Here is a 72,089-nt window from a genome sequence, read left to right as displayed (position 1 = left end):
AAACATACTAAAAACTATATGAAAATGATGCCAAAAAGCGTATAAAATATCCGCTCATCACAACACCAAACTTAAATTATTGCTTGTCCCCAAGCAACTAAAAACATAGTACGATAAAAAAGAAAATTAAGATACAAATAAATTTCTAAGTTTTCAATGAAGCTCAGTTACAATCAGATGAGCAGGACTTAGTAGCTTTTTACTTCTGAATAGTTTTGGCATCTCACTATCCATTGAAACTCATAATAGTTGGCATCTTTAGGAACTTAGAATCCAGATGATATTATTGACTCTCCTAGTTCAGTTCTTTTTTATTCTTGAACACAGCTTTTAGAGTCTTGTCCATGACCCTAAGCACCTTGTTTTCCAGTACTACCACCGGATAGAATAATACCACAGACACTTTAACTAGGTGAACCTTTTTAGATTGTGACTTAACTTTGCTAGAGTCCCCAGATAGAGGTGTCCAGATTTCTTAAGCACACTCTTCCTTCTTTGGACCACGACTTTAACCACTCAGACTCAAGCTTTTCACTTGACACTTTCACGCCACAAGTACATGGTTAGGGACAGCTTGGTTGAGCCGCTTAGGCTAGGATTTTATTCTATTAGGCCCTCCTATCCATTAATGCTCAAAGCCTTGAATCCTTTTCACATTTGCCTTTTGGTTTAAAAGGTTATTGGCTTTTTCAATCTGCCCTCCTTTTCCTGCATTTTTGGGCAGTAATGGATTTTTCTACTTTTTATTATTTTTTTTTGAATGCATATAATTTTTCTTTTTGATGCTTTTTCTTGCTTCAAGAATCAATTTTATTGATTTTTCAGATCACCAATAATACTTTTCCTTTTTCCTTATTCTTTCAAGAGCCAACATTCTAAAATTTCAACTTCAAATATGCACTGTTTAATCATAGATTCAGAAAACAAAAACAATGCCACCACATCAACATAATTAAACTATTCTTATTTTAAACTTAAAATTCATTCATCTCTCAATTCTTTTCAAATAAAATTTTCTTTTAAGCAAGGTGAGAGATATATGGGACATTTTACAACTCTAAGGCATAAATGCAAATGATCATGCAACTAAAACAAGAGAACAAACAAAACATAACAGAAAATAGAAAACAGAAAAAGAAAGGAAGTAAAAGAGAATGAGTCCACCTTTAATGGTGGTGGCTAGTGCTCCTCCTTGAGGATCCAATGTGATGCTTGATCTCTTCAATGTCACTCCTTTGCCTTTGTTTCTCTTCCCTCATAGCCCTTTGGTCTTCTCTTATGGCTCTTTGATCTTCTCTTATTTCATTGAGGGTGATGGAGTGCTCTTGATGCTCTACCCTCAATTGCTCCATGTTAATGCTCAGTTCTCCAAGAGAAGTTTGCCATTGATCCCAATAGCTTTGGGGAGGAAAATACATCACTTGAGGCATCTCAGGGATCTCATGCAGAGGCGGCTGCACATGCTATTGTGCATGCTCTCTGGTTTGCTCCATCCTCTTCTTAGTGATGGGCTTATCCTCCCCAATGGAGATATCTCCTTCTATGACAATTCCAGCTGAATTGCATAGGTGACAGATGAGGTGTGGGAATGCCAACCTTGTATTGGTGTGAGGCTTCTCAGCTACCTTGTACAACTCTTGAGGAATCACCTCATGTACTTCCACCTCACTTCCAATCATGATGCAATGGATCATGATGGCTCTGTCAACAGTCACTTCTGACTGATTACTAGTGGGGATAATGGGTCTTTGGATGAATTCCAACCATCCTCTAGCTATGGGCTTTAAGTTAACCCTTCTTAGTTGAATGGGCTTGCCTTGGGAATCCCTTTTTCCACTGTTCTCTTTCCACACAGATATCTGAGAGCGCTTGATCCAATCTCTGATCAAAGTTGACTCTCCTAGTGTAAAGATGAGGATCTCCTTGCATTAGAGGCAAGTTGAACGCCAACCTCACACTTTCCGAGCTGAAATCTAAGATTTTTCCTCGGACCATGGTGATCAAATTCCTTGGATTTGGGTTCACACTAGTGTCATGGTTTTTAGTAACCCATGCATTAGCATAGAACTCTTGCACCATGAGAATCCCAACATCCTGAATTGGTATTGGTTAGGACTTTCTAACCTCTTCTCCAGATCTCTCTTCGAATTTTTGGATACTCATTCTTTTTGAGCATGAAAGAGACCTCAGGGATCACTTTTTTCTCTGCCACTACTTCATAGAAGTGGTCTTGGTGGGCTTTGGTAATGAATCTCTCCAGCTCCCAAGATTCGAAGGAGGCTACTACCTTTCCTTTCCTCTTTCTAGAGAAGTCTCCAGCCTTTTTTTGGGTGCCATGAATATTAATGGAAAGAAAAAAAAAGCTTTACTTTTCCAACACCAAACTTAAAACTTTGCTCGTCCTCGAGCAAAAATAAAGAGAAGAGAAAAATGGAGTAGAAGAAGAAGAAAATAGAAGAAGATAGAGGGTGAGAAAGGGCTCGGCCTTGTGGGTTTATGAGTATATGAGAGGTGTGTGTATGAAGGGTTATGAAGAGGGGTATTTATAGGAGTGGGTATGGGTAGGGTTTGGCCATAGGGTGAGTTTGGGTGGAAAATTTAATTTTGAAGTGGATGGGGTTTGGTGGGAGTTATTATGGTGTGGGGAAGTTAAATGGATGTGATTGGGCTAGGGTTTATAGGGAAGTGTGTATGGGGAAGTGTGAAAGTATTTTAGAGTAGGGGTAGGTGAAGATGCTGTGGGACCTATTGGTCCTAAGAGGCTAGAAAATCCAGATTTCCTACTTCTTTACATTGGCGTTTGAATGCCCAGTGTAACATCCCAGACCACCGCTAGCGCGATATTGTTCGCTTTGGTAGACAAGGCCTCACGGTTTTGCCATTGACAATAGGGATGATAGCCGAAACTCCCCACACTCACTCGTCAAAACGCGTCATGCCAAGGAGAGGTATCCACACCCTCATAAGGCATGCTTCGTTCCCCTCTCTAACCGATGTGGGACCTTACAAGCGGCGTCAACCCAGCAGCAGCGACGGCATGGCAGTTCAGCGCTAATGGAAGCACGGTGGTGACGCAGCAGAGGCAATGACGGAAGATCTATAGACGATGACAACGCGGTGGCTGCAGCGGTGTTTGAGTTTCAGTGGTGAGGACGACGACAGTGCGGACCCAAGGCAGCGGCGATGGTGACGAGGATGAACAGCACAATACCCCCTTCATCGATCTCTCTCTCATTCCGTGGCTCTGCTCCTTCCTCTCGTGGCTCTGATTAGCACTCCCTCTCTCTTAACGGCAACACGATGCACGGCGGCAGCGACGCCCGCCAGCGCCGTCCTCCTACTCTTCTCCTCCTTCCCCTTGCAACCTTTCCCCCTCCCTTTCTTTCTATTCCTTCGTTTCCTCTTCTGTCTCCCTTTTCTTTCTTTTCTTTCATTTGACCGTGTGTGTGTGTGTGTGTGTGATAGGTGAAGGCAAGGTGAGTGGTGGTGAGGGTGAGTGACGGTGAGGGTTAGGGTAAAATTAAGGTTTTGTTTGGTTAGAGTTAGGGTTGAATTTGGGAATTTTGGATAGAATTTGGCAATTTTAATAAAATTAAGGTATATTGTATTAATTTGAAATCTAATTTAATCCCTTAAAATTACTTTAAAAATATTATTTATTGTATCAAATTACTAATTGGCTTTCAATCAAGTACTCTAATTTAAAATATACAATAATATAATTAAATTTCTTTATTAATAAAATTTAAAATATTAAATTCCAAAATTTCAATTACTTAAATCAAATCATATAAAATTCTTACTGTTTTACCACTACTAAACTTTACAGTTTAAATATAAAAAATTATTCAGTAATTATAAAATTAAATAAAATTTCTAATTTAATTACCGAAACTTGATTTAATTATCTTTAATAAAATAATTTCTAAAAATAAAGTCTTTAATGAATAATTAATTTGAAATTGGCACATAGTAAGATTTTTTCAAAAGTTCTGGATCTTACATCCTACCCACCTTATAAAAATTTTCGTCCTGGAAAATTACTTAGATATAAAAATTCTCATAGTCTTAACTACTTGTAAAACAGGGAAAAGAGGGCATAACAAGGTACAAAAATCTCAAAATAAGCTCGATGGGTTCGTGTTAAGATAATATGGGTGGCGTTCACTCACTCTTATTCGTCTTACAAATCAAAAACTTCACTACTTCCTAACTTGCTTATCACTCCGTTTCAAATTTATTCGAATATCCAACGTCATATCAACATTTTATCTTATATGAAAAAGCTCTTTAACTTCCATCTTTTTCGAATTTTCATCTTTATCCACGCTCAACTGTTAACTTTGACTTCCAGCAAACTCAATCAAAGTTTTAAACTCACTCGTCATCAAGCAACAGTCTAATCAATCGATCTTATTATTCGAAAACCTTAATATTCTGACACGCACTCAAAACACGTCAAAGTGGTATCACTATTTCACGTTGCTTGATCACTTAATTATCTATCATGAGTCGTCATCCTACAAGCATTGAGCTATTGAAAACTCGGGCATCCTCTTAACGACATTTCTTTGCCGAATTCACGCGTCCTAACCTGCAGCATCTCAGACTTATAAGGTTCACCTCCTCATTCACCAGTCATTCCCTAAAGAGCTAACACATCAGCTTCTATCTATAGGGACCACGCGTGACTCTAGGATAAGCACGAGTCACCAACAAACAAGGATAGTCAAAAGTCATGAAGTGTGCTGGAAAGAAAAATCGAATTGTATATAGGAAAGAATCTTGATTTCAAAGAACTCTAATAGAAACCATAGAGGAGAATGCCGTGGTTGTTTACCAAATTCAAGAGAATTAGTAAAAATATAAATATTACGTCATGTTAAAACAAATTTAAGTCGAACTAGATTATGCAAGATTTATAAAATGAAAAATTAGTTAGGCTAAGGATAAAATATTTCAAACCTTAAAAGATACTTTAGGTACATAATAAAAAGAATTTGCATAAAAACAACAGCGACGTCGGTAGGGAATCAAGTTGTAATCCTAAGAAGGAATTTTGAATCTAAGTACTTCGGTAGGAATAACAAGAGGAAGAACAGTGCACTCATTTAACCGATTCCAAGCTGAGTTGTAAAGAATACTAAAAGTCAATGGTAGCATTCACTAAGAATGGATAAACTCAAGAAGGAATGAATTCACTTTCTCAAAAGAAATACTAAAGGTTTAAATAAGGTATTATATCAAATCAATTCAAATCAAAATAAAATATGCAAAGTTTATAAAATAGAACTTAATTGAGCTATGAGCAAAAATATTCTCTCAAGAATCTTGAAAAATATACAAGTAAGAGGAGAATCAAACCAGAATTACTTTGAAGATCCAAAATAAGAATTACAAGAGGACACTATAAAATAGGATATATTACGGCAAAACAGATTCAAATTTTATCAATGAATTACATCGTTTAAGTAGAGGAACGCAGAACTTAAAGCTGTAGTGTCAAGAATCTATAGGATAGCTAGGCGCATGTTCAGAGTAGAATACGCATAAGATGCAATGCATAGAACTAAGATATCAAATCAAAACTTAAGATAGGAATCTAAATCAGAAAATTTTGCTAGGAACAATAAGAAGAAAGATAATATATTGATCGAAGCAAGTTTCAATTAAATTAGAGTACAAAGTTCACATAGAAGAACGCAAAATTGAGAACCATAACATCAAGAATCCAGGGGATGATCAGGAATACAATCTGACAGAGAATCAAACCGTATCTCAAGAAAAAATACTGACACAAGGAATTCCAATGCAACTGATAAAGGAAAAGATAACACAAAGAATGATTTTTAAATCAAGTTTCAATAATTAAATTAGAAATTTTATTTAATTTTTTAATTACTGAATAATTAATTTGAAATTGGTTCATAGTAAGATTTTTTCAAAAGTTCAGGATCTTATAACGTAGCCCTAAAAACAAAAAAAAAGCAAAATATAAAACCAAATTATACCGAAATGATCCAATAGTACACTGGTGCACGAAATTACAATCACACTTTTGCAACTCCGCACAACTAACCAGCAAGTGCACTGGGTCGTCCAAGTAATACCTTACGTGAGTAAGGGTCGATCCCACGGAGATTGACGGCTTGAAGCAAACTATGGTTATCTTGTAACTCTTAGTCAGGATATCAATAATTCTCAGATTTAATTGTAAAAAGTAAAAGAACATGAAATAAATACTTGTTATGCAGTAATGAAGAACAGGTTGAGGCTTTGGAGATACTTTGTCTTCTGAATCTCTGCTTTCCTACTATCTTCTTCTTCATGCACGCAAGGCTCCTTCCATGACAAGCTTTATGTTGGGCATCACCGTTGTCAATGGCTACTTCCCGTCCTCTCAGTGAAAATGTTCCAAATGCGCTGTCACCGCACGGCTAATCATCTGTCGGTTCTCGATCATGCTGGAATAGGATCCATTGATCCTTTTGCGTCTGTCACACGCCCAACAATCACGAGTTTGAAGCTCGTCACAGCCATCCCTTCCCTGATCCTACTCAGAATACCACAGACAAGGTTTAGACATTCCGGATCTCAGGAATGGCCGCCAATAATTCTAGCTTATACCACGAAGACTCTGATCTGAATCATGAGGCTAAGAGATATGCATTCAATCTAAGGTAGAACGGAGGTGGTTGTCAGGCACGCGTTCATAGGTGAGAATGATGATGAGTGTCACGGATCATCACATTCATCAGGTTGAAGTGCGAATGAATATCTTAGAATAGAAGCAAGCGTGATAGAATGGAAAACAGTAGTAATTGCATTAATTCATGAAGAACAGCAGAGCTCCTCACCCCCAACAATGGGGTTTAGAGACTCATGCCGTAGAGAATACAATAAGAAACGTGTAAAGTGTCATGAGGTACAAGATGAATCACTAAAAGTAGTTTTTATAGTGAACTGGTGACCTAGGGTTACAGAAAATGAGTAAGCTAGGGTGTTTAGTGTAAAAATCCACTTCTGGGGCCCACTTGGTGTGTGCTTGGGCTGAGCATTGAAGCTTTCATGTGTAGAGACTTTTCTTGGAGTTAAACGCCAGCTTTTGTGCCAGTTTGGGCGTTTAACTCCAGTTTTTATGCCAGTTCCGGCGTTAAACACTAGAATTCTTGAGCTGACTTGGAATGCCTGTTTGGGCCATCAAATCTCGGGCAAAGTATGGACTATTATATATTGCTGGAAAGCCCAAGATGTCTGCTTTCTAACGCAATTGAGAGCGCACCAATTGGGTTTCTGTAGCTCCAGAAAATCTACTTTGAGTGCAGGGAGGTCAGAATCCAACAGCATCTGCAGTCCTTTTTCAGCCTCTGAATCAGATTTTTGCTCAAGTTCCTCAATTTCAGCCAGAAAATACCTGAAATCACAGAAAAACACATAAACTCATAGTAAAGTCTAGAAAATTGAATTTTAAATAAAAACTAATAAAAATATAATAAAAACTAATTAAAATATACTAAAAACATACTAAAAATAATGCCAAAAATCGTATAAATTATCCGCTCATCACAACACCAAACTTAAATTGTTGCTTGTCCCCAAGCAACTAAAAATCAAATAGGATAAAAAGAAGAGAATATACAATGAATTCCAAAAACATCTATGAAGATCAATATTAATTAGATGAGCGGGGCTTTTAGCTTTTTGCTTCTGAACAGTTTTGGCATCTCACTTTATTCCTTGAAGTTCAGAATGATTGGCATCTATAGAAACTCAGAATCCAGATAGTGTTATTGATTCCCCTAGTTAAGTATGTTGATTCTTGAACACAGCTACTTTATAAGTCTTGGCTGTGGCCCTAAGCACTTTGTTTTCCAGTATTACCACCGGATACATAAATGCCACATACACATAACTGGGTGAACCTTTTTAGATTGTGAGTCAGCTTTGCTAGAGTCCCCAATTAGAGGTGTCCAGGGTTCTTAAGCACACTCTTCTTTTTGCTTTGGACCTCGACTTTAACCGCTCAGTCTCAAGTTTTCACTTGACACCTTCACGCCACAAGCACATGGTTAGAGACAGCTTGGTTTAGCCGCTTAGGCCAGGATTTTATTCCTGTGGACCCTCCTATCCACTGATGCTCAAAGCCTTGGATCCTTTTTATCACCTTGCCTTTTGGTTTAAAGGGGTATTGGCTTTTTCTGCTTGCTTTTCTTTTTCTTTCTTTTTCTTTTCTCTCTTTTTTTTTTGCCTTTTCTCTTTTTTTCTTTTTTTCTGCAAGCTTTTCACTGCTTTTTCTTGCTTCAAGAATCAATTTTATGATTTTTTAGATCATTAGATAACATTTCTCCTTTTCCTATCATTCTTTCAAAAGCCAACAATTTTAACATTCATAAACAATCAACTTCAAAAATATGCACTGTTCAAGCATTCATTCAGAGAACAATAGTATTGCCACCACATCAAAATAATTAAACTATTTTAAAATTCAAAATTCATGTACTTCTTTTTCTTTTTCAATTAAAAATACTTTTTATTTAAGAAAGGTGATGGATTCATAGGACATTCATAGCTTTAAGACATAAACTTTAAATTTTTATTGATTGTGGAATAAAAATAAGACTCAAAAATAAATATAAGCGCAGACCCATAATAATAGAAGACAGAAAATTAAAAGCAGAAGAATAAATGACTCTTAAAATAGACTCTTAATAATAAAGGTTATCACAGAGTTAGGACTCAACAACCTTGATTTTGAGGAGTGGATGCTCCCTCAATCTGTGGGGTACTTGGTCCTTCAAGGGAGAGCTTCTGGCGCTTCAGCTCCTTTAGCTCACGCCCCTGCTTCTCCTGTTCCTTCAGCAGTTTGCAGAGCATGCAGTTTTGATTTTGCTGTTCTTCCTTAAGTTGTTCCATAGCTTCTTGCAGCTTGGTAACAGATGCTTCTAGGCGGGTCCAGTAGTCAATTTCAGGAATTTCTGGGAGGAACTCCTGCGCCCTCATTTTTATGGAGTTGTCTTGCACTTGTCCTTCCATTGACTTCTTGGTGATTGGGTGTTCGATTGGGATGAATTCATCTACTCCCATTCTCACCCCAGCATCTTTACATAGTAGAGAAATTAAGCTTGGTTAGGCCAGTTTGGCTTCAGTGGAGTTCTTGTTTGCAATTGTGTAAATCTCACAAGAAATCAGATGATGAATCTCTACTTCTTTTCCAAGCATAATACAATGAATCATCACTGCTCTTTTGACGGTGACCTCAGAGCGGTTGCTAGTGGGCAATATAGAACGCCCAATGAAATCCAACCAGCCTCTTGCAACTGGTTTGAGATCGCCCCTCTTGAGTTGGTTTGGGACACCTTTTGAATTGGTTATCCACATAGTTCCAGGGAGGCATATGTCCTCTATAACTTGATCCAACCCCTTATCTACTCTCACCATTCTCCTATTAAAGGATTCTGGATCATCTTGTAGTTGAGGCAATTTGAAGATCTCTCTTATTTTGTCCGAAAAGAAGTAAATATGCCTCCCTCTGACCATGGTTCGGTAGGTATGAAAGGAGGTTCCATTTATTCTCTGCTTATCTGTCAGCCACAGATTTGAGTAGAATTCCTGAACCATGTTTCTTCCAACCTTTGTCTCAGGATTGGCTAGAATTTCCCATCCTCTATTTCGAATTTTCTCTTGGATCTCCGGATATTCATCCTCTTTCAGATTGAATTTAACTTCTGGGATCACTGACCTCAGACCCATTATTTTGTGGTAATGGTCTGCATGTTCTTTGGTTAAGAACCTCTCTTGATTCCAAAGACTCTTTGGAGTATTCTCTTTCTTGCCTCTTGATTTGGTTTGTTTTCTCTTAGGTGCCATGATCTTGATGAGTCTTAGCTCAGTGATCACGGAAAAATACACCAAACTTAGAGGTTTTCTTGCTCTCAAGCAAAAGAAAGGAAACGGGAGAGAGGGGAGAAGAAGCAAATTCGAATGGTGGAGAGGAGGGGATGGCCGAATGTATATTTATAGGAGGAGGGGATGGATTTCGAAAAATTTGAAAGAGATATGACATAGAGATATGATTGATGGAAGAAAATAAAATCATGATATGAAAAAGATGAGATTTGTAATTGAAAAGGATATAAAGATGTTAAATCTGAAAATTTGGTTATGCATCTAAGAATTTAAAAGATGATATGATGAGTTGAAAAAGATTTGGAAAGAAATTAAGAAGATAATTGAGTGGATTTGAAAGAAAATTGAAAAGAGATTTAGAAAATGTTTGAATTATTGAAAATTGAGGGTGAATGATGAAAGTTTGAAATATGTTTATGCAGAAAAGTATGAATCAAAACATGAAAATTTCAAAAAATTTGAAGTTGGAAACAAAATCTCCTCCCCCTACCTTTCTGGCATTAAACGCCCAGAATGGTATCCATTCTGGCGTTTAACGCCCAATTGTTGGCCAATATGGGCGTTTAACGCCCAGCCAGGTACCCTGGCTGGCGTTAAATGCCAGAAACCCCTTTATCATTGGGCGTTTTTCTGAACGCCCAAGATGCTGCAATTCTAGCATTAAACGCCCAGAATGGTACCCATTTTGGCGTTTAACACCCAAAATGGTACCTTTACTGGCGTTAAATGCCCAGAATGGTACCCATTCTGGCGTTTAACGCCCAAAATGCACTTTACTGGCGTTTTCTTGCCAGCAAGCTCCTTTTTCTCTGCTTTTTACACTAAATCCTTCTGTAACTCTGTGAATTCCTTCAATTTTGATGATTAACCTTTGAAAAAATGTATATCAAACTTCTGCAAGTATTAATTAAAACAAATAACTTGCTAATGGCTGGGTTGCCTCCCAGCAAGCGCTTCTTTATTGTCTTTAGCTGGACTTTTACTGAGCTTCATTCAAGCCTCAGTTTTGATCATTCTTGCTCAAAATTGCTTTCAAGATAATGTTTGATTCTCTGTCCATTAACAATGAACTTTTTGTCAGAATCAATATCTTGAAGCTCAACATATCCATATGGTGACACTCCTGTAATCACATATGGTCCCCTCCACCGGGATTTTAGTTTCCCGGGGAATAATCTTAGCCTAGAGTTAAACAGCAGAACTTTTTGTCCTAGCTCAAAGACTCTGGATAACAATTTCTTGTCATGCCATTTTTTTGCTTTTTCCTTATAAATTTTTGCATTTTCAAAAGCATTGAGTCTGAACTCCTCTAGCTCATTTAGCTGGAGCAATCTTTTCTCACCAGCTAACTTAGCATCCATGTTTAAGAATCTGGTTGCCCAGTAGGCTTTATGTTCCAATTCCACGGGCAGATGACAGGCCTTGCCATACACAAGCTGGTGTGGAGAGGTTCCTATAGGAGTCTTGAATGCTATTCTGTATGCTCACAGAGCATCATCCAAGCTCTTTTCCCAGTCCTTTCTACAGACAATTACAGTCCATTCCAGAATTCTCTTTAGTTCTCTATTAGAGACTTCAGCCTGCTCATTTGTCTGTGGATGATATGGAGTTGCTACATTGTGGCTAATTCCATATCGAACCATAGCAGAGTAAAGCTGTTTATTGCAGAAATGGGTGCTCCCATCACTGATTAGTACTCTGGGAACACCGAATCTGCTGAAAATATGTTTCTGGAGGAACTTCAGCACAGTCTTGGTATCATTAGTGGGTGTGGCAATTGCTTCCACCCATTTAGATACGTAGTCTACTGCCACCAGGATGCAAGTGTTTGAGTATGATGGTGGGAAAGGACCCATGAAGTCAATACCCCATACATCAAACAACTCAATCTCTAAGATCCCTTGTTGAGGCATGGCATAACCATAAGGCAAGTTACCAACTCTTTGGCAACTGTCACAGTTACGTACAAACTCTCGGGCATCTCTATAGAGAGTAGGCCAATAGAAGCCACAATGGAGGACTTTAGTGGTTGTTCACTCACTTCCAAAATGTCCTCCATACTGTGATCCATGGCAATGCCATAGGATCTTCTGTGCCTCCTCTCTAGGGACGCATCTGCGGATCATTTCGTCTGCGCATCTCTTAAAGAGATATGGTTCATCCCATAAGTAGTACTTTGCATCAGAAATTAGTTTTTTCTTTTGCAACTTGCTGTACTCCTGGGGTATGAACCTCACAGCTTTATAATTTGCAATGTCTGCAAACTATGGTTCTTCCTGAATGGCAAAAAGTTGCTCATCCAGAAAGGTCTCAGAGATCTCAGTAGGAGGGAGGGACGCCCCTGCTACTGGTTCTATCCGGGATAGGTTATCAGCTACCTGGTTCTCTGTCCCTTTTCTGTCTCTTACTTCTATATCAAACTCTTGCAGAAGCAACATCCATCTTATGAGCTTGGGTTTTAAATCCTGCTTTGTGAGTAGATATTTAAGAGCAGCATGGTCAGTATACACAATCACTTTTGAACCTACTAAATAGGATCGAAATTTGTCAATGGCATAAACCACTGCAAATAACTCCTTTTCTGTGGTTGTGTAGTTCTTTTGTGCGTCATTTAGAACACGACTGGCATAGTAAATGACGTGCAGAAGCTTGTTATGCCTTTGTCCCAACACTGCACCAATGGCATGGTCACTGGCATCACACATTAATTGGAATGGTAATGTCCAGTCAGGTGCAGGGATGACTGATGCTGTGACCAGCTTGGCCTTCAGGGTCTCAAACGCCTGCAGACACTCTGTGTCAAACACAAATGGTGTGTCAGCAGCTAGTAGATTGCTTAGAGGTTTTGCAATTTTTGAAAAATCCTTTATGAACCTCCTATAGAATCTTGCATGCCCCAGAAAGCTTCTGATTGCCTTAACATTGGCAGCTGGTGGTAATTTCTCAATTACTTCTACCTTGGCTTGATCCACCTCTACTCCCTTGCTTGAAATTTTGTGTCCAAGGACAATTCCTTCAGTCACCATAAAGTGACATTTTTCCCAGTTTAAGACCAGGTTAGTCTCTTGGCACCTCTTCAGGACAAGTGCTAGATGATCAAGACAGGAGCTGAATGAGTCTCCAAATACTGAGAAGTCATCCATGAAGACTTCCAGGAACTTCTCTACCATATCAGAGAAGATAGAGAGCATGCACCTCTGAAAGGTTGCAGGTGCATTGCATAGACCAAAAGGCATTCTTCTGTAAGCAAATACTCCAGATGGACATGTGAATGCTGTTTTCTCTTGGTCTTGAGGATCCACTGCAATTTGGTTGTAGCCTGAATAGCCATCTAAAAAGTAGTAATATTCATGGCCTGCTAGTCTCTCTAGCATCTGGTCTATGAATAGTAATGGAAAATGATCCTTTCTGGTGGCTGTATTGAGCCTTCTGTAGTCAATACACATACGCCACCCTGTAACTATTCTTGTGGGAACAAGTTCATTCTTTTCATTATGAACCACTGTCATGCCTTCCTTCTTGGGGACAACTTGGACAGGGCTCACCTAGGGGCTATCAGAAATAGGATAAATAATCCCAGCCTCTAGTAACTTAGTGACCTCTTTCTGCACCACTTTCTTCATGGCTGGATTTAGCCGCCTCTATGGTTGAACCACTGGCTTAGCATCATCCTCCAATAGGATCTTGTGCATGCATCTTGCTGGCCTAATGCCCTTAAGATCACTTATGGACCACCCAAGAGCTGTCTTGTGTGTCCTTAGCACTTGAATTAGTTCTTTCTCTTCCTGTGGATTTAAAGCAGTGCTTATGATCACTGGAAAAGTGTTACCCTCTCCCAAAAATGCATATTTCAGGGATGGTGGTAGTGGTTTGAGCTCTGGTTTAAGAGGTTTCTCCTCTTCCTGAGGGATTTTTAGAGGTTCTTTTATTTCCTCTGCTTCCTCCAAATCAGGCTGAACATCTTTAAAGATGTCCTCTAGCTCTGATTTAAGACTCTCAGTCATATTGATTTCTTCCACCAAAGAGTCAATAATATCAGTGTTCATGCAGTCATTTGCTGTGTTTGGATGCTGCATAGCTTTGACAGCATTTAACTTGAACTCATCCTTATTGACTCTCAGGGTCACTTTCCCTTTTTGTACATCAATAAGAGTTTGTCCAGTTGCTAGGAAAGGTCTTCCTAGAATGAGAGTTGCACTCTTGTGCTCCTCCATTTCCAGCACTACAAAGTCAGTGGGAAAGGCGAATGGCCCAACCTTGACAATCATGTCCTCAATGATGCCTGATGGATATTTAATGGAGCCATCAGTAAGTTGAAGACATATCCGGGTTGGTTTGACTTCTTCAGTCAACCCAAGCTTTCTGATAGTGGATGCAGGTATTAAGTTGATACTTGCTCCAAGGTCACATAGAGCTGTCTTGGTGCAAGCACCCTCTAATGTGCATGGTATCATAAAGCTTCCTGGATCTTGAAGCTTTCTGGTAAGCTTTTTAGAATGACTGCACTGCATTCTTCAGTGAGAAATTCTCTCCAATCCTTCTTATGACTTAAGATCTCTTTCATGAACTTAGCATAAGAGGGTATTTGCTCAAGTGCCTCTGCAAACGGGATCTTTATTTCAAGAGTCCTGAGATAGTCTGGAAAGCGGGCAAATTGTTTATCCTGTTCCGCTTGGCAAAGCTTCTGAGGATAAGGCATCTTGGCTTTATATTCTTCAACTTTAGTTGTTGCAGGTTTATTCCCTACAGAAGTGGTTGGAGAAGCCTTCTTAGAGGGATTACTATCAGTACTTGCAGGTGCCTGATCCTTCATTGGCGTTTGAATGCCAGGAATGGGGGCTGAATGGGCGTTTAACGCCAGGTTCCCACTCTTTTCTGGCGTTTGAACGCCAGATTTGGGCATCCATTGGGCGTTTAACGCCAGTTTTCCCCCCTTTTCTGGTGTTTGAACGCCAGAGTTATTCCTCTCTGGGCTCTTGATGTCCTCAGAGGGATTTTGGGCAGTGGTTTGGTCATCCTCTGTCATTTGTTCCTTTCTTGACTTTTTGCTACTTTGAGCTGAGTTATTTAATGTCTTCCCGCTCCTTAGTTGGACAGCTTGGCATTCTTCTGTTATCTATTTAGATAGCTGCTATCTTATTTGATTCAATTGTGCTTCTATATTCTTGTTAGTATTTTTAGTGTCTTGGAGCATCTCTTTGAATTCTGATAATTGTTTTGTCATAAGGAGTAATTGCTGATTAAGTTCAACAATCTGTCCTTGAGGATTGGGATCAGTAGTTATTGCCATAGCCTCTTCTTTTATGGAGGACTCACTGTTTGAGTACAGATGTTGATTTCTAGAAACTGTATCTATGAGCTCTTGAGCTTCTTCAATTGTTTTTCTCATGTGTATAGATCCACCAGCTGAGTGGTCAAGGGACATCTGAGCTTTTTCTGTAAGCCCATAGTATAAGATGTCTAACTGTACCCACTCTGAAAACATTTCAGAGGGGCATTTTCTTAGCATCCCTCTGTACCTCTCCCAGGCATTATAAAGGGATTCATGATCCTCTTGTTTAAAGCCTTGGATATCCAGCCTTAGCTGTGTCATCCTTTTTGGAGGGTAAAATTGATTCAAGAATTTGTCAGATAACTGTCTCCATGTTTTTATGCTTGCTGTGGGTTGGTTATTTAACCACCTCTTAGCTTGATCTTTTACACCAAATGGAAACAGTAATAATCTGTAGACATCCTGATCCACTTCTTTATCACGTACTGTGTCAGTAATTTGTAAGAACTGTGCCATAAACTCAGTAGGTTCTTCCTGTGGAAGACCGGAATACTAGCAATTTTGCTGCACCATGATAATGAGCTGAGGATTTAGCTCAAAGCTGCTTACTTTGATGGGAGGTATACAGATGCTACTCCCATATGCAGCTGTAATGGGGTTAGCATAGGACCCCAGAGTCCTTCTAGACTGTTCACTTCCACTTATGTCCATGATGGAGAAAAGGGAATTGATATGAATTATATATTTTTTTTAAAAGTAACCGAAAATAATAAGTAAAATAAATGAAAAATAAAATAAAATTTCGAAAACAAAAAGAAAATAAAATAAAATAAAAGAAAATTGAAAACTAAATTAATTAATTAATTAAAAAGATTTTAAATTAGCAATTAAAAAGATATGATTGAAAATTATTTTGAAAAAGATATGATTTAGAAGCTATGATTGCAAATTAAAAAAGAGATATGATTGAGAATTATTTTGAAAAAGATATGATTGAGAAGATATGATTGCAAATTAAAAAAACAGATATGATTGAAAAGATATGATTGAAGAAATTAAAAAGATTTGATTTTTGAAAAAGATTTGAAAAGATCAATTTTTGAAATTAGAATATTGACTTGACTAAAAAAAAGATATGATTTTGAAAATCTTTGACTAAATTAATACAAAATTTCGAAATTTATGAGTAAAATAAGGAAAGGATATTTTTTTGATTTTTGAATTTTAATGCGGAAAGAGAAAAACAACAAAATGACACTAAACTTAGAAATTTTAGATCAAAACACAGAGAACAAACAAGAAAACTTTGAATGTCAAGATGAACACCAAGAACACTTTGAAGATCAAGATGAACACCAAGAACAAATTTTTGAAAAATTTTTAAGTAAATAAAAGCATAAAAATACCAAACTTAAAATTTTTAGAAAATCAAATAAAAATTTTCAAAGATTTAAGGGAAAACACAAAGAAGACACCAAACTTAGAATTTTTAAAGATCAAGAAAGAACTAGGAACATGCAAATTCGAAAAAAATTAGAAGAAAATAAAAGCATGCAATTGACACCAAACTTAAAATATGAAACTAAATTTAAATAAAAGACTCTAAACCAACAAAATAAATTATTCCTAATCTAAGCAACAAGATAAACCGTCAGTTGTCCAAACTCGAACAATCCCCGGCAACGGCGCCAAAAACTTGGTGCACGAAATTACAATCACACTTTTGCAACTCCGCACAACTAACCAGCAAGTGCACTGGGTCATCCAAGTAATACCTTACGTGAGTAAGGGTTGATCCCACGGAGATTGACATCTTGAAGCAAGCTATGGTTATCTTGTAACTCTTAGTCAGGATATCAATAATTCTCAGAATTAATTGTAAAAGTAAAAGAACATGAAATAAATACTTGTTATACAGTAATGAAGAACAGGTTGAGGCTTTGGAGATGCTTTGTCTTCTGATCTCTGCTTTCCTACTATCTTCTTCTTCATGCACGCAAGGCTCCTTCCATGGCAAGCTTTATGTTGGGCATCACCGTTGTCAATGGCTACTTCCCGTCCTCTCAGTGAAAATGTTCCAAATGCGCTGTCACCGTACGGCTAATCATCTTTCGGTTCTCGATCATGCTGGAATAGGATCTATTGATCCTTTTGCGTCTGTCACACGCCCAACGATTGCGAGTTTGAAGCTCGTCACAGCTATCCCTTCCCCGATCCTACTCAGAATACGACATATAAGGTTTAGACGTTCCGGATCTCAGGAATGGCCGTCAATAATTCTAGCTTATACCACGAAGGCTCTGATCTGAATCATGAGGCTAAGAGATATGCATTCAATCTAAGGTAGAACGGAGGTGGTTGTCAGGCACGCGTTCATAGGTGAGAATGATGATGAGTGTCACGGATCATCACATTCATCAGGTTGAAGTGCGAATGAATATCTTAGAATAGAAGTAAGCGTGATAGAATGGAAAACAGTAGTAATTGCATTAATTCATGAAGAACAGCAGAGCTCCTCACCCCCAACAATGGGGTTTAGAGACTCATGCCATAGAGAATACAATAAGAAATGTGTAAAGTGTCATGAGGTACAAGATGAATCACTAAAAGTAGTTTTTATAGTGAACTGGTGACCTAGGGTTACAGAAAATGAGTAAGCTAGGGTGTTTAGTGTAAAAATCCACTTCCGGGGCCCACTTGGTGTGTGCTTGGGCTGAGCATTGAAGCTTTCATGTGTAGAGACTTTTCTTGGAGTTAAACGCCAGCTTTTGTGCCAGTTTGGGCGTTTAACTCCAGTTTTTATGCCAGTTCCGGCGTTAAATGCTAGAATTCTTGAGCTGACTTGGAATGCCTGTTTGGGCCATCAAATCACGAGCAAAGTATGGACTATTATATATTGCTAGAAAGCTCAGGATGTCTACTTTCTAACGCAATTGAGAGTGCACCAATTGGGCTTTTGTAGCTCCAGAAAATCTACTTTGAGTGCAGGGAGGTCAGAATCTAACAGCATCTGCAGTTTTTTTTCAGCCTCTGAATCAGATTTTTGCTCAGGTCCCTCAATTTCAGCCAGAAAATACCTGAAATCACAGAAAAACACACAAACTCATAGTATAGTCTAGAAAAGTGAATTTTAAATAAAAACTAATAAAAATATAATAAAAACTAATTAAAATATACTAAAAACATACTAAAAACAATGCCAAAAAGCGTATAAATTATCCGCTTATCATACACCTTATTTCAAACAGAACTACACTGAATTTTTATATTGCTAACAACAGACAGAAACCAAGAAATTTATAGAAAAAATAGAAACAACTTACAAAAAATTTATTAAGTTGCGTTCTTTCGTTCGAGGGAGATTTTTTGTGATATAGGTCAAGGACATAAAATTTCTTCTTTTTAACATCAGCCATCCATAGCCACCAATGATCCACGTAGCAAATAGGGGCAAATATCTAAAGTTTGGCTGCAGAGAATAATTTTTTAGTTTAATTGGAACCTAATGAAAGAATTGTGTTAAGAAGCTTTATAAATGAAAACTTACAAATGGATAGGATGCCAAATTTTTCATGTCCAGATATGTGATGAACATCTTGTAGCCTTGAATATCAAAGGGCTTGTTTGTTTATGGCCGTTTGAACTCGCCCTTATGATTCCCCAAAGCCATATTTTGTAGAATTTGTACACCGAAAGAAACAGTTATAACACACAATACATTATAAAAATACACTGAAATTTGAATTTACTACACCTTACCACAATATCAGGGGGGAGACAGTATATTTGTTCTTCAAATCTTTTAATTTTTATTTTGTTCAGAAGAAGACATATTGCAGAAACAATCTAGGGAAACAAAAAATCCAAAGTTATTACATACATGGCACAACAACTCATAATAAATCATTAATGTTATTCTAAGGTTACCTGGGCTTCAATATATGTATTGGCTTTTAAAGATGTAAAGTGCCCTTTTGTTATTTCCAGCAGATGTTAATGGTTGAGGATGCATATTATGTCCTACTCATTACTGCTTTCATCATCATATGTCTTGATATTTATGGCCCAGAGAAAGCATTTTTCTTTAAGGTTGCCCGATACTTTGCTCCGCCTTGCAAGAGTTTCGAACTTGTCAACAAAGTGCTCGGCGGGCTGCACCTTTTGGCATGGAAGACTTTTATCCTCAGCAAAATTTAACGCTGCCACAACCCCAATATTTACAACATGCTCCACCTTCTCTTCTAATTTTTCAATCAATATCGAGGTCTCTTGAGTTTTTCCCTTCTCAGCTGTCGGTTGACCCGTTTGAATCACTGTATCTTCCTAACTCGAATCGGAAAAGCCAAGGATGAACAATGACACAGGAAATTCATACTTTACAAATGATGCTGTCTTGGCAATCATCATTAATGCAGCAGTGGTTTGAGGGGGTGGATGACTTCATGGTGACATGTAAATAGTATAAGAATATACAGAAGATATTGAAAAGAGTTATATTGTGTAGAACTTACATTTTAGAAGGAGTTGCTGGCTCTGTTGGTGTGTTTTCAGCAGGTTGATGGGGTTGTGGAGTGTTGTAGGATTACAAAAAATGAATTAAATTAAAAAAAAAACTAAAAACTAATTGCACCTCAATTCTGAAGAAATACACCAAAATAAAAACCAAATACACCTCTATATAAAAGACATGTAATCCATTAAACCATGAACAAATAAATCCAAAGACAAGCTAGACACATCAAAAGTATTATTCCTTACGCATTAATTATTTCTTCTTTAAATTCCTTACTGGGAGAGTTTGCAGGGGTTGTTGACTTTGCAGAGGGGTTGATGTTGTTGTCTCTGATGGAGGTGCACATATTTGAAGTGGAAGTCTAATGAAGACAAAAATAAAAAGTTAATAAACCTTCTTAAAATAGAAAATAGAATGTTGAAAGTAAGTTGGAAAACTCACATGTCGAGCGGTTCGGATTGTGAATGTGTCTCTTTCTGAAGAACAATCATTTTTTCTTGGGATGGGTCATTGTATGATTCTTCTTGTTCCCCCAACCTGAAATACACTGAAATCATGTCAGAATACACCTCAAGCATTGAATAGAAACACAACCTCTGTTTTATGAGAACTTACATAGTTGTAATTTTTTCTTTTTTCTTCTTGAATAAATCATTAAAGGGCTTTTTTTTTTCTAAAAAAATATATATACGAAATCAGAAGCAGAACATGGTAACACAAGAATTAAGGAAATGGCAATAGAAACAGAAATTACATGTTATTTGGCTTATTTAGATTGTTCTGATCTGTCTGTGTTTGAAAGACAAGATCATTTTCACTTGCCAAGTTCACATCCGGTATTCTAAGGACAAAATAAATATTATTCAGAAAAATTAAAGTAATTAATTACATCAGGATTTAGAAAATTTATCAAATAAAGGATCTTACGTTTGGGATGAATCATAGTGAGCTTTCGTGGAGCGGAGCCCACCTTCTGGTATATCTATCCTTTTTTCCTGCATTCTGGGAAAGCAAACAATCATCAACCAACAAAAACATAGTAAAATTTCCAAAAAAACACCAAAAAACAACATACCTTTCTGCAGGCTTGTCATTTGTTTTCTTCTTTTTTGCTTCTCTTAAAAATTCTTGTGTTTGTTCAGTTCTGGCAGTACATATAAAACTATGTTAACAAATAAATTTTGATGAAAAAGAAAAGATAGCTTTATAATGTATCTTACTCGTCATCAGATTCAGTTTCTATTTCAGAAGATGAATCCTCAATAATGTGCTTTCTTTTTCTGGATTACATCTTGGGAATCAAAGAATTATCGATCAAACACAACAAAATTGATAAAATACCCCCGAAAGCAATGCATACTTTTTTGCATGACTCTAAACTTTTTTCTTTGATTCTTATTTATTATTCACTCCAATTCTTCACTTCTAACAAAAAATTGGAAACATTCTGTTAATACATAAAATTTTGATATAAACAGAAAACATAGCATTCCAATGATAATTTGAGAATCTTACTCATCATCAGCTTCAGTTTGGCTTTCCAAAGATGAATCCTGAACAATGTGCTTCCTCTCTTTGGATACCATTCTGGACAGCAAACAATCATGAGGCAATAAACACAGTAAAGTGACAAAATACACCGAAAAATAATACTTATTTTTTTACTTTTTTAGTTAGTTGTTTTTTTGTTTTTGGTGGCTCCTCTGAGTCTTATTTAAAATCAGACTCAAAGGAAGTACCACTATCACTTTTCGATGAAATGTCCTTCTTTTGTGTCTTTTTCTTTTTCTCCTTTTTTTCTTCCTTTTTCATTCTCGTCAATTTCTCTTTCAGCACTGCCCTCTTGACGATGCCCTAAAATAGGTAAAACATTAGTTTAAATCATATACATAAAATAAATACACCAAAAAATTAAAGAGAGGATTCTTTCGAGTTACCATGTGACCCTTAATTTCAGCTTCTATCCTCTTAAGCAACAACTACTTAGTCCAGTGCAATACCCAGGGTGGTCTAGGGATTGTATCCGCTGGCTTGTTTTTGTTTTTGAATTCATGAAAGTATACAATCATCAGAGCATAAAGGAAGCCATCAATGATTTTTTTCTTTTTTAAGATGTGCTTACTTATGCCCTTGATGAGGAAGTCAAGGATATGGCCACCCCAATTCCACTAGCGTATGGTGTCCACACGAAACATCGGTGGCATGTGGATGGGAGAAACCTTGTTTATTGTTGTCGGCAATAAGAATGACATTTGAATGTAGAGGATGAACGCCCTCTTGAATGCAAGCCAATCTTCATCACCGTCAACACCGATCTCCATCATCAAGTCTGTCAATTGCTTCAATGTTTTGCCTTGGAAGCTTCTATAAACTGCCTTGTCCTCCTCAATAAACTCTTTATAATTAACTTTGCTTGGAAAGAGCAACCCTACAAAAGAAGCAAAACAACATCATCAATTACACTGTAATTCACTTTAAATATACCAAAATACCAGCCATATACACCTCTATTATAACAGTTAATGTAATCAGTTACCAGATGCATTCAAGTCGAGGGAAGCTCCTATATTTTCCTGGTTGATACTCAATACACCGTACTGGGTGTCCAATGTGTTTCTTATCAAATCAAAAGAATATGCCAACTCCTTCAAGAGCTTATGCGGCACATTCATTGGAAGGATGTGTATCAAACCATAAAATCCCAATTCTCAGACGATAGCCTTCTTTTCATTGCTTATGTTTTGGAACTTATCATGCAGAAGTCTTGTCGAGCATCTCAAGTCTTGAGGTTTTTGTAAACAAACGAAACAAGAATCATTTAAATAAACTATATTTATACAAGAAAATTTTGAGTAGGTATAAGATATATGTGCTTACATTATATTTTAGTGTAGCAGGGTTCTTGCTTGCCATTTTTACTGTAAAGAATAAAAAATAAGGTTAATAGATAACAACATCACCAGTTACAGTTGAAATCACTTCATATACACCGAAATATCAGCCATATACACCTCTATTATTTTGTTGATTACATGACAGAATATGAGTTTAAAATGATATTCAAGTCAACCAAACATGCATAAAATGACACCGAAAGCACAAGAACAATATTTTGTTTCTAGTTACACCAGGGATAGGACAACAGCACCAATTACACTCGAATTCACTTAAAATCTACCAAAATACGATCCATATATATCTCTATTATTTTTTAGATTACATGACATAATATGAGTTCTAAATGCTATTTAAGTCAACCAAACATTCATAAAATGACACTAGAAGCACATGGAAAATATTTTGTTTCTAGTTACTCCAGGGATAGGACAACACCACCAGTTACACTCGAATTCGCTTGATATATACCGAAATATCAACCATATACACCTCTATTATTTTGTTGATTATATGACATAATATGAGTTCAAAATGATATTCAAGTCAACTAAACATGCATAAAATGACACTAGAAGCATAAGAACAATACTCAAGAACAATAGCACCAGTTACACGTGAATTTACTTAAAATACAGCAAAAGTTTCTATTTATACAAACTCAGTTCAAACATGTAAACATGCTCAAAAACACATGAAAATATATGTTAAACTATACATGAAACAATACGTAAAACAGTTACCACCAATTGAACAGTATGATGAGAACAGTAATATGTATTTTAAACCAAGAGCATATAATGAATCTATTTAATAAATAGAAATATGACTATCTAGTGTTTTGCGATCAAAATGAGAAGAGAAAAGTGAAAAAACTGGACAATTAGTGAAATAGTACCTTGGATAATCTTTTGTCTTTTATTTCTGTGTTTTTTTATGGAGATTTTAAACTTTTCTTCTAGATTTCCTTGAGTTTTTGCGACCATTTTGACAGTTTTTTGAGAAATTTCGAGCATCGTTTGAATTTCAGGGTTGGGGATTGAATTGAGGAAGAAGAAGAAGCGCCTTTCATAATCTGAGCGCACTATTAAAACGGTTGAATAAGTGATAAACCTCAATTTTGTGGTTTATATTGTGTAGAATTTGGGGGTTTTGTCAATATTTTTCACACTTATTCATAAGAAATGCATGGTTTTGTGTTCTCTTCCTAATATTGCTCCATGATGAAAAACATACTTCTTTTGCCGTAAAATTGCTATATTTTGATCCTCTTTTGTTACCATTTGATGCCGATATGCCGTGACGTGTTTGTTGAGTGATTTCAGAATTTATAGGGCAAGAATGGCCTAGAAGAGAGAAAGAAAGCATGCACAAGAGGAAAGAACATGAAGATTTGGATTTTGAGAATTTTAGCATGGGCGCGCGCGCACCTCGCACGCACGCGTGGATGAGGACCACTGGAAGCGGCGCGCAAAGATGGACGCATCCGCGCAGATTAGGAAAATCCACACCGGCGCGCACGCACGTATGGCGCGCACGCGCGACAAGCTGCACGTGACCTCATTAAAGGAAATCGTGCCTGGCGATTTCTGAGGCTGAAGGGCCCAAATTTAAGCTGGTTCTGCATGGAAAAGACCCAAGGATGCTAGGGGAAAGGGGGGCTCAATCATTTTACACTTAGACACAATTTTTTGCTAGTTTTTGGTTCTTGTTCTTCTAGAGAGAGAAATCCTTGTTCCTCTCTAGATCTAACTTTAATTTGATCTTCCCTTGTTGAATTCTGAATTGGATCTTGTTAATTACTAGTTTTAATTGCTTAATTTGAATTTCCTAGTATAATTTTATTTAGATCTTGTGTTAGTTTATGATTTCTAGTCAATTGTCATTTTATACCCATTTTATGAATCTTGTGAATCTTGAATTGCTAATGTTACATTGATGATTTTCATTGGTAATTGTGTTGTTTGAGTGATTGCATGTTGATAATTGTTAGTGGGTACTTGCTAATTTCAATTTTATTGCACTTTGGAATGTCTTTTAGTAATGCTTACCATGTGTTTGATGAAATGTTTCCTTTGATTATGGAGTAGTTTTCTTTACTCTTGGCATAAGCTAAGGGAATTGAGTGACCTTGAGTCATTGGGTCTCATTGAATTGGTGATTTGAGAGCCCTAGGTGATCAATTTGATACCCATTGACACTAACCCACTACTAATCTAATTAGTAGATAGGTTGTGACTTATGGGTTGACGTGATCAAACCTATTTAACGTACTTCAAGCCTAGGAGTAGACAATATGTACTTAAGGCTTTTGAGAAGTAGACTTAGTGGGTTAGTACCTCATAATTGTCAATGTTTGATATGGAGACAAGGATGGCAATCTCAATTCCCATGCTTAGCCAAGAGTTACTTTTATCATTCATATTTGAAAACCTAAAAATCCTAATTGCTTTGTCTCAGTTATAGTTATTTGTTTAGTTTTAGAGTAGAATTATATTTGAAGTTATCTTATTAGTTTAGAATTGCTCACTTCTTGCTTTAGTTATTTGAATTAGTTTATTGCATTTTAAGATTACTTGCTTATTAAGATTCCTAGTTTAATTTCTTGCTCATGACTTGCAACCCCAGAATTCTAACCAATGTTGATGCACATGTTTGCCCATTCCTTGTGAGACGACCCAAGGTTTGAATACTTCGGTTACTTTATTGGGGTTGAACTTGTGACAACCAATTCCTTCTAAATTTGATTCGCGGATTATTTGTCGGTTGAGGACTATACTTACAACGCGAAAAATCTTGTGAAATTCCTTATCGACGGTATCCGTGACCATCAAATTTTTGGCGCCGTTGCCGGGGAATGGTTGCAACATATGCTATGTAAATATGTGAATATTGTAGATAGCTTACTTTTTTTCAATACTTAGCTATAGTTTAGATTTCTTTTGTATGAGTGCTATGACTCCCAAGTTTGATGACTCGGTCTCAACCGAATTCTAGCTTAGCCGAGTTTGACCTTGAGATTGAAAGAACTTTGTTACACACTCGACAAGCTAGACGGCGGTTGGATTATACGGCTAGTACTTTGGCCTCTCTTGAGGAACATACCAAATCACTAGACGGTACCGAGAGTGACTTAGAGTCCGCTACTTCCTATTCTTCTATTGGCACTACTAATACATCTTTGCATCCTACATGTGAGCCATACATGGCGGAGCCAAGACGGATCAGTTTGCATGAACAAGGAGCTCCGGATATCATACTTCAACCTTTGCAAGCAAGGTATCCCAACCTTGATCCAAACTTTGAGTTGAATAGTAGCTTGATAAATCTACCTCCTAAGTATCATGGGTTGCCGGGTCAAGACCCCATCCGACATCTAAGAGATTTTCAAGTTGCTTGTTCTACAACTCGAAGGCATGGAGATGATGACTTAGCTATTATGGTTTTTTCCTTCCCTTTCTCTCTTGAAGGGCAAGCAAAGATGTGGTTTTATTCACAATAGGATTAGATTGTGACCAATTGGGATTTTTTGAGAAGAGAGTTTCTAGATAAATTCTTCCCACCGGAGAAAACTGATAAACCCTAATTTTGTGCTTTATCTTGTGCTTAATTTGGGGATTTTTAACACTTTTTCCCACATTTATTCAATGAAATAGCATGGTTTTGCAATTCTCCCTTGATTTGTGCTTAAATGTAAAAAACATGCTTTTTAGGCCCTAAAATTAGTGATTTTAATTCACTTTAATTCCATTCGATGCTTTGATATGTTTGTTGAGTAATTTCCAGTTCATAAGGCAAGTATTGGATGAAAGAAGTGAGGAGAAAAGCATGCAAAGTGGGAAAACTCATGAAGAAATGAAGGAACCGTAAAGCTGTCAAGCCTGACCTCTTCACACTCAAATGACCATAACTTGAGCTACAGAGGTCCAAATGAGGCGGTTCTAGTTGCGTTGGAAAGCTAACATTTGGTCCTTCGAAATGATATAAAATTTACCATATGTTTCTTCGTGTATAGGGGTGCGCACGCGCCATGTACGCGTGCGCGCCGATTGAGCACGTGGTCCACTAAAGTGAAATCATGGCCAGCGATTTCTAGAGCATTTTGGGCCCAATCCAACTTATTTCTGATGCTATTGAACCCAAAGATTGAAGGGGGAATGAATGAAGTAGTCATAGTTTTAGTTTTCATCAAGTTTTAGGGTAGAATTCTAGAGAGAGAATCTCTCCCTTCTCTCTAGAATTTAGGGTAGTTTAGGTTAATCACTCTCAAATTTCTCTTTCAATTCTTGTTTTGATCTAGTTTTCCCTTCTAATTTCTTGTTATTACATCTTTGTTCTCCTAGTTTTACTTGTTAATTTCTCATTTTGCTCTCTTTTATGTGTATGAACCATTGTTGAAACTTGATTTCTTTTAATGCAATCTTATGTTTCCAAGTCTCTTTTATGTTATCTCCATTGTTATTGTTGATTTCTTGTTGATGATAGTTATGGATCTTGTTAATTTTTACATTTGGTGATGTTTACTTTTTTTGCACACTAAGTGTTTGATAAAATGTTTACACTAGTTTTTGAGTAGTTCTCTTTACTCTTGGCCTAGGCTAAGGGAATTAAGTGACCTTGAGTCATTGGGTCTCAATGATTTGGTTATTTGAGAACCCTTGGTGATCAATTTGATACTCATTGACATCAACCCACTACTAATCTAATTAGTAGATAGGTTGGGACTTATGGGTTGATGTGATCAAGCCTATTTGACGTACTTCAAGCTTAGGAGTAGATATTACGTACTTAAAGCTTTTGGAAGTAGACTTAATAGGTTGGCCTCTTGGTGCACGAAATTGTGATCTCAAAAACGGCACCAACAACTTGGTGCACACAAATGTAATCTCAACTCTTTGTCACAACTCCGCACAACTAACCAGCAAGTGCATTGGGTCATCCAAGTAATAAACCTTACGTGAGTAAGGGTCAATCCCACGGAGATCATCGGCTTGAAGCAAGCTATGGTCATCTTGTAAATCTCAGTCAGGCGGATTCAAATGGTTATGGTGAATTGATAATTAAAAGATGAATAAAATATAAAATAAGATAGAGATACTTATGTAATTCATTGATGAGAATTTCAGATAAGTGTATGAAGATGCTTTGTTCCTCCTGAACTTTTTCTTTCCTATTGTCTTCATCCAATCATTCATACTCCTTTCCATGGCAAGCTGTATGTTGGGTTTCACCGTTGTCAATGGCTACCTCCCGTCCTCTCAGTGAAAATGGTCCAAATGCGCTGTCACCGCACGGCTAATCATCTGTCAGTTCTCGATCATGTTGGAATAGGATCCATTGATCCTTTTGCATCTGTCACTACGCCCAACACTCGCGAGTTTGAAGCTCGTCACAGTCATCCCTTCTCAGATCCTACTCGGAATACCACAGACAAGGTTTAGACTTTCCAGATCTCAAGAATGGCCGCCAATAATTCTAGCCTATACCACGAAGGTTTTAATCTTAGATTAGAAACTCAAGAGATACACATTCAAGCTTGTTTGCATGTAGAATAGCAGTGGTTGTCAGGCACGTGTTCATAGGTGAGAATAGTGATAAGTGTCACATAATCATCACATTCATCATGTTCTTGAGTGCGAATGAATATCTTAGAGAAGAAATAGGCTTGAGTTGAATAGAAAAACAATAGTACTTTGCAATAATTCATGAGAAACAGCAGAGCTCCACACCTATATCTATGGTGTGTAGAAACTCCACCGTTGAAAATATAAAAGTAATGAAGGTCCAGGCATGGCCGAATGGCCAGCCCTCCTAAAGGTCTAAGATAGCATAGGGCTAATCAAAGATTGATTCCAAGATGAAAATACAATAGCAAAAGGTCCTATTTATAGAGAATTAGTAGCCTAGGGTTTACAGAAATAAGTAAATGATGCAGAAATCCACTTCCGGGCCCACTTGGTGTGTGCTTGGGCTGAGAATTGAAACTTTCACGTGTAGAGACTTCTCTTAGAGTTAAATGCTAGCTTTTGTGCCAGTTTGGGCGTTTAACTCCAGCTTTTATGCCAGTTCTGGCGTTTTCACACCAGGAATTTTTTGCTGACTTGGAACGCCAGTTTGGGCCATCAAATCTCAAGCAATGTATGGACTATTATATATTGCTGGGAAGCCCAGGATGTATACTTTCTAACTCAATTGAGAACGTGCCAATTGGGCATCTGTAGCTCCAGAAAATCCACTTCGAGTTCCGGGAGGTCAGAATCCAACAGAATTTGCAGTCCTTTTTCAGCCTCTGAATCAAATTTTTGCTCAAGTCCCTCAATTTCAGCCAGAAAATACCTGAAATCACAGAAAAATACAAAAACTCATAGTAAAATCTAGAAATGTGATTTTTATTTAAAAAATAATAAAAATATAATAAAAACTAACTAAAACATACTAAAAACTACCTAAAAATAATGCCAAAAAGCGTATAAATTATCCGCTCATCACAACACCAAACTTAAATTGTTGCTTGTCCCCAAGCAACTAAAAATCAAATAGGATAAAAAGAAGAGAATATGCAAAGAATTCCAAAAACATCTATGAAGATCAGTCTTAATTAGATGAGCGGGGCTATTAGCTTTTTGCTTCTGAACAGTTTTGGCATCTCACTTTATCTTTTGAAGTTTAAAGTGATTGGCATCTATAGGAACTCAGAATTTAGATAGTGTTATCGATTCTCCTAGTTCAGTATGTTGATTCTTGAACACAGTTACTTTATGAGTCTTGGTCGTGACCCTAAGCATTCTGTTTTCCAGTATTACCACCGGATACATAAATGCCACAGACACATAATTGGGTGAACCCTTTCAGATTGTGACTCAGCTTTGCTAGAGTCCCCAATTAGAGGTGTCCAGAGATCTTAAGCACACTCTTATTATTTTGGACCACGACTTTAACCGCTCAGTCTCAAGCTTTTCACTTGACACCTTCACGCCACAAGCACATGGTTAGGGACAGCTTGGTTTAGCCACTTAGGCCAGGATTTTATTCCTAAGGGCCCTCCTATCCATTAATGCTCAAAGCCTTGGATCTTTTTATTTTTCCCTTGCCTTTTGGTTTAAAGGGTTACTGGCTTTTTCTGCTTGCTGTTTTTTTTTCTTTCTTTTTCTTTTCGCCATTTTTTTTCTTCGCAAGCTTCTTCTTTTGCACTGCTTTTTCTTGCTTCAAGAATCAATTTTATGATTTTTCAGATTATCAATAACATTTCTCCTTTTCCATCATTCTTTCAAGAGCCAACAGTTTTAACATTCATAAACAAATTTAAAAGACATATGCACTATTCAAGCATTCATTCAAAAAACAAAAAGTATTGTCACCACATCAAAATAATTAAACTAATTTCAAGGATGAATTCGAAATCATGTACTTCTTGTTCTTTTGTAATTAAAACATTTTTCATTTAAGAAAGGTGATGGATTCATAGGACATTCATAGCTTTAAGGCAGAGACACTTAAACACTAATGATCATGTAATAAAGACTCAAACATAAATAAAATATAAAGCATAATTTTCAAAAAACAGAAAAATAAGAACAAGGAAATTAAAGAACGGGTCCACCTTAGTGATGGCGGCTTGTTCTTCCTCTTGAAGATCTTATGGAGTGCTTGAGCTCCTCAATGTCTCTTCCTTGCCTTTGTTGCTCCTCCCTCATGACTCTTTGGTCTTCTCTAATTTCATGGAGGAGGATGGAATGCTCTTGGTGCTCCACCCTTAGTTGTCCTATATTGGAACTTAATTCTCCTAGGGAGGTGTTGATTTGCTCCCAATAGTTTTGTGGAGGAAAATGCATCCCTTGAGGCATCTCAGAGATTTCATGATGAGGAATTTCCTCATGCTCTTGTCCATGAGTGGGCTCTCTTGTTTGCTCCATCCTTTTCTTAGTGATGGGCTTGTTCTCATCAATGAGGATGTCTTCCTCTATGTCAATTCTAGCTGAATTGCAGAGGTGACAAATGAGATGAGGGAAGGCTAACCTTGCCAAAGTAGAGAACTTGTCCGCCACCTTGTAGAGTTCTAGGGATATAACCTCATAAACTTCTACTTCCTCTCCAATCATGATGCTATGGATCATGATAGCCCGGTCTATAGTAACTTCAGACCAGTTGCTAGTAGGAATGATTGAGCGTTGGATGAACTCCAACCATCCCCTAGCCACGGGCTTGAGGTCATGCCTTCTTAGTTGAACCGGCTTCCCTCTTGAATCTCTCTTTCATTGAGCGCCCTCTTCACAAATGTCTATGAGGACTTGGTCCAACCTTTGATCAAAGTTGACCCTTCTAGTGTAGGGGCATGCATCTCCTTGCATCATGGGTAAGTTGAATGCCAGCCTTACATTTTCTGGACTGAAATCTAAGCATTTACCCCGGACCATTGTAAGCCAATTCTTTGGGTCCGGGTTCACACTTTGATCATGGTTCTTAGTGATCCATGCATTGGCATAGAACTCTTGAACCATTAAGATCCTGACTTGTTGAAGGGGGTTGGTGAGAATTTTCTAACCTCTTCTTCGAATCTCATGTTGGATCTCCGGATATTCACCCTTTTTGAGCTTGAAAGGGACCTCGAGGATCACCTTCTTCTTGCCCACAACTTCATAGAAGTGGTCTTGATGCACCCTTCAGATGAATTTCTCCATCTCTCATGACTCGAAGGTGGAAGCAATTGCCTTTCCTTTCCTCTTTCTAGAGGTTTCTCCAGCCTTTGGTACCATAAATGGTTATGGAAAAACAAAAAGCAACGCTTTTACCACACCAAACCTAGAAGGTTTGCTCGTCCTCGAGCAAAAGAAGAAAAAAAAGAGTAGAAGAAGAAAATTGAGGAGATAGAGGGGGTTTTGTGGTTCGGCCAATGGGGAGAAGTAGTGTGTATGATGTGTGAAAATGAATTAGTGAAGATGGGTTTATATAGGAGTGGAGAGTGGGGTAGGGTTCGGCCATGTATGGGTGGGTTTGGAAGGGAAAGTGGTTTGAATTTGAATGGTGAGGTAGGTGGGGATCTATGGTGGATGGATGTGGATTGGTGAAGAGATTATGGAGAAGAGGGTAGGATTTGATAGGTGAGGGGTTTTTGGGGAAGAGGTATTCAGGTAGGGTGTTATGGGAAGGTGTGAAGAAGAGAGAGAGATGAGGTAGGTGGGGATCCTGTGGGGTCCACAGATCCTGAGGTGTCAAGGATTTCTCATCCCTGAATCATGTGGCATGTAAACGCCCCCTTGATTGCCAATCCTGGCGTTAAACGCTAGGTTGCTGCCCATTTCTGGCGTTTAGCATCAGCTTTTCTCCCCTTTTTGGCGTTTAAACGCCAGCTCTGTGCCCTTTTCTGGCGTTAAACGCCAGTCTGGTGTCCATTTCTGGCGTTAAACACCCAGAATGGTGCCAGACTGGGCGTTTAACGCCCATTCTGCTACCCTTACTGGCGTTTAAACGCCAGTAAACTTCTCCTCCAGGGTATGCTATTTTTAATACTATTTTTCATTCTGTTTTGCTTTTTCAGTTATTTTTGTGACTTCAAATAATCATCAACCTACAGAAAACATGAAATAACAATGGAAAATAAATAGATATGATTAAATAAAATTGGGTTGCCTCCCAACAAGCGCTTCTTTAATGTCAATAGCTTGACAATGGGCTCTTATGGAGCCTCACAGATACTTAGAGCATGATGATGGCCTCCCAACACCAAACTTAGAGTTTGAATGTCGGGGCTCTATTTGACTCTACATTGAGAGAAGCTTTTCATGCTTCCTCTCCATGGTTACAGAAGGAGATCCTTGAGCTTTAAACACAAGGGAGTCCTCATTCACTTGAAGGACCAATTCTCCTCTGTCAACATCAATCACAGCTTTTGCTATGGCTAGGAAGGTTTTGCCAAGGATGATGGATTCATCCATACACTTCCTAGTGTCTAGGATTATAAAATCAGTAGGGATGTAGTGGCCTTCAACCTTTACCAAGACATCCTCTACAAGTTCATAAGCATGTTTCCTTGAATTGTCTGCTATCTCTAGTGAGATTTTTGCAGCTTGTACCTCAAGGATCCCTAGCTTCTCCGTTACAGAGAGTGGCATGAGGTTTATACTTGACCCCACGTCACACAGAGCCCTCTTAAAGGTCATGGTGCATATGGTACAAGGTATTAAGAATTTTCCAGGATCCTGTCTCTTCTGAGGTAATCTTTGCCTAGTCAAGTCATCCAGTTCTTTGGTGAACAAGGGGGGTTCATCCTCCCAAGTCTCATTACCAAATAACTTAGCATTTAGTTTCATGATTGCTCCAAGGTACTTAGCAACTTTCTCTTCAGTAACATCTTTATCCTCTTCAGAGGAAGAATACTCATCAGAGCTCATGAATGGCAGAAGTAAATTCAATGGAATCTCTATGGTCTCTGTATGAGCCTCAGATTCCCATGGTTCCTCATTAGGGAACCCCTTGGAGGCCAGTGGACGTCCATTGAGGTCTTCCTCAGTGGAAATCACTGCATTTCCCTCCTCTATGCATTTGGCCATGTGGGACGTGTTTATGGCCTTGCATTCTCTTTTCAGGTTCTCTTCTGTATTGCTTGGGAGAGTACTAGGAGGGAGTTCAGTAACTTGCTTACTCAGCTGACCCACCTGTGCCTCCAAATTTCTAATGGAGGACCTTATTTCAGTCATGAAACTTAGTGTGGTTTTAGATAGATCAGAGACTATGGCTGCTAAGCTAGAGAGACTTTGCTCAGAATTCTCTGTCTATTGCTGAGAAGATGATGGAAAAGGCTTGCTATTGCTAAACCTATTTCTTCCACCATTATTGTTGTTGAAACCTTGTTGAGGCTTCTGTTGATCCTTCCATGAGAGATTTGGATGATTTCTCTATGAAGGATTATAGGTGTTTCCATAGGGTTCTCCCATGTAATTCACCTCTTCCATTGCTGGGTTCTCAGGATTATAAGCTTCTCCTTCAGATGAAGCTTCTTTGGTACTGCCTGTTGCTGCTTGCATGCCAGACAGACTCTAAAAAATCATATTGACTTGCTGAGTCAATATTTTGTTCTGAGCCAATATGGCATTCAGAGTACCAATCTCAAGAACTCCTTTCTTCTGATTTGTCCCATTATTCACAGGGTTCCTTTCATAAGTGTACATAAATTGGTTATTTGCAACCATCTCAATGAGTTCCTGAGCTTCTGCAGGCGTCTTCTTCAGATAAAGAGATCCTCCAGCGGAGCTGTCCAATGACATCTTGGACAGTTCAGACAGACCATCATAGAAGATACCTATGATGCTCCATTCAGAAAGCATGTTAGAAGGACACCTTCTGATCAATTATTTGTATCTTTCCCAAGCTTCATAGAGTGATTCACCTTCCTTCTGTCTGAAGGTCTGGACCTCCACTCTTAGCTTACTCAATTTTTGAGGTGGAAAGAATTTAGCCAGAAAAGCACTGACCAGCCTTTCCCAAGAGTTCAGGCTTTCCTTAGGTTGTGAATCCAACCATATCCTAGCTCTGTCTCTTACAGCAAAAGGGAAGAGCATAAGTCTGTAGACCTCAGGGTCAACCCCATTGGTCTTGACAGTGTCACAGATTTGCAAGAATTCAGCTAATAACTGATGAGGATCTTCCAATGGAAGTCCAAGAAACTTGCAATTCTGTTGCATTAGAGAAACTAATTGAGGCTTCAGCTCAAAGTTGTTTGCTCCAATGGCAGGGATAGAGATGCTTCTCCCATAGAAGTCAGGAGTAGGTGCAGTAAAGTCACTAAGCACCTTCCTTGCATTGTTGGCATTGTTGTTATTTTCAGCTGCCATGGCATTGTTGTGCTTTAGCTTCTCTTAGCTTTCTCTTCAAGGTCCTTTCAGGTTCAGGATCAGCTTCAACAAGAATGCCTTTGTCCTTGCTCCTGCTCATATGAAAAAGAAGAGAAGAAAGTATGGAATCCTCTATGTCACAGTATAGAGATTCCTTGAGATGTCAGAGGAAAAGAAGAATAGAAGGAGGAGGTAGAAAGGAGAGAATTCGAACTTATAGAGAGAGGGAGTCCGAATTGCACATTGAGGAGGAGTGTTAGTCCCTTAAATAGAAGAGGGTGAGGAGGGGGGAAAGAATTTTCGAAATTAATTTTAAAAAGATTTTGAAATAATTAAAAGAAATTTTGAAAAATTGGTTGATGATTTTCAAAAATTAAAATTGAGAAAGTAGTTAAGTGATTTTGAAGAAGATTTTGAAATCAGAAACAAAAAAAAAGATATGATTGAAAATTATTTTGAAAAGGATGTGATTGAGAAGATATGATTGAGAAGATATGATTGAGAAGCTATGATTGAAAATCAATTTAAAAGAAATTTTTAAAATTAAAGTTGATTACTTGACTAATAAGAAATTAAAAGACATGATTCTAGAATTTAAAATTTGATCCTTTCTTAATAGGCAAGTAACAACTTGAAAATTTTGAATTAAATCATTAATTGTAGCAAGGATTTTCGAAAATAGTAAAAAAATGGAAAGGAATTAATTTTGAAAAGATATGATTGAAAAGATATGATCTGAAAAAGATTTGATTTCGAAAAATTATGAAAATTTGAAAAAGATTTGAATTGAAAACAAAATCTTCCCTCTTGTGCCATCCTGGTGTTAAACGCCCAAAATACTACTCTTTTGGGCATTTAACGCCCAGCCAGGTACCATGGCTGGCGTTTAAACGCCAGTTTTCCTTCCTTACTGGGCGTTTTGAACGCCCAGCTTTTTCTCTATAATTCCTTTGCTGCATGTTCTGAATCTTTAATTCTCTATATTATTGACTTGAAAAGACATAATTTTGAAAATTTTTTGAATTTTTAATAATGAGAAACAATAAAATGAAACTAATAATGGAAAAACTAAGATCAAATAAACAATGCATGCAAGACACCAAACTTAGAAATTTTCATATTAGAGATACTATCAAATTGAGAATGCATATGAGAAACAACAAAATACACAAAACAAGAGAATTTAAAGATCAGACCCAATAAAATCATCAAGAACAACTTGAAGATCAATAAAGACACATGTATGAATTTTTTAAAAATTTTTTTAGAAAAATAAAAAAGGATGCAATTGACACCAAACTTAAAATTAGACACTAGACTCAAACAAGAAACATAAATTATTTTTGGTTTTTATGATTTTAAAATTTTTTTGTAATTTTTTGAAAATTATTTGGAAAAGAAAATAAAGATTTCAAAATTCTTAATAAGAATTCTAGGAATCATGCAATGTTAGTCTAAAGCTTCAGCAGGACATTACACGCAATAGCCAAATTAATGAGAATCAATCAGCTTTTGTGATGATAAAAACATCATCTGAAACTCTAGAATTCATTCTTAAAAATTCTAAAAAATAAAAATAAAATAAAGTCACCTAATCTAAGCAATAAGATGAACCGTTAGTTGTCCAAACTCAAACAATCCCCGGCAACGGCGCCATAAACTTGGTGCACGAAATTGTGATCTCAAAAATGGTGCCAACAACTTGGTGCGCACGAATGTAATCTCAACTCTTTGTCACAACTCCGCACAACTAACCAGCAAGTGCACTGGGTCGTCCAAGTAATAAACCTTACGTGAGTAAGGGTCGATCCCACGGAGATTGTCGGCTTGAAGCAAGCTATGGTCATCTTGTAAATCTCAGTCAGGCGGATTCAAATGGTTATGGAGAATTGATAATTAAAAGATGAATAAAATATAAAATAAGATAGAGATACTTATGTAATTCATTGGTGAGAATTTCAGATAAGCGTATGAAGATGCTTTGTTCCTCCTGAACTTCTGCTTTCCTATTGTCTTCATCCAATCATTCATACTCCTTTCCATGGCAAGCTGTATGTTGGGTTTCACCGTTGTCAATGGCTACCTCCCGTTCTCTCAGTGAAAATGGTTCAAATGTGCTGTCACCGCATGGCTAATCATCTGTCGGTTCTCGATCATGTTGGAATAGGATCCATTGATCCTTTTGCGTCTGTCACTACGCCCAACACTCGCGAGTTTGAAGCTCGTCACAGTCATCCCTTCCCAGATCCTACTCGGAATACCACAAATAAGGTTTAGACTTTCCGGATCTCAGGAATGGCCGCCAATAATTCTAGCCTATATCACAAAGGTTTTAATCTTAGATTAGAAACCCAGGAGATACACATTCAAGCTTGTTTGCATGTAGAACAGCAGTGGTTGTCAAGCACGCGTTCATAGGTGAGAATAGTGATGAGTGTCACATAATCATCACATTCATCATGTTCTTGAGTGCGAATGAATATCTTAGAGAAGAAATAGGCTTGAGTTGAATAGAAAAATGATAGTACTTTGCATTAATTCATGAGGAACAGCAGAGCTCCACACCTATATCTATGGTGTGTAGAAACTCCACCGTTGAAAATACAAAAGTAATGAAGGTCCAGGCATGGCCGAATGGCCAGCCCCCCTAAAGGTCTAAGATAGCATAAGGCTAATCAAAGATTGATTCCAAGATAAAAATACAACAGCAAAAGGTCCTATTTATAGAGAACTAGTAGCCTAGGGTTTACAGAAATAAGTAAATGATGCAGAAATCCACTTTCGGGCCCACTTGTTGTGTGCTTGGGCTAAGCATTGAAGCTTTCATGTGTAGAGGCTTCTCTTGGAGTTAAACGCTAGCTTTTGTGTCAGTTTGGGCGTTTAACTCCAGCTTTTATGCCAGTTCTGGCGTTTTGACGCCATGAATTTTATGCTGACTTGGAACGCTGGTTTGGGCCATCAAATCTTAGGAAAAGTATGGACTATTATATATTGCTGGAAAGCCCAGGATGTCTACTCTCCAACGCAATTAAGAGCGTGCCAATTGGGCTTCTGTAGCTCTAGAAAATCCACTTCGAGTGCAGGGAGGTCAGAATCCAATAGCATCTGCAGTCCTTTTTCAGCCTCTGAATAAGATTTTTGCTCAGGTCCCTCAATTTCAGCCAAAAAATACCTGAAATCATAGAAAAATACACAAACTCATAGTAAAGTCCAGAAATGTGATCTTTATTTAAAAACTAATAAAAATATAATAAAAACTAACTAAAATATACTAAAAACTACCTAAAAACAATGCCAAAAAGCATATAAATTATCCGCTCATCACCTCTCATAATTGTCAATATATGGTTTGTAGACAAGGATGGTGATCTCAATTGCGTATGTCTAGCCAAGAGTTCTTTTCCCTTATTTTATTAGTTCTTGTTATTTTACTTTCTAGTCATTTAATTTCTTGCAACAATATAAAAATCAAACCCCCTTGCATCTTCATAGCCAATAATTAAACACTTCATTGCAATTCCTTATGAGACGACCCAGAGTTCAAATACTTCGGTTAATTCTTATTTGGGGATTATACTTGTGACAACTCAAATTTTTGATTGGGAGAATTGTTTGTTGGTGTAGAACTATACTTACAACGAGATTTTAATTGTGAAATTCTATACCGACACGACAAATTTTCTTTAAATCAAAATGGCGCCGTTGCCAGGGAGTTGCAACGGCGTTATGTTATTGGCTATTGTATATATGTTGATATGCTTCTTTGCTAGTTTATGCTTGTTTTAGGAGTTAGTTTTTATTAGTTCTCTTTAGTATTTATTTTATTTTCTCTTCTTACTATGAATTCTCATCCTCACTTTGGCTATGAGTTTGGTTCAAATTATGTTGTAGGGAATGAGAACTATAATGACAATATGCATCAAGGATGGAGCAATCAATGATGGAGGGAACCTCAAAGGATTGATCACCCTTCTTGGCAACAACAACCTTCGGTTTCTTATAGGTATAATTTCACTCCTAATGCATATCAATCTAATGGATGTGGTGACCCTTATTGTAATTATCAACAACCACCACCACATGCCTATGAACCACCTTTTCAACATAATTTTGCACCACCTTACTCACAAGCCCCTTTTCACCAAACACCTCCATATGACCCCAACCCATATCCACTATACCAACCACCTTGTGAACCATATGAACCATATGAAGAACCACCCCAATTCCACCACCAATACTCTCAAGAACCACCTCAATATATGCCATCTCCATATCCTTGCCAAGATGAACCAACTTCCAATTATGAAATCTCCTTCCCAAATAATGAACCTTCTTTTTCCACACCACTTCCAATGGATGATCCTCTTCAAGAATGTGTTAGTTCTTATATTCAAAGGCAAAAAGAGAACCAAAAGGAGTTCAAGGAGTTAGAAGCCAAGATAGCTACCATAGCGGAAGCCGTTCGCAATATGGTCTCTTCCTGCCTAAGCCTATGTGATCAAGGAACTCCCATTATTGAATGTGGAAAAGCAATCAAGGAGCATAGTGAGGGAGTGAGTTTAAAGCTTCAAGGTGTAGAAGAAAGGTTGAAAAAAGGATTGTCATAAGGGGAGGAAGTTAAGGTAATTGAGCCGGAAGAAGTGGTTGAAGTCTTAGGAGATGTTGGAAGTCTATGGGAATGTGAAGTCATAGAGCCCTCTTCCAAGAAGCTTGACATTAATGTTGAGAAGGGTGTACAACCTCCAAGACATATCATGGGTGAAGACTTTGAAGAGGTTGACCAAGAGATGGATTCAATCATTGAGGAGTTCTTATCTACAATTGAATCCTCTCCCATTGTTGAATGTGGAGAAGCAATCAAGGAGCATAGTGAGGGAGTGAGTTTAGAGCTTCAAGGTGTAGAAGAAAGGTTGAAAAAAGGATTGTCACAAGGGGAGGAAGTTAAGGTAATTGAGCCGGAATAAGTGGTTGAAGTCTTAGGAGATGTTGGAAGTCCATAGGAATGTGAAGTCATAGAGCCCTCTTCCAAGAAGCTTGACATTGATGTTGAGAAGGGTGTACAACCTCCAAGACATATCATGGGTGAAGACTTTGAAGAGGTTGACTAAGAGATAGATTCAATCATTGAGGAGTTCTTATCTACAATTGAATCCTCTCCCATTGGGCTTGAAATTAAAGTCAAAGAAGGAGATGCACAACCTCTCATGCCCTTGGTGAGCAATGAAGAAGAAATTGAATTGGAAGTAAGCCACCAAGAGGAAGAGGTTGAAGTTGAGAAAAGTTGTAAAGAGGTGGAGGTAATCAAGGAAGAGTACAAGGGAGTGGAGCTTGCAAGATCATTGGGACCACCCCTTCCTAAATCACCATCCTACACAACATTCAAGTGGGTAAAATTCTTATCCCTAAGCTTTACTTTCTCACTTGAATATGGTTTGATTGAAAATGATGGTCAACTTAGAGCTCTTTGTGGAGTTAAGAGTAGGAGAGAGTTGTGTCGTGGTTGGAGACATCACTCTAAGTTCATGATGGTTGCATGCTCGAAGTTGAATAGCAATGGTTGGTGTAGAACTAAATTGCATGGGTCTAGGAGAATGTTTGGATGCTTAATTGAGAATTCTAAGATCATGCCACCCAATTGAATCATGATGATCAATTTGGAGATGGGTGTCAAAACAAAGTGTGGGATCCCGGATCGCACAAGGAGCATCAACTTTGGGAGCCCATGGTTTGTGAAGAACTCCATCAAGGCTTGGAGTTATCATCTTTGAATACTAAAGCTTATTGGAGATTCAAGCATTGGTGGATGTTCAAGGATAGCTTCAAGCACAAGCCACCCTAAGAGGAGCTCCCCATAAGTCCAACTTAAGGACAATAAACAAAAGTGCTAGGTGGGAGACACCCCACCATGGTAAATTCTTTTCATTTTTCCCCTTTGTACATATTGGTAATTAGTTTAATTTTATGTTTTGTTGAGTTTGTTGAGTATGATTGGTAGTTTACTAGGTTAAATAAGGTTTTATGGTGTTTTAGTAGCTGTTTGGAGGTTTGGTGCAAGAACTTGGAAAAATTTTGAAAAACAGAGCACCAAACTGCGCGTGCGCACACCTGGCGCGTATGCGCGCCTCAAGCATTTTCGACCATCCACGCGGGCGCGCCATGTGCGCGGACGCATGGATTGAAAAATCTCACCCCTCCATACATACATTGACCCGAGAGTTGCGCCTACACTGCGCCAGCACCATGCCTGAAGCACAAACCACCCGTGCATTTGCGCACCTGGTGCGTACGCGTCCTTCAAGCTAATCGCGTAATGCGCGCAGACGCACGCTGTGTGCGTGCGCGCCGATAGCGCCACCTGCCGTCCTGGTACATGTTCCAGAGAGTTATGCCCAGTTTGTGCCTATTCTGTGTCTGCAACCCATGCGTGCGCGCACCTGGCGCGTACGCGTCCTTTGGCCAAACTGCGCATCGGCGCGGAAGCGTGCATGATGCGTCCACGCCGGTAAAAAAAAAATTCTTTTCTTCCATTTTCTTTTATTGCATTTGCCTATTTTCATTCGTTGCATTTTTAATTTTGTTTTTATAGCTTATTCTTATTTTCTTTTCTAAGTTTCTTATTTTAATAATGGTGTTGAATGCTCTTACTCAATTGTTGATAATTTCTTGGTTAACCTTGGTTCTTTGTGACTTGTTTGGCATTCATTGTAATATTTGCTCTACACACAAGATTAGTGCTTTAGTTCTTCCTGACTCATGATCCCTTATTTTTGTACCTCATCATCATTGAGTTAGGATGGGACCGAATGCTCTCATGCTTATCATTAATCTTGTTTGTGTCAATTATTGATTAAGCTTGATGCAACATGCTCTTCATGTCATTTGCCTATGCTTTGACTTTACTCTTGCATCAAGTATTAGTTGATATGCCCTTAGCTTATACTGTTTTCTCACTTATATGTTGTAGCTACCATGTATTTGAGAACCATACTTTTATTTGGCATTAGCCCCTGCCTATGTTCTAATTGCTTATATATCCTTGTTGTAGGCTTAATTTTCTTTCTTTCTCTTTCCTTTTAGGTTGGCCACCAAGAAGGAAAGGAATGGAAAAGCTTCTAATGGGGCAACAAACAAGTCCATCCGCACAACCTTTTGAAGGAGCTCATCAATTGTAGCAACTCATCCACATTGCTCTTCTTTGCATGCACCGAGGACGGTGCAAATTTCTAAGTGTGGGGAGGTCGTCCGACCGACCTCCATGGGTAACAATTTCCCTTTTCAACACCAAACTTTAATTTTTGTCTTTGTTAGATTAGTTGTTGCATTGCATGATAGATTGCATGTTAGTTAGAATTTGTACATATTTTTACCACTTCCTTTTTATGTTAGGACTACTTGGTTAGGGTGATGATTTCTTTTCCAAGAAAAAATTATTTTTAGGGCACCCTACCAATTGAAAAAATTTTTTTGTGACAAACTTGTTTGAAGAATGTATTTTGGAACATGGTTTTTGAGCTAAGAACACAAGCATGTGAGTTTTGAGCCCAATGGTGTGGTTACATCTTATAACCACTTATTTTCATTCTTGTGTGTATTATTCTCTCTCTATGATTGTAATCTTTGATTTGTTTGATTCTTTATGTCCATTGTTCTATGTATACATGCATTTATATGATTGAAGCCATCATTTCATATAGCTCACTTACCCAAATAGCCTACCTTTCATCAACCATTGTTAGCCAACTTTGAGCCTATTTAATCCCTTTTGTTCTTAATATTAGCACATCACCACCCCTAAGTGAAAAACAATAAATATCCCATAATTTGGATCTTTGATTAGCTTAGGCTAGCGAGGGTGTGTATCATTTGGGTATGGGAACCTTCAGACATTGGTTGAGGTAAAAGGGTAATTTTTATTTTTATTTTTGTTGAAAATATTGGGAATTGGGTACATATTCATGCACTATTGATGACTTGCATCATCTACCCTTCTTTCTTGCATAAAGAAGACCATAAAAGAGCATAAATCTCATTTGATCAATACAATTTATGTATTATTTGATGAATATTATGGTACACTACTTTGAGATGAGTTGTGCTAAATTTCAGGTGAGAAAAGAATCAAAAATTGGGTAGAAGACAAACAAGAAGCTGGGCGTGTGAAACTGGTGTGCCACTTGAAGCAAACGCCACAAAAATGCCCTGGCGTGGCACGCCAGGAGCTGGGCGTTGCACGCCAATACTAAAGTCCAGAGAAGAAGTTCAAGCATGCATGTGGGCGTGGCACGCCAGAGACTGGGCATGGTACGTTAATACAAAATTCTAGAGAGCTACAATGGAGGGCACAAAAGGGGCGTGACACACCTGGCCAATCAATTACTATGGGCGTGCCACTTGAGCAAAAGGGCGTGGCATGCCAACTCACCATTCCAAGAAGAACCTTCACTATGGTGTGCCACTTGGTGTCGAAGGCGTGGCACGCCAGCCCCAAGAAGTCACTTGGGCGTGCCACTTGAGAACCCAGGCGTGGCACGCCAAGCTTGAAGAGTTCACAAATCCATGGGTGTGCCACTTGAGCAGCATGGCGTGGCACGCTGGTACAACAATCCAGAGAAGGGGCTGAAGGCAATTGAAGACTGGGCATGCCACTTGAGCAACCAGGCGTGGCACGCCAATGCACAAAGGACCAAAAGCAAGGACTGGGCGTGCCACATGAGTTCGAAGGCGTGGCACGCCAACCTTAGCATTTCACTATGGCGTGCCACTTGAAGACTGAGGCGTGGCACGCCAACTACTAGAACCAAGACAAGATCATGGGCGTGGCACGCTGGTATAAGTTTCCAGAGAGGATGAAGGAGGCCAATTACATGGGGCGTGCCACATGGTATCGAAGGCGTGGCACGCCACCCACCATTCTTCACTTGGACATGCCACTTGAGCAACCAGGCGTGGCACGCCATTGTCATTCAGAGCGAAGCATTGGGGTGTGCCACTTAAGTTTGTGGCGTGGCACGCCAAACAGAGGAACCACTCACTCACAAAAAGGGCGTGTGAAGAACTGAAGATTGATGGTTTAGAAGTTATAGTAAACTCTCGCTGCAAGTATAGTTACTAAACCAAGCAATCAACCTTTCTTACAAACGTTTTGGTTGTCACAAGTAACAAACCCCTTTAAAATTGATAACCAAAGTATTTAAACCTCAGTTCGTCTTCTCAAGAAATTGCAGGGAAGTATGTTCTTATTATTGGTTATGAGTCTTGTAAATTGGGGGTTTTGAAAGTAAGGAACCAGTATGTTATATGATAAGAAAAATAAAATAGTAATAATAAAATAAACTCTTTGCAAGGTATTAGAACTGGAAATCCTGTCCTTGTTATCCTTATCAACGGTGATGAGAATTGAGTTTTAATCCCACTTAGTTAACCTTTACTAAAGCAAAGGAAAGTCAAGTAGACTAATTAGTTTGATCTTCAGGTCCTAGTCAATTCCAAAGAAAGGACAAGAGTTATTGGAACTAGCAGCTCCCAATTTCAACCACAGATTTATTTGACAACTCAAGTGTTACCAATTACTTAACCAAAGCCAAAAGGGAAGAAATTCTACTTGAATGAAAATAATTTGGATAAATCGAGAGCATTAATAAATTAAAGAGGGCAATCGTAAGTCTGAAATACCTCAAATTGCATTTAAACATAAATTTAAGTCCTAACATGGAAAGATTTATGAATCAAATGGGCAACATAAGTAATTAACAAATAAAAGTATTAAAGTATCTAAAAATAGAAGAGACATATAAACTGAAAGGAATATTGAACCTGTGACTGAAAATGAAATGAACTAAACTAATAGAAATCCTAAAATCCTAAATCCTAAGAGAGAGGAGAGAACCTCTCTCTTTAAAAACTACATCATATCCTAAAATTATGAATTATTAGCTTATTATTATGAATGAATGGATTTCCCCACTTTATAGTCTCTAATATGTGTTTTTTGGGCCGAAAACTGGGTCGAAAACAGCCCAGAAATTGCTGGAGAAGAAAACTGCCTCGCTGATTTTCGGAACTGCGATGCATCCGTGTGGAGCGCGCATTTGTGTCGCCTAGCGTTAGGGAAACTATGGCATCTTATATATCAAATCAAAGCTCCGGACGTTAGCTTTCCAATGCAACTAGAACCGCGTCGTTTGGACCTCTGTAGCTAAAGTTATAGCTGTTTGAGTGCGAAGAGGTCAGGCTGGACAGCTTAGCAATTTCTCCAACTTCTTGTATTCCTTCCACTTCTGCATGCTTTCTTTCCATCCTCTGAGCCATTCCTGCCCTGTAATCTCTGAAATCACTTAACACACATATCAAGGCATCTAATGGTAATAAGAGAGGATTTAAACATAGGGAACTTAAGGCCAAAGAAGCATGTTTTCAATCAAAGCACATATTTAGGAAGGCAAATGTAAAACCATGCAAATAGTATGAATAAGTGGGTAAAGAGTTGATAAAACCACTCAATTGAGCATAAGATAAACCATAAAATAGTGCTTTATCAACCTCCCTACACTTAAACATTAGCATGTCCTCATGCTAAGCTCAAGAGAAGCTATAAAGATGAAGAGGAATGGTAGAGAGTATGCAATGCAACCTATCTATGTGAATGCAACTACATGCAAAATGTTTCTACCTACTTGGTTTAAAAGTAAATAAATTCTCCAAGAATAAATATGAACTGGATTTCACTAATTCAAATCATAAAAATGAAGTACAAATAGACTTGTAGAATAAAATAGCTCATGAAAGCCGTGAACAAAGAATCGAGCATCGAACCCTCACTGGAAGTGTATGCACTCTAATCACTCAAGTGTTTTTAGGTTTGATTCTCTCAATTCTCTACTAACCTTGCTTTCTAAGGCTTGCTCTTCATCTAACAATCAACATAAATTTAATTCACAGATACACATATCAAGAGGTCTTTTAAGGGTTGTAATGGGGTTAGGGTCAAGCTAGGATTGTATTTGGCCAAGTGGACTAAAATCTGAATCCTTAATTAACTTAAACTTTCCACCTAACTTTAGACAATCCATGTAATCTAACTATCCATTAACCATGTTTTCCACATATTCATGCATTCTAATTTCAAGTCAGTATATATGCTTTGCTTTCACCACTTACTTTGGGGCATTTTGTCCCTTTTTATTATTTGCTCTTTTTCTTTCTTTCTTTTTTTTTAATAATTTTTTTTAATAATTTTTTTTCATCATTTTTTTTCTCAATGCATATGATTAAATTATTGAATCAATGAACATGTCCTAAACATTTCTTTCACATTTTCAGAAAATTCTAACATACTCAATTCTCAAACCAAACGTTTCCAAATCCACTTTTCCCACACTTAAATCATAAGCAATCTCACTAGTCTAAGCTAACCAAGGATTCAAATTAAGGTCATTATTGTTTTTCACTTAGAGTTAGTGATGAGCTAAAGTAAAGAACAAATGGGGTAAAATAGGCTCAAAATTGGTTTGCAATGGATAATGAAAGGGTAAGGCCATATAGGTATGTAAGCTCAGTGAAACAAAGGCCTCAATCATATAAGTGCATACATACATCAAACCATGGAAATATAGAATTAAGCAAGACAAAGATCACAATTTTAGAGAGAACAACACACATCAAAAATAAAATATTAGTTGATAAAATGCAACCTATTCAAATAAGCTCAAAATCTCACAGGTTTTGTGTGTTCAAGCTTTAAACCATGTTCCAGTATAATATTTCTTCAAATAAGTGTAACATTAAATTTTATTCAAATTAGTGAAATGCTCTAAAAGGTTTCTTGAAAAAGAAAATATTACTTCAACCAAGTGGTAAAATATGCACAAAATCAAATAATCATGCAATCAAACATGCAAATGCAACAACTAACAAGGAAAATAAACCATTGGTGTTGAGATAGAAGGGTGACTAACCCATGGAGATCGGTATCGACCTCCCCACACTTAAAGATTGCACCATCCTCGGTGCATGCTAAGATGTGCAAGTGGATGGGGTTTGTGGTTCCTCAGCTGGGGCTCTTTTTGTTCTTTTCCTTGCTGGTGGTTTGGGAGTAGCTTTCTCTTTACCCTTCTTGGTGGCCATCCTGAAAAGAGAAAAAAGAAGGTAACTTTTAATGCTAAGGGTTAGAGCAAGGAAGAGAGCGGGAAAGGTGGTAATCAATGCACATTAAAAGATGAATGATGTTAACACATGGTCATGACTACATGTGAAAAGTTCATAAATGGAAATATAGCAAGTGCATGTGATGACAATTAAATGCAAGATGTTTATTAGCATACTGGCAAAGGCATGAGTAGCATAGATCAAGCATTCAATGTCCAAGTTAGATTACCAAGTCTTTCAAACTAACAACATGTTTGTAATAACAATTATATTGAAGTAAAGGGTTTTGTGAAAAGCAAGCATTTAGAGTAGTAGATAGAAAGAAATCGAAAAATAGTGCACAATGCCATACGGGCTTTTTCACAAACACATAGCAAGCATGATAAATAAGCTATTGAAAGTATTAAATTGAACATGCAAGCAACCCTTTAAAAAGTAATATATAATTGTCAAACCATTTTAATAATCCACAAAAATATAGAAAATAATGACCCAAATAAATTTCTAACACCAAGAAAATAATGCAATAAATAAAAGTATGCAATTAAATTAAGTAAAATAAAAAGAAAGATAAGAAGAATGAGAAGGGAAAGAAGGGAAGAAGAGGCAAGTAAGAAAGGAGGGAGGAAAAATTAGGATTGGAGAAGAAAAGATAAGATTTTTGGCGCTGATTTGGATAAGTTGTGCGGCGCAGGCGACGCGGACGCGTGGTTCACGCGTTCGCGTGGATAGTGCTTCTATGAAGTGATGCGGACGCGTGGGTCACGCGTTCGCGTGGGTCACGCGTTCGTGTGGAGTGATTTGTGCCTTTAGCACGAGGGCAGACTCGCGTTCGCGCAACTCTCTGTTCGAAACTCTTTTTTGCCAAATTTTTGGGTGACGCGGTCGCGTGGATGGCCATTTTTTGAAAAACGACGCGTTCGCGTCGTAGGGCTTGTGCGGCTAGTGCCATTCCAGCCCCAGTCCAGCGTAACATTCTGCCATACACCCCCTTTTTTTACGCCAATTTTCATGTTACGCGTTCGCGTGGGTAACCTGAACGCGTGGGAGGAATTTTTTGCACATGACGCGGACGCGTCGGTCACGCGGTCGCGTGGGTCAATTTGTGCCAAGGGCACGCCTCCAGCCACGCTCTCGCGTGACTTTCTGTTCACTTTTCTTTTCTTCCTAATGCACTTGTGACGCGGACGTGCGTGCTGTTTTTTTTCTTTTATGCAAAATTCAGAATGCAGTATGCAGATGTTATGAATTATTCCAGGTTCAATGAGGTAAAATAAAACTCAAAAACAAACAAAACTAAATAAAATTATAATTGGAAAAGAAATGATCATACCATGGTGGGTTGTCTCCCACCTAGCACTTTTAGTTAAAGTCCTTAAGTTGGACATTTGGTGAGCTCCCTGTTATGGTGGCTTGTGCTTGAATTCATCCAAAAATCTCCGCCAATGTTTGGAATTCCAGTAGCCTCCGAGATCCCAAACTAGGTGCAGAAAACCTTCAAGTAAGTTAAAGCAAGTGACAAGGCCCCAAGAGTGTTGATTTCTAGACTGAATTCCGGGATCCTAAACCTTTGCTTTTGCACCCGTCTTCTTGTTGATCATTAGTGTTCCAACCGGGTAGCAAGCAATCTAAATTCTCACTAAAGCGGCCAAACAACTTCTTAGACCCATTCAGTTGAGCTTTACACCAACTCTTGTATTTAAACTTTGAGCACACAATCATGTTGAACCTTGCTTGACAACTCCAACCACTAACCATCTTCCCCTTACTCTTAATGCCACAAAGAGCTCTAAGTTGACCATCCGTCTCCAGTAGTCCATATTCAAGTAGAATTAGAAAGCTAAGGGATATGAATTTTACCCACTTGAATGTTGTGAAGGATGATGGCAACTTAGGGGGAGGTATTTCTAACAAATTTGCAAGCTGCACTCCCTTGTACTCTTCTCTGAAAACTTCCACCTCTTTGCAAGTTTCTTCAATATCAACCTCTTCCTCTTGGTAGCTTTCTTCCAATTCAATCTCTTCTTCATTGCTCACCAAGGGCATGGGAGGCTGTGCTTCTTCTTCTGTAACCTCCATCTCTTGACCAACCTCTTCCAAGTCTTCAACTATGATATGCCTTGGAGGTTGTACACCCTACTCGACATCAAATGCAACCGTCTTGGAAGGAGGCTCTATGTCTTGACTTTCCCATGGAGGTTCAGCATCTCCCAAGTCTTCAACCACTTCTTCCTCTGCAACTATTATGGCTTCCTCCACTTGTTTCAATACAAAGCCATGTTCCTCATTGTCCACCAAAGTTTCTAGTGTCTCCTTCATGCTACACTTTTCTTTTGATTCTCCACATGCAGCCATGGGAGTACTTTGAGTGCTCAGATGTCGGGAAGCTATTATATTTACTACCTCGGTTAAGGCAGTAGTGAGTTTCAGTACACTCCTTTGCATCTTTGCTTGCCCTTGAAGAATAACACGAAGTCTGTCATCCATTGGAGGTTGGGGTGGATATGAGGGTTCATTGGTTGGGAGAGAGGGTTCATAATAGGAAGGTGGTTCATCTTGATAATGATAAGGAGATGGTGTATATTGAGGTGGTGGTTCACGAGAGTAGTTGTGTTGGAATGGGGGTGGTTCTGTGTATGGTTCATTTGGCTCATAAAGTGGTTGGTATGGTGGATGCGTGTTAGGGTCATATGGTGGTGTTTGGTGGAAAGGGGCTTGTGAGTATGGTGGTCCAAAGTCATGTTGAGGAAAGGGTTCATAGGCATATGGTAGTGGTTGTTGATAGTCCATTGGAGGTGGTTGTTGCCATGAGGGTTGATCAAATCCTTGCGGCTCCTCCCATCTTTGATTGTTCTGACCTTGATGCCTGTTCTCATTGTAATTTCTTCTTCCTGCAACATAATTGTAACCAGACTCATAGCGAAAGGGGTGAGAGTTCATAGTAACAAATAAAAATTAAAAACAAAAATAAAAACAATTTTAAATTAAAAGGTTATTGAAATTTAAATTTTGAATTTGAAAATTAAATTTTGAATTTTAAAATTAAATTTTGAAATTTGAATTTTGAAATTTGAAATTTTGAAATTTGAAATTTTGAATTTTGAATTTTGAAATTTGAAATTTGAAAATTTTGAAATTTGAATTTTTAAATTTTGAAATTTGAATTTTGAAAAAGTCAACAATATAAGATAAAGTTTTGAAAAAGATTTAAATTTTGAAAATGTTTGATTTTTAAAATTTTAAATTTAAATTTTGAAATTTGAATTTTGAATTTTGGAATTTAAAATTTTGAATTTTAAATTTTAAATTTTGATTTTTGACTTTTGAATTTTAAATTTTGAAATTTAAATATTGAAATTTGAAATTTGATTTTGAAATAAGATAAGATAGAATTTTGAAAAAAAAAGATATGATTTTTGAAAAATATTTGAATTTTGAAATTTAAAACTAAGATAAGATAAGATAAAAATTTTAAAATAGAAATCTGAAATTTTTTTTTATGCAAATTTCGAAAATTCAATTTAAAATAAAGAGAAAAGATATCTTTGAAATAAATGAGGAAAGAGAAAAACAATAAAATGACACCAAACTTAAAAATTTTTAGATCAAAACGAAGAAAACAACTAAGAACAACTTGAAGGTCAAGATGAACACGAAGAACAAATTTTTGAAAAAAAAATTTTAATAACTAAATAAAAACCAATAACCTCTTAATTTATGAAAAAGCAAAAATAAAAACAAAAATAAAAATAAATAAACAAGCAAAAAGTAAATATTTACAATAACCAATAATAAGGCACACGTTTGCAATTCCCCGACAACGGCGCCATTTTGAAGAACTGAAGATTGATGGTTTAGAAGTTATAGTAAACTCTCGTTGCAAGTATAGTTACTAAACCAAGCAATCAACCTTTCTTACAAACGTTTTGGTTGTCACAAGTAACAAACCCCTTTAAAATTGATAACCGAAGTATTTAAACCTCGGGTCGTCTTCTCAAAGAATTGCAGGGAAGTATGTTCTTATTATTGGTTATGAGTCTTGTAAATTGGGGGTTTTGAAAGTAAGGAACCAGTATGTTAAATGATAAGAAAAATAAAATAGTAATAATAAAATAAACTCTTGGCAAGGTATTAGAACTGGAAATCATGTCCTTGTTATCCTTATCAACGGTGATGAGAATTGAGTTTTAATCCCACTTAATTAACCTTTACTAAAGCAAAGGAAAGTCAAGTAGACTAATTAGTTTGATCCTCAGGTCCTAGTCAATTCCTAAGAAAGGACTAGAGTTATTGGAACTAGCAACTCCCAATTTCAACCACTGCTTTATTTGACAACTCAAGTGTTACCAATTACTTGACCAAAGCCAAAAGGGAAGAAATTCTACTTGAATGAAAATAATTTGGATAAATCGAGAGCATTAATAAATTAAAGAGAGCAATCGTAAGTTTGAAATACCTCAAATTGCATTTAAACATAAATTTAAGTCCTAACATGGAAAGATTTATGAATCAAATGGGCAAGATAAGTAATTAACAAATAAAAGTATTAAAGTATCTAAAAGTAGGAGAGAAATATAAACTGAAAGAAATATTGAACCTGTGACTGAAGATGAAATGAACTAAACTAATAGAAATCCTAAAATCCTAAATCCTAAGAGAGAGGAGAGAACATCTCTCTTTAAAAACTACATCTAATCCTAAAATTATAAATTATCAGCTTATTATTATGAATGAATAGATTCTCCCACTTTATAGCCTCTAATCTGTGTTTTCTGGGCCTAAAATTGGGTCAAAAACAGCCCAGAAATCACTGGAGAAGAAAACTGCCATGCTGATTTTCGGAACTACGACGTGTCCACGTGGAGCGCACGTTTGCGTCACCTAGCGTCAGGGCAACTATGACATATTATATATCAAATCAAAGCCCCAGATGTTAGCTTTCCAACGAAACTAGAACAGAGTCGTTTGAATCTCTGTAGCTAAAGTTATAGCCGTTTGAGTGCGAAGAGGTCAGGCTGGACAGCTTAGCAATTTCTCCAACTTCTTGTATTCCTTCCACTTTTGCATGCTTCCTTTCCATCCTCTGAGCCATTCATGCCCTGTAATCTCTGAAATCACTTAACACACATATCAAGGCATCTAATGGTAATAAGAGAGGATTTAAACATAGGGAACTTAAGGCCAAAGAAGCATGTTTTCAATCAAAGCACATAATTAGGAAGGCAAATGTAAAACCATGCAAATAGTATGAATAAGTGTGTAAAGAATTGATAAAAACCACTCAATTGAGTACAAGATAAACCATAAAATAGTGGTTTATCAGCGTGGCACACCAGACTCTGGGCGTGCCACGCTAGTTCAACTTTCCAGAGAAGCCTAGCCAAGCATAAAGCAAGGGCGTGGCGCGCCAGACCTTAGGCGTGGCACGCCAGTACAAGTTTCCAGAGGCAAAGAGAAGTGAGAAAAGCAAGGGGCGTGCCACTTGAGTTCAAAGGCGTGGCACGCCAATACAAGAAATCCACTATGGCGTGCCACTTGAGTTCGAAGGCGTGGCACGCCAAGGTTGAGAAAGGGACGAGCGTGACACTTGAAGGATTAGGCGTGGCACGCCAAGCTGGAAATGAAGGGCACATGACACACCAGAGAAGCGCCAGCCACACGCCAGCTAAGAAGTCATGCTTATTGAGTGTTTTCTTTTCCCTCCAAAATGTAATTTTCCTTTTTCACTTTTGTAATTTTTTTATTTTACTAGGAGTCTTATAAATACCACCAAGGAGTACTGAAGAAGGGGGTTAAGCAGTCAGTTTTAGATCCACTTTTACACTTCACTTTTGAGTACTTTTTGAGCTATGAGTAGCTAACTTCCCTCTCATTAAGAGAGGGAGCTCTGTTGTACTTGATGGATTGATAATAGTGAAATTCTTCTTCTCTTCATCTTCTCTTTGATTTGCTAGAAGGAATTTCGTTCTTAATGCTTAGTATTCAATTATCTTGGGAAAGAGATTGAATGCAATTGGGTTTCATAGGAACCTTGGGAAAGGAAACATGAAACCATGCTTGAAATCCCTTCTCACACTAGAGTAAAATATGGGTTTTGGTGTTTGGATATGTGACATATAATCCTCCCTCTACTTGGACCTAAAATGGTGTGTGGTATAATCAGGGACCAAGCATATCTCTCTTCATGAGCAATTAGACCAAGGAATTGGCTATTGATCAAGATCTGAGAGATTGAGTCACCAAGGAATTGGGGCTCAATCAATCATGATTGCCAAGAGGTCAATGAGTTGCATGATTGAAGAGGATATAAGCTAGATTTGATCCAAAGAGACAACATCTCCCAATCTCAATGAATTTTCCCATTCTTATCTATCCATTTCTTTACAGCTTATTTTACGTTCAGCAATTCCCCATTCCCATTTACATTCAAGTCATTTATGATTCTGCCCTTTACTTTCTGCCATTTATATTTCTGCACTTTATTGCTTTTCTTTATATTCTAGTCATTTACATTTATGTCATTTACAATTCTTCACTCTACAATCCTATTGATCCGCTTGACTAATTCATCAATTGATTAAAAATGCTCGAATTTGCCAATCTCTGTGGATACGATCCCACTCCACTGTGGGTTATTACTTGACGATAATTTTGGTGCGCTTGCCAAAAGGACTAATTCACAAATTTTGAATGGGGTGTGAATTTCAGTCATCAAGTTTTATGGCGCCGTTGTCGGGGATTGGCTTAAATTTGACAGTGATTAAATCGATTGGAGAGCTAGATTAAGCAATTTAAATTCCTTGTTATTTTATTTTATTTAGCACCTTTTAATTTTCTTTTATTTTGAGTTCTATTTCTTTCTTCTTTGAGTATTTTTTTTATATACATATTTTCACTCCTCTAATTGTTCGATTAATTGCACCACTCACACTAACAATCACTCTAACAAGAGTAATTTCTTCATTCATTTTCTTTCTTGCTTCTTGCCTTGTTAGTTGTATGACAAGTAGAAGAAGTGGTGCTTCAACTTCCTTTGATTCTGAACCTGAGAGGACCTTCCTTAGATTAAGGAGGGAAGCAAGAGGGAAAGGAGTCGTTGGTGTTGAGGAAGAGAAAGAGTATTTTGAAACAAACATGGAGGAGAACATGGAGAAACACCATGAAGAAGAAGCTCACAATGCTAGAGGAGGCCCAGTAAATCATGATGGGCAAGAAAGGAGAGTCTTAGGCTCCTACATCAACCCAAACCCAGGAAATTGTGGCAGCAGCATCTTAAAGCCAACAATTCATGCTAATAATTTTGAGCTGAAACCTCAGCTCATCACACTTGTTCAGAATAATTGCTCATATGGAGGAAGTGCCCAAGAAGACCCTAATCAACTTCTCAGCACGTTCTTGAGGATATGTGATACTGTAAAGTCCAACGGGGTACACCCCGACATCTATAAACTACTCTTGTTCCCTTTCTCACTCAGAGATAAGGCAGCAAAGTGGTTAGAATCCTTCCCCAAGGATAGCCTAACTACATGGGAGGAGGTCGTGAACAGATTTCTTGCAAGATTTTAGCCCCAACAAAGAATCAATAGGCTAAGAGCTGAGGTGCAAACTTTCAGACAACAAGATGGAGAAACACTCTATGAGGCCTGGGAGAGATTCAAAGATCTGACAAGAAGATGTCCACCAGAAATTTTCAATGAATGGGTACAACTACACATCTTTTATGAGAGACTATCCTATGAAGCAAAGAAGGCTGTGGACCATTCTTCAGGAGGCTCACTCAACAAGAAGAAAACCATTGAAGAGGCCATAGATGTCATTGAGACTGTAGCTGAAAATGAGTATTTCTATGCTTCAGAAAGGACTCAGAAGAAGGGAGTGCTAGAGCTCAACTCTGTAGATGCTTTGTTAGCTCAGAACAAAGCAATTGCAGCTCAAATACCTGCCCTAACCAAAAGGATGGAGGCCAACCAAGCCTCAGTCATTCAAGTTACAAACTCCTCAACAAGAAGGGAATGCACCAGATTCTGAAGGTGACTGGGAACAAGCCAATTATGTGAAGAATTTATCCAGACCACCATATGACCCACACTCTAAGACATACAACCCAGGTTGGAAGAACCACCCAAACTTGGGTGGGGAAATCAACAAAACCACAACCAGGACCACAACAAGCCTTATTCATCAAATCAACATTTCAACCACAACCACAACCATCAAACAGGGAACCATAGACCCTACCACAACTCACAAAACACATCATACCATAGTAACCAACCCATACACAACAACCTCAATCAAGATACACCATCCTCAACTATGCAACCATGTGAGATCAAGAGCAACTTTGAGAGAATGGAAGCTGCAATAGCACAACTGTCCTCACAAATTACAGGAGCTGTCTCCACCCTCATGGACAAACAAGCACAAATTGACAGAAGGATAGATGCTAATCAAGAGGAATACAGGTCAAATCTGAAAAATCAAGGCACAGCAATCTCAAAGTTGAAAGCACAAGTGGGGATTTTGTCCAAGCAAATCCCACTTCCCACACACACATTTCCTAGTGATACCATGGCTAACCCAAGAGGGGAATGCAAAGCCATTATTCTAAGAAGTGGGAAGGTTGTAGAAGAAGGAACCCCAAGCAAAGACAAGCATGAAGAAGTTGCAGCAGAGCATGAGAACAAGGATGAAGAAGAAATCCCTGCTCCACCTCCACTAAAACCAGTCCTGAAGCCTTATGTGCCAAGGGCACCATACCCACAAAGACTGGGAAAAGATGGGAAGGATGGCCAGTTTTCTAAGTTCCTAGAGATCTTCAAGAGGCTCCAAATCAACATACCATTTGCTGAGGTATTAGAACAAATGCCACTCTATGCCAAATTTTTGAAGGAGCTTATAACCAAAAAGAGAAACTGGGAAGCAAAAGAAACCATAATCTTGACTGAAGAATGCAGCGCCATCATACAGAAGAAGCTGCCTCAAAAGCTGAAAGACCCAGGGAGTTTTCAAATTCCCTGCATCATAGGAGATATCACCATTGAGAAAGCTTTGTGTGATTTGGGAGCTAGCATAAGTCTTATGTCCATGACCATGATGAGAAGGATGAAGATTGAGGAAGCCAAGCTAACAAGAATGGCACTCCAATTGGCTGACAGAACATTTAAGTTTTCACATGGGGTGGTGGAAGACTTGCTAGTGAAAGTAGGAGAGTTTATCTTTCCTGCTGATTTCGTTGTATTGGACATGGAAGAAGAGGCCAAACGTCAATTATCCTAGGAAGACCATTCCTAGCTACTGCTGGAGCCATCATCGATGTGCAAAAAAGAGAACTAGTCTTGAGGTTGCATGAAGAGAAAATGGTCTTCAATGTCTTCAAGGCAATGAGTTACCCCAAGGAATCCATAGGAGAATGCATGCTGGTAGACACCATGGAACAAATAGTTCAAGAAGTCTTGGAAGAAGAACAATGTGGAGGAACCATTGAGCTGGAACAAGCACCAGATGGAGAATCACCACAAGCAACCATGGGAAACTCAATCATGCCAACCATTACAAGTAACAAAGATGCAGAGTCACCAAAACTAGAGCTAAAAGTATTACCACCCAGCTTGAGATATGCATATCTAGGTGCCAACAACACCCAACCAGTGATCATAAATTCAAGTCTGAGTAAGGAACAAGAAGAGGAGCTCATCCAAGTGTTGAGACAACACAAGGATGCCATAGGCTGGACACTTGCGGATTTAAAAGGAATCAGTCCTTCAATGTGTATGCATAAGATCTTACTTGAAGAAGATGCCAAACCTTCAAGACAACAACAAAGGAGACTGAATCCAACTATGAATGAAGTGGTTCAGAAAGAAGTGTTAAAATTGTGGCAAGCAGGGGTAATCTATCCCATCTCAGACAGCCCTTGGATAAGCCCGGTGCAAGTAGTCTCTAAGAAAGGAGGGATCACTATTGTGGCAAATGAGAAGAATGAATTGATACCCACAAGGACAGTGACCGGATGGCGTATGTGCATTGACTACCGGAAACTTAATGAAGCCACCCGGAAGGACCACTTTCCCTTACCTTTCATGGACCAGAGGCTTGAAAGATTGGCAGGACATGAGTATTATTGCTTTCTAAATGGGTATTCGGACTACAACCAAATTGTTGTAGACCCTAAGGATCAGGAAAAACTTCATTTACTTGTCCATATGGTGTCTTTGCTTATAGGAGAATGCCCTTTGGATTGTGCAATGCACCTGCAACATTCCAAAGGTGCATGCTCTCCATTTTTTCAAACATGATTGAGAAGTTCATAGAAGTCTTCATGGATGACTTCTCTATTTTTGATAACTCATATTCTGATTGCATATACCATCTTGCTCTTGTGCTAAAAAGGTGTTAAGAAACCAACCTAGTTTTAAATTGGGAAAAGTGCCATTTTATGGTGACTGAAGGGGTGGTTCTTGGTCACAAGATTTCAAAAGATGGCATAGAAGTGGACAAGGCAAAAGTGGAAGTAATTGAAAAATTACCTCCACCTTGCAATGTCAAAGCAATCAGAAGTTTTTTGGGACACGCTGGGTTTTATACGAGGTTTATCAAAGATTTTTCAAAGATTACAAAACCCCTTAGCAACCTACTTGTCTCAAATACTCCCTTTGTTTTTGATAGAGAGTGCATGGTAGCTTTTGATGAACTTAAGAAAAAACTCTCCTCTGCACCTATTATAGCACCACCAAGCTGGGATCTTCCTTTTGAACTAATGTATGATGCATCTGATTTTGCTGTTGGTGCTGTTCTAGGACAGAGGAAAGACAAGCTAGTACATGTTATTTACTATGCTAGCAAGGTTCTTAATGAGAATCAAAGGAACTATACCACCACAGAGAAAGAACTTTTAGCCATAGTTTTTGCTTTTGACAAGTTTAGATCATATCTTATTGGCTCAAAAGTAATTGTGTTCACTGATCATGCAGCACTCAAATACTTGCTTACCAAATAAGAATCTAAGCCCCGACTAATAAGGTGGATCTTGTTGCTCCAAGAATTTGATATTGAGATTAAAGATAGGAGTGGGGCAGAGAACAAGGTAGCTGACCACCTCTCAAGGATCCCACAAGAAGAAGAGATGCAGCAAGTAGCAGTCAATGAAAGCTTCCCTGATGAATAATTGATGATGATTTGAGTAGCCCCTTGGTTTACAGATATAGCCAACTTCATGGCTATTGGGGAACTACCAACCAACATCAATAGGCACATGAGGAGGAAGCTAATTAAGGATGCCAAACACTACATCTGGAATGACCCTTATTTGTTCAAAAAGTGTGCTGATGGAATTCTAAGAAGGTGTATACCCCATGAGGAAGGGCAGGAAGTATTATGGCAGTGCCATGGATCTGCATATGGAGGTCACTTCAGTGGAGAAAGGACAGCAGAAAAAGTGCTTCAATCTGGATTTTACTGGCCAATAATGTTTAAGGATGCCAAGAAAATGGTGTCAAGGTGTGATGAATGCCAAAGAGCTGGTAATCAAACCAAGAGAAATGAGATGCCACAGTAATTCATACTAGAGTTGGAGCTATTTGATGTATGGGGGATTGATTTCATGGGACCTTTCCCAACCTCCTACTCAAATAGCTACATATTGGTGGCTGTTGATTATGTCTCAAGATGGGTAGAAGCCATAGCCACTGCAATAAATGACAACAAGGTTGTGATAAGCTTCTTGAGAAGGAACATTTTTAGTAGATTTGGAGTTCCGAGAACTCTCATTAGTGATGGAGGGATACACTTCTGCAACAAACAACTCGAGACACTCCTTCTCAGATATAGAGTAAAGCACAAAGTGGAAACTCCATACCACCCACAGACCAACGGGCAAGCTGAAATTTCCAAAAGAATCATTGAAAAAACTGTTGGAAACTCAAGAAAGTATTGGTCTAAGAAGCTGGATGATGCACTATGGGCATACAGGACAACCTATAAGACTCCCATTAGAATGTCTCCATACTAACTGGTGTATGGCAAGGCTTGTCACTTACCAGTTGAACTTGAGCATAGAGCATTTTGGGCTCTAAAAATGTTAAACTATGATGAGCAAGCTGCTGGAGAAAAGAGATTAATGCAACTCAATGAGCTGGAGGAGTTTAGGAATCAAGCATATGAGAATGCAAAAATCTACAAAGAGAACACAAAGAGGTGGCATGACCAAAAGATAGCAAGAAGGGAGTTCACTGAAGGACAGAAGGTGTTACTCTATAACTCAAGACTCAAGTTCTTCCCTCGAAAACTGAAGTCTAGATGGTCAGGACCTTTTACCATACTCAAGGTGTTTTCCTATGGTCATGTGGAGCTCATGGAGAACAAGACTCAGAGAACTTTTACTGTCAATGGCCATAGACTCAAACACTACTTGGGAGGCTCCTTGGAGGAGCAGAGAGTGAGCTACAAGCTCAGCTGAAGATGAAGGAATATCAAGCTAATGACAATAAAGAAGCGCTAGTTGGGAGGCACCCCAACACTTTATCCTTTTTGATTTAGTTACTTTTCTTAGAAGTAGTAAAAATTTGTTGCATTAGGTAGTTTAATTTTCAGTCTCCCATTTATTTTAAAATTCCATATTAGGATTAGTTTACAATTGCAGATTAGAAAGTTGATTTTAGCTTTGGTAGCTAGATTCTCTTTACTTTTTTTCCCGGAATTGCAACTTGATGAAGGCATAGATCATGATGAGTGAATGGGCTGAGGACTAGCTAAATTGCTAAGTTTGGTGTGGCCTCTCACCAACTTAATCTAGGCGTACAAACAATTTATATCTTGATTTGAAGAGTAAGCCCAAGGATTAAGTTTGGTGTGGCCACCACCAAGAATCATCTAGTAGCCCAAGTCACCCAGTTTGAAAGCACTTAATGCTTTGGGTAAGAACATGAAGGTGGTTTAATGAGTTTAGAAGAATTGGAATCAAAAGAAAATGAAAAGATTGATGTTATTCAACTCTTATGAACACATTAAATACACAATGATGAAACCAATTTATTAAGATGCCAAAGAATTAAGTTTGGTGTCCCAAGGGACACCCATCAGTTGCAATCCAATTCACTCTTGATAAAAAGGAATGTGAAAGGGTTCTTTTGTCATTACTAATGGGTTCAGTTTCATTTCAGGAGGGAAGATGGGGCCCACATGGTAAACAACTCACAAAGCAAGGAAGTCAAAGTGTACTTACACTTTGGAACTCAATACACGCAGAAGACCCAGTGAGAAAAGAGTTGGCGCCTCTTCCCACGCTAGGCGCCACTCCCCAAGTGGGAAAACATTTACCCCTTTTTATTTTCCACCATTCCCACTACAACATTCACCCATTATAAAAACCTCACTTCACCATCTGCTATTCCACTTCAACAACCCCAATCACACACGAAGAGCATACAACCCTCACCTTCCTTTCTCTGTTCATCTTTTACCATCTGTTTTCATACTTTCTTTCTTTCTTTTTTTTTCTTGCTTGGGATAATCAAGTTCTAAGTTTGGTGTTGGAGCAAAACCTTGTTTTGCTTGCTCTTTCTTGCAACCCCATTTCACTCTCAAACACACTCTCTCAACCTCATGGCACCACCAAAAAGCTCAGCCTCAAAGAAAAGAAAAGTCAAGGAACTAACCTCTGGATCCTCAAGTTCCTTCAATGACTACAAGTTTTTCTCCATATTCAACCAAAATCAATTCTATGGTTGGGTGAGTGAGAGAGAGATCATTCCAGAAGTTAGGTTCCTATTAGGGAGGAACGAGCACATTGAAATCAACATTGAGATCAACAATAGAGGTTGGTCACTTCTATGCAACCCACCAAGGAAAGTGGTAGAGAGCTTGGTGAGGGAATTCTATGCTAACGCAGTGCCTCAACCAGGGCAACAATATGGCTACATTAGCTATGTAAGGGGGAAGTCCATTGACTACAGTCCCTCTAGCATAGAAAGAATGCTAATGGTGAAGAGGACAAGCTCCACTCGGATCTATGAAGAAAGAACGAAGCAGCAAGACCCTGGGTTTGATGAGATCCTGAATGAGATTTTTGTGATGCATGTGCGTTGGATCAATGACAAGGATGGGATACCCAATCAATTGAGGAGAAGATATTTGAGCCCCAAGTTAGAGGGTGGCTAGAATTTGTGAGGAGGTCCCTAATCCCCACATCCAACACTTCAGAGGTGACCAAGGAGGGAGCTGTACTCATCTACAGCATCATGAAGGGAGAGAACATCAACGTGGGAGAGATGTTTGCCAACAACATCAACAAAGTGCCGAAAAGCACCAGTGATAACACAAGGTTGGCGTTTCCCAGCATTATACAGAGGCTATGTGATGAGGCTGGAGTTGAAAAGATCATTGATGAAGTGCTTGTAAAGCAAGATAAGTTCATAACTGCCAAAAAGATGGCCAAGGTGGTGGCTGTTCATCCACTCCACAGGGCCAGAGAACGAAGAGCTCATGCCCATGAACCACAACAACAACAACAACAACAACAAGAGGAGGCAGAAGAGCAACCTCAATTCCTGGCACTTCAACGACCACCACAATACCAATATCAGCAATTTCCAGAGGGGTTCAATTGGGAACAATTGCAAGGAGATGTACACCAAATGAAGGGAGATCTACACCACTTGAGGGAAGATGTCAATCAACTCAAGGAAACTCAACAACAACAATGGAGCCAAGTCAACCAAAACATTCAACAACTTCAAGGGAATTGGGAGCATATAAGGAAGGAGTAGCAAGAATAATTTGACTGGGGAGAGGTGCGAAGTGCACTGGACAAAATAGCAGAGCAAGGCAAATGGCAACAAAGGAACTTGGCCAAATTCAGACATCTCTATGATGCTAGAACCATATCCAGGAGGCAGTATGACATCAACACACAAGCGAAGCTGAATCACTTGTGTAACGCCGTAGCCGCTCTAAACATAGGATACCCAACCTTCATGCAAGGAATGGAAGAGCTAAGTGCAAGACAAGAGAAAATCCTAGCCAAACATAAAGAGGATGAAAGGAATTATATGAGGAGAGCAGGATTTTGGAAGCCCAAGGACACCAAAGCACAAGAAGGTTCCTCCAAGCTAGATGAAGGTGGTTCTTCCCCCTCCAAGAAGAAGGACAAAGGGAAGGGGCCAATGAACTAAAGATGAAGCTGATCAAGGTTGTTGAGTCCCATGGTTGACACTTTCCAACTTCTGAAATCTTGTTTAAGTTTTTGCTTTATTTACCTTTTGAATAAATAGTCATGCTAGGATAGTTTATGCTTTATGCTTAGTTTTAAATTCCTGTTTGAAGTCTTTATGAGTTCTTTTTTTCAAGAAAGAAAATGCCATGTATTTCAAGTCTTCATTTCAACATAATTAAAAGTAGAGTTTGTCCCCATAAGAGTTACTGTGAGTTGTGCAAAAACAATGAGAGAGACCAAGGCCAAGATGGATTATCAAACAAACTAAGAAATAAGAAACTAAGTGTGAAACCTTGGATGAACTAAAAAGAAAATGAGTCATGAAAGAGCAACTAGTCCTGGAAGGTATAACCAGGGAAGGCCAAAGGGTGTTCCTTGAATATCCATAGAACCAAGAGGTAGTAAGCAATAAAGGCCCAAGGCTCTGAGCATCAACTACTGGGATAGAAAAAAAAACATTAAAAAGCTCAAAAAAGAATTAAAGATCTTAGTAGATGCTTATGGTGAAGATGTGTCAAGAAGAGACCTGGGCAAGTAAATTCTTAGGGGTGTCTCGACACCTAGTACCCTAAAACCAACTGGTTTGGGAGTGCTAATTGAAAGCTTAAATAAAGGGTTGTCTTGAGACAAAACACTTAGAGTCGTGGTCAAGAAAGCAAAACAACCCTTACTACTTCAAGGTGACAATCAATAGACAGGACCCCTAAGACTTATACCTGAAAGAACCCTCAAGGATCCAAGAGCTTCTCATGACATTAAAACATTCATACATGTGTTGAACACCTAGTCTTACTCTTAGTTGTATTGCAATCACTCAAAGCCAATACCTCAAGTTATAAAGGTTTACTCACATTGATTTGCTTGGGACAAGCAAAACTTAAGTTTCGTGTTGTGATGACTTGCATCATCTACCCTTCTTTCTTGCATAAAGAAGACCGTAAAAGAGCATTAATCTCATTTGATCAGTATAATTCATGCATTATTTGATGAATATTATGGTACACTACTTTGAGATGAGTTGTGCTGAATTTCAGGTGAGAAAAGCATCAAAAATTGGGTAGAAGACAAACAAGAAGCTGGGCGTGTGAAACTGGCGTGCCACTTGAAGCAAACACCACAAAAATGCACTGGCGTAGCACGCCAGGAGCTGGGCGTGGCACGCCAGTACTAAAGTCCAGAGAAGAAGTTCAAGCATGCATATGGGCGTGGCACGCCAGAGACTGGGCGTGGCACGCTAATACAAAATTCCAGAGAGCTACAATGGAGGATACAAAAGGGGCGTGGCAGGCCAAGCTGGGCGTGGCACGCCTGGCCAATCAATTTTTATGGGCGTGCCACTTGAGCAAAAGGGCGTGGCACGCCAACTCACCATTCCAAGAAGAACCTTCACTATGGCGTGCCACTTGGTGTCGAAGGCGTGGCACGCCAGCCCCAAGAAGTCACTTGGGCGTGCCACTTGAGAACCCAGGCGTGGCATGCCAAGCTTGAAGAGTTCACAAATTCATGGGCGTGCCACTTGAGCAGCATGGCATGGCACACTGGTACAATAATCCAGAGAAGGGGCTGAAGGAAATTGAAGACTGGGCGTGCCACTTGAGCAACCAAGCGTGGCACGCCAATGCACAAAGGACCAAAAGTAAGGACTGGGCGTGCCACTTGAGTTCGAAGGCGTGGCATGCCAACCTTAGCATTTCACTATGGTGTGCCACTTAAAGACTGAGGCGTGGCACGCTAACTACTGGAACCAAGACAAGATCATGGGCGTGGCACGCCAGCCTTTAGGCGTTGCACGCTGGTATAAGTTTCCAGAGAGGATAAAGGAGGCCAATTACATGGGGCGTGCCACTTGGTATCGAAGGCGTGGCACGCCACTCACCATTCTTCACTTGGGCGTGCCACTTGAGCAACCAGGCATGGCACGCTATTGTCATTCAGAGCGAAGCATTGGGGCGTGCCACTTAAGTTCGTGGCGTGGCACACCAAACATAGGAACCACTCACTCACAAAAGGGGCGTGGCACGCCAGACCCTGGGCGTTCCACGCTAGTTCAACTTTCCAGAGAAGCCTTGCCAAGCATAAAGCAAGGGCATGGCACGCCAGCATAAGTTTCCAGAGGCAAAGAGAAGTGAGAAAGGCAAGGGGCGTGCCACTTGAGTTCGAAGGCGTGGCACGCCAAGGTTGAGAGAGGGACGAGCGTGCCACTTGAAGGATTAGGCGCGGCACGCCAAGCTGGAAATGAAGGTCACATGACACGCCAGAGAAGCGCCAGCCACACGCCAGCTAAGAAGTCATGCTTATTGAGTGTTTTCTTTTCCCTCCAAAATGTAATTTTCCTTTTTCACTTTTGTAATTCTTTTATTTTACTAGGAGTAGTATAAATACCCCCAAGGGGTACTGAAGAAGGGGGTTAAGCAGTTAGTTTTAGATTTACTTTTACACTTCACTTTTGAGTACTTTTTGAGCTATGAGTAGCTAACTTCCCTCTCATTGAGAGAGGGAGCTCTGTTGTACTTGATGGATTGATAATAGTGAAATTCTTCTTCTCTTCATCTTCTCTTTGATTTGCTAGAAGGAATTTCATTCTTAATGCTTAGTATTCAATTATCTGGGGAAAGAGATTGAATGCAATTGGGTTTCATGGGAACCTTGGGAAAGGAAACATGAAACCATGCTTGAAATCCCTTCTCACACTAGAGTAGAATCTGTGTTTTGGTGTTTGGATATGTGACATATAATCCTCCCTCTACTTGGACCTATAATGGTGTGTGGTATAATCAGGGACCAAGCATATCTCTCTTCATGAGCAATTAGACCAAGGAATTGGCTATTGATCAAGATCTGAGAGATTGAGTCACCAAGGAATTGGGGCTCAATCAATCATGATTGGCAAGAGGTCAATGAGTTGCATGATTGAAGAGGATATAAGCTAGATTTGATCCAAAGAGACAACATCTCCCAATCTCAATGAATTTCCCCATTCTTATCTATCCATTTCTTTACAGCTTATTTTTACATTCAGCAATTCCCCATTCCCATTTACATTCAAGTCATTTATGATTCTGCCCTTTACTTTCTGCCATTTATATTTCTGTACTTTATTGCTTTTCTTTATATTCTAGTCATTTACATTTATGTCATTTACAATTCTGCACTCTACAATCCTATTGATCCGCTTGACTAATTCATCAATTGATTAAAACTGCTCGAATGTGGGTTATTACTTGACGATAATTTTGGTGCGCTTGCCAAAAGGACTAATTCACAAATTTTGAATGGGGTGTGAATTCCTGTCATCAACTATATGTAAAACCATATGCATTGATACGTTTGTATATACTTTAGAAAAAAAATGATAAAGAAAAAGAAAAAAAAACATATATATATATATATATATATATATATATATATAGAAAAAGAAAAAAGAGAAAAAGAAATAAGAAGGAGACAAAAATGCCCCAAAGTAAAGTTCAATAAAAATTAATGCATATGTGTGGTGAATTAAAAAGAATGCATGAGTATGTGAAAAAAGTGGAAATCATGGGTAGCTAGTGATGCACGGAAACTTGTCTCTCAACAAATTTCCCTTCGGCAAGTATACCAAATTGTCTTCAAGTAAAAACTCACAATAGAGTGAGGTCGAATCCCACAGGGATTGATTGGTCAAGCAACTTTAATTAGAGGAATGTTCTAGTTGAGCTAAGCAGAAATTGAGTTGAGGATTTGCAGAAATTAAATGGCGGGAAATTAAGTAACAGAAAATGTAAATGCTGAAAATAAATGGCAGAATGTAAATGGCATAAAGTAAATTGCAAAATCTTAAATGGGGATTTGGGGAGATTAGCGAAAAAATAAATGGCAGAAAATAAAGAGAATGGGTAAGATCAGAAATGGGGGATTCATTGGGCTTAGGAGATGTTGCCTTCTGCAAATCAAGTTCATTTTCATCTCTTCCTCAATCAATGCACTCATTGATCTCCTTGGCAATCTTAAGTGATTGGATTCTAATTCCTTGGCAACCCAATCTCTCTAAGCTTGAACAATTACCCAATTCCTTGATTTAATTGCTCATGGAAAGAGATGAAGTTTGGTTACTGATTATACCACATGCATTCCCAAATCAAAGTGTTGGTAGGATTATATGTCACTATATCCATCCAAACCCCAATTTGGTCCAGCATGAGAAAGCATGTCTAGCATGATCTCCTCATTCCTCTTCCAAGGTTCCGAGGAGATCCAATTATGGAGAGCTTCTCTTCCAAGATAGCTAACCAATTGGATGAAGAACGAAAGCTTTCTAGTAAAATCAAGAGAAAAGAAAGAAGAAGAATAATGAAAACTATTATTGATCCATCAAATTACAACAGAGCTCCCTAACCCAATGAAAAGGGGTTTAGTTGTTCATAGCTCTGGAAATGGAAAGCAAAAATGAAAAGTACATTCTGAAAATAAACTAGAATTGCAGAGAAAGTAAAATATATAGAGTATAGTTCTCAAGTTCCCGATCCCTTTTCAATTCAAAACTATCCCTATATATACTACTCTTCAGATCTTCTAGTTAGCTCTTCAAGTCTTGGATATGGGCCTTTGATCTTCAGTTGAAGCAGTTACAGTCTCTAGTGGGCTCAGCTTTGCTTGCAAAGAAAATGTGAGTTAGGCATGATGGGAAGTTAGTTAGGACGTTTGTGGCGTTAACGTTAAGTGTAATTTTGGGTTCGAGAGCGTTAGTGACGATAACTTTGTCACTAACATTCCAAACTAAGTGATCCACGTTAACTTCAACGTTAGTGGTACTAACGTGACCACTAACGTTGCCTCTTAGCCCTTCGCAAACGTTATTGGCACTTACTTTTACCAATAACATTGCTTCTTATCCCTTTCTTCCACGTTAATGGTCCACGTTAGTGTAACTAACGTTGCCCTTAACGTGGGCATGTCCAAGCTTCGAGAGTGTTAGTGACCCTCACCTTTGTCACTAACGTTTCAAAGTGCCCCTCTTTCCCACGTTAGTTCTCCACGTTAGTGTAATTAACGTGGCCACTAACGTGGGTATGCTTGCCATCTCCAACGTTAGTGACAAAGGTGAGTGTCACTAACGTTGGCCTATAATTCATTGCTCAATGTTACCCTTCACGTTAGTGATCTTAATGTGACCCCTAATGTAGGCAATACTTTGTCACTAACGCTTGCGACCTCTTCTTTACCTCACGTTAGAGTCCACGTTAATTGGATTAACGTGGCTCTTAACGTGGCTTAGTGTGGTGTTAGTGGTGTTCACTTTCACCACTAACGTTGGAGCTCCCCCTTTCTTCCACGTTAGTTCTCACGTTAGTGTAACTAACGTGGCAACTAACGTGGGTTATGATGGCATTCGAGGGTGTTATTGGTGGTAACTTTACCACTAACGTTGCAAGCTTGCTCCCTTTCCACGTTAATGGTCACGTTAGTGAGACTAACGTGGCTCCTAACATGGCTCTTCTTTGCTTCTTTTGTCCTGAAATCAAACAAACAAGGTGCATCAAAGCTTTATTTCAAGTAATGAGATCATGCATCATCCATATTCTCATTCAATTCATGCAAAATTCTCATGAAATCATGTAAAGTTCACAATATTTGCTTGAATCAAGATGTAAGTGTATATTTACCCAAAACATGCTTATTTACTAAGAAAATGCATGAAACTATCCTAAAAGAGTAAAGAAAAAGGTCAGTGAAACTGGCCAAAATGCCCTGGCATCACAACACCAAACTTAAAGCTTGCTTGTCCCTAAGAAAGTACTGAAACATAAGAATTATGAATGAAAACAAGAGAAGCAAGTTCTTATTACAGAAGTAAAGTTCTTGGGTTATGGGGTTTCATGCATAGCAACTTAGGTTCATTCCTTTACTGGTTTTCAGGTCCCTATCATGTTCTTGAATACTTGCTTGATTGCATCCTATGAGATCCTTATTCCTTGATATTTCCCTTTCTTTACAGGGTTTATTGCATTTCTTAGGCTAAGCGCTTTGTGAGGGGGCGACTCTTTAATATAAGCTTTCAGCCAACACTCCCAAACCAGTTGGTTCAAGGTGCTAGGTGTTGAAACACTCCTAAGGACTTACTCCATCAAGTCTCTCTCCCCCATACATGCACACCACAGGCATATGGTTTGTTATTTTCTTTCCTTGAGGCCTTGGTGTCCAACACCTCTTTGGGTTACTAAGTGTTCTGTAGCGAGGTTGCTCTTGATAGTGGATTTTCAGTTGATAATCCTTGGTTAGTTAACCCAAGTTACCAAGTGATGAGGCACTCCAGAGAACTTATTCATCGAAGCAGATCCTTGGCACAGGAACACCACAGAAACATCCCTCAAGAATTAAACCCTTGGTGCCTAGCCTTATTTCTTATTCTTTTTCTTTCTTTTTCCAACTCTCACTGTTCTTTTTCTTTTTCTTATTAAGACCTTGTTATTTAACTAGTCTCATAGAATGTGCTTCAAGCATAGGTCTCAGAACATGTAGTTGCCTGTATTCCTTGTTGGCGAACCAACTTAGCCAACCAATTACTACACCACAAACATTAAGAACTTACTCCACAAGATGAACCTCACTCTAGTTTTTCATAAATTTTTCTTTTATTTATCTTAAAGGACAAGCATACATTTAAGCAAGATGAAAATGAAAATAGGGGACTTAGACCAGCACACATAGACTTAGGCAAGGAAAATAAACACTAAATTCTAGTAACTTAAACAGGGTTACATTCAGACTTCCAATTTGAGCATTCCAAAGCAAATGTAATTAAGTAACAACACAACCTTTTGGTGGTGACTTCTAGCTCTCCCTTTATTGTCATCATCCATAGCTTTTGCATCCTTCTTTGTTTCCTTGGATGATGGTGCACCATTTTTCCAGAAGATTGATTGAATTCCTGCAAAGTTATTGGAAGTTGCTTGTTCCCAAAACACTTGAGAAATAGTTAGCATGCATGTATGCTCATGAATTTCTGAACTTAATTTGGTGTGTGAACACCAAACTTAGTTCCTTGCCTAATGCAACAGCTCAGATACATGCTGAGAACCTCATGTGCTTTTATTAAGAAAATGACTATAAACTAGAAACTAAACTATTATTAAGTAGTTTTCCTGATTGGTTGGAGCTAGTAGCTTGTCATTGAATGAGTGTAGTGTGATTCTAACTGAAGTCTTTGGTGGGAAACTGATGAGTGGATAATTTATACGCTTTTTGGCATTATTTTTAGTATGTTTTTAGTATATTTTAGTTAGTTTTTATTATATTTTTATTAGATTTTAAATAAAAATCACATTTCTGGACTTTACTATGAGTTTGTATATTTTTCTATGATTTCAAGTATTTTCTGGCTGAAATTGAGGGACCTGAGCAAAAATCTGATTCAGAGGCTAAAAAATGACTGCAGATGCTGTTGGATTCTGACCTCCCTGCACTCGAAGTGGATTTTCTGGAGCTACATAAGCCCAATTAGCGCGCTCTCAATTGCGTTTGAAAGCAGACATCCTGGGCTTTCCAGAAATATATAATAGTCCATACTTTTCCCAAGATTTGATGGCCCAAACTGGCGTTCCAAGTCAGCATAGAAATTCTGGCGTCAAAACGCCAGAACTGGCGTAAAAGCTGGAGTTAAATGCCCAAACTGGCACAAAAGCTGGCGTTTAACTCCCAAAAAAGTCTCTACATATGGAAGCTTCAATTCTCAGTCCAAGCACACACCAAGTGGGCCCGGAAGAAGATTTCTGCATTAATTACCTATTTCTGTAACCCTAGGCTACTAGTTTTCTATAAATCGGACCTTTTGCTATTGTATTTAGAGACGCTTTTCATATATACCTTTTGATCTTTATGTTCACGTTCGGGGGCTGGCCATTCGGCCATGCCTGGACCTTTTGTTCTTATGTATTTTCAACGGTGGAGTTTCTACACACCATAGATTAAGGTGTAGAGCTCTGCTGTTCTTCATGAATTAATACAATTACTATTGTTCTTCTATTCAATTCACGCCTACTTCTTCTCTAAGATATTCATTCGTTCTTCAACTTGATGAATGTGATGATCCGTGACACTCATCATCATTCTCACATATGAACATGTGCCTGACAACCACCTCTGTTCTACTAGCAATGGCTTGAATGCGTATCTCTTGGGTTTCTAATCTAAGATTGGAACCTTCGTGGTATAGGCTAGAATTATTGGCGGTCATTCTTGAGATTCGGAAAGTCTAAACCTTGTCTGTGGTATTCCGAGTAGGATCTAGAAAGGGATGACTGTGACGAGTTTCAAACTCGCGATTGTTGGGCGTGTGACAGACACAAAAGGATCAATGGATCCTATTCTAACATGATCGAGAACCGACAGATGATTAGCCGTGCGGTGACAGCGCATTTGGAACATTTTCACTGAGAGGACGGGAAATAGCCATTGACAACGGTGATGCCCAACATAAAGCTTGCCATGAAAGGGAGTATAAATGATTGGAAGAAGGCAATAGGAAAGCAGAGGTTCAAGAGGAACAAAGCATCTTCATACGCTTATTTGAAATTCCTACCAATGAATTACATAAGTATCTCTATCTCTATCTCTATCTTTATTTTATGTTTATCTTTTAATTATCAATTCTCCATAACCATTTGAATCTGCCTGACTGAGATTTACAAGATGACCATAGCTTGCTTCAAGCCGACAATCTCCGTGGGATCGACCCTTACTCACGTAAGGTATTACTTGAACGACCCAGTGCACTTGCTGGTTAGTTGTACGGAATTGTGACAAAGTGTGATTCACGTTTGAGAGCTCCAAGTCTTTGGCGCCATTGTTGATTATCACAATTTCGTGCACCAAGTTTTTGGCACCATTGCCGGGGATAGAACGAACAACAATTTCACATTTGTTTCCAGCAACAACAGTGCCAAGTTTGGTCCGGCAACAACACCAAGTTTTTGGCGCCGTTGCCGGGGATTGTTCGAGTTTGGACAACTGACGGTTCATCTTGTTGCTTAGATTAGGTAATTTTACTTTTTATTTTCGAAAAATTTTTTTTTTTTAAATATACAAAAATTTTCTATTTTGTTCTTCAGAGTTTTTATGAATGAATTCTAGAGTTTCATGATGATCTGTTGAAGTCTGGCTGGCTGTGAAGCCATGTCTAATTTTATTAGACCGAGGTTTCAACTTATCATCACAAGAGCTTGTTAATTTCTATCAATTTTGCTGTTGTGAGCAATGATCTGCTAAAACTTGGCTGGCCATTGGCCATGTCTAGTGTTTTGGACCGGAGCTTCCACTAAAAGCTTGGCTGGCTAGTAAGCCATGTCTAATTCTTGGACCGGAGTCTTAGACTAACATTGCAATGATTCCTGGAATTCTTATTAAAAATTTTGAATCCCTTTATTCTCTTTTCCACTCAATTTTTGAAAAATCACAAAAAAATTTTATAAAATCATAAAAATCAAAAATATTTTATGCTTCTTGTTTGAGTCTAGTGTCAATTTTTAAGTTTGGTGTCAATTGCATGTCTTTATTCTTCTTGCATTTTTTCGAATATATGCACTATGTTCTTCATTGATCTTCAAGTTGTTCTTGATGATTTCAGTGCTCTGATCTTTAATTTCTCTTATTTTGTGTCTTTTGTTGTTTCTTACATACATTTTCAAATTGTTATAGTCCTTAGTATACAAACTTCTAAGTTTGATGTCTTGCATGCATTGTTTATTTGATCATAGTTGCATTTTGATTGTTTCTCATCATTCAAAAATTCAAAAAAAAAATTTTCAAGTCAATAACACAGAGAATTGAAGATTCAGAACATTCAGCAAAGGAATTACACAGAAAAAGCTGGGCGTTCAAAACGCCCAGTGAAGAAGGAAAACTAGCGTTTAAACGCCAGCTAGGATACCTGGCTGGGCGTTAAACACCCAAAAAGGTAGCTTTTTGGGCGTTAAACGCCAGAATGGATGCCATTATGGGCGTTTAACGCCAGAAGGACACTAGAGGGAAGATTTTGTTTTTAATTCAAATCTTTTTCAAATCATATCTTTTCAATCATATCTTTTCAAAATCAATTTCTTTCCATTTTTTTATTATTATTTTCGAAAATCCTTGCTACAATTAATAATTTAATTCAAAATTTTCAAGTTGTTACTTGTCTATTAAGAAAGGATCAAGTTTTATTCTAGAATCATATCTTTTAATTTCTTGTTGGTTAAGTAATTAACTTTAATTTTAAAAATTTCTCTTTTTAATTTGATTCTCAATCATATCTTCTTAATCATATCTTTTCAATCACATCTTGTTCAAAAATTAAGTTTC

Source organism: Arachis hypogaea, chromosome 16 (genome assembly GCF_003086295.3).
Source record: "Arachis hypogaea cultivar Tifrunner chromosome 16, arahy.Tifrunner.gnm2.J5K5, whole genome shotgun sequence".
Classification (NCBI taxonomy): domain Eukaryota; kingdom Viridiplantae; phylum Streptophyta; class Magnoliopsida; order Fabales; family Fabaceae; genus Arachis; species Arachis hypogaea.
The sequence above is the reverse complement of the archived record's forward strand: the minus strand, read 5'-3'. Positions refer to the sequence as shown.